The sequence below is a fragment of the Vulpes lagopus genome, chromosome 2 (genome assembly GCF_018345385.1).
Source record: "Vulpes lagopus strain Blue_001 chromosome 2, ASM1834538v1, whole genome shotgun sequence".
NCBI lineage: Eukaryota > Metazoa > Chordata > Mammalia > Carnivora > Canidae > Vulpes > Vulpes lagopus.
The window spans coordinates 98,082,707-98,154,795 of NC_054825.1; the positions used below are offsets into that span (position 1 = coordinate 98,082,707).

A 72,089-nucleotide genomic window follows, 5' to 3' on the forward strand; every position below is an offset into this window, starting at 1 on the left:
CTACTCTAAATGCTTTACCTTTACTCACTTTACCCCCCAACAACCCTTGAGGTAGATACTATCATTATCCCCGCTAGACAGATGATAAAACTGAAGCAGAGGGGTTGAGTAACTCACTTTAGGAGAGTTCAGATCTGTTACTTAGATCCCAAGGGGCAACTCTGGGACTCAAACAGGGAGGCCTGGCTGGGGACCCTGTGCTCTCGACAGGACACAGCACAAATCATAGTCTCTGCTCCCTATAAGCCCTGCTTTCAAATATGATACTTTCCATGCTCTGGCCTCGGCTGTGTAGACTTAATCTAGTCTGCTCTGTTGTTGGTTATGCAGCTCACTCTAGGAGTCTGTATACTGTGCTTTTCGAACCTGACGCAGCAGGGCCGGAGGAGGCCAGGCTCCCCACTCATTCAGGAAGCCATAAAAGTGGAGGGAAATGTGCTGTCCCAGTCAAATTTAGGCTCCCTGTAGCATTCTGCTTTTTCATTTTGTTTGTTGCTGAATTTTTCCCCCCTTATCTCTGCTCTTCTGGTTGGTGTAGCCAAGCCCCAGGTTTTCCTCTATTTAAAAAACTCTGGATGTGAAGTTAGTAAACAATTTACGTGAGTGAACATATGCTACGGAAGTGGAAACAGCTGGTGCTGGGGAGGCTGGCTGCCATGAGTTGTTTTTATGTGGGGAGTCATTGGGAAAGCTCCCAAATCGGGCCTGGATTGTCCTTCATGGCCCCTGTGGGCTCTCCTCCTCTGCTCCCCTTCCCTTCCTCCTCCCTTCCCCCCTTTTATCCCCCCTCCCCTTTCCCCTCCCCTCCTCCCCTCCTCTTCTCTTCCCTCCCCTCCTCCCCCCTTCTCTTTCTCCCTTCTCTTACTCTCCCCTCCCCTCTTTTCCTCTCTGCTTTCCTTCTCTGCCCTCCTTTCTTTTCTCTCTATTCTATTCCTTCCTCTGCCTGTGCTTGAATGTTGAAAATCACAAAGTCTTTCTTCTAGGACTTCCTACTTTTCTCCCGCCCCACCTTTTCGGAGGGAGCGGCTGTGACCATTATTTTGCCTCCAACCCCACAGGACACACAAACGGTGCGAAGGAATGCAGTGGGCTCTGTGGCCCGGGAGTCTGCGGCCTAGACACAGCTACTTTCCATCTCAATCCAGGACAGACCCTGGTGGAGAGCCAGGTCTGGAGGGTGAGCACCCAGGCAAGGGAAACCCAGAGAGGATGCACATGCGGACAGGGTCAGAGGGCCACGAAGAGCCCCTTGCAGGGCTGTGCACTCAGGGAGTTGACTGGAATTAATGACAGTGTGAAACCAAACTAAATGATTTCTTGTTTCTTAATAATAACAGGGACAATATTAATACACCAATAGTAGCAAACACATACAACACTTCTTACATTCCAGGTACTACATTAAGGTACCACATAATGTGTTAACTCTTTTTTTCCTCATAACATGTCTGTGAAGTAGGTATTACACATGAGACAGCGAGGTACAGAGAGGTTAAGTAACTTGCCCAAGGCCACACAGCCTATAAGTAACAGAGCTGAGATTAAAGCCCAAGCAGTCGGACTACGGAATTTGAGCTGCAGCGTTGAGATGGCCCATTCTTGTGCCTCACTTAACAATCACAGAAAAGCAAGCAACCTGACAAATTGACACATTTGCTCCACCTGAGGGCTTGTTGTGACACATTCAAGTAGCAGCACATAACGAATGGAATCTCTAATTCTGGCAGTGTCTCACACAATCATGTGGCTAGATGAAGGACTGCTAGTGGACACATTTTGTCTACATGTGTGTATCCTCTGGTGGTCTGCTAGCCCTAGTTGAGAAAGAATGCTGGAAATGCAAGTTACCTATTCATTTATTCAATCATTTATTGCGTGTCAGAACTGGGCCAGCTTGTAGGGATATAAAGAAAAGACTTGGTCCAGTTGAGAAAACAACCAAGTTAACATTAAGTAGAATAACACAGTGTGATAAGTACTATCAAAAGAGATAAGTGCTGGATAAGAGATGCTAGAAGAACCTCTCCCATCTCTCTGGTGGGCACAGCTGAGGCTGGGGAGGCAAGCCGGCAGAGGGGGCATCTTTCAGGAAGAGACATCTTGGAGGATGAGCAGGTATTGAGTTAGTGAACATAAAGATCATTTCTTCTCTCATGCCGTAGTCCTCATGGGGACACATTTGATTGATCATGCTTCCTGGCTTATCATCTCTACCATGGGTGAATCGATACATTAATTTCTTTTCTGACACAACCCCCATCCCACCCCCAACACACAGGTAGCAAGTGAAAAGTGTATGAGATGGCATTATGCAGTGCTTTTCAAGGTTGGTTAATGAAAAAAATCCTAATTACTGCCTGTTGTGGGCTGAATTGTGTCACACACACACATATACACACACACACACACACAATAAAATTCATATATGGAAATCTTAGTCCCAGTAGCTTAGAAAGGGACTAGTTTTGGAGATAGGGATGTGAGGCTAGTAGTTATGTTAAAATGAGGTCAGTAGGGTGGGCCCTAATCCAATCTGACTGGTGTCCTTGTAAGAACAGAAGATTAGGACACAGACATGGACAGAGGAAAGGCCATGTGAAGACAAAGCGAGTAGATGGCCATCTGCAAGAGAAGGAGAGAGGCTACAGAAGGAAAACACCCTACCAACACCTTGATCTTGTGCTTCTAGGCTCCAAAATGGTGAGGGAGTAAATTTCTGTTGTTGAAGCTACCCACTCTGTCATATTGATTCACTGCCTTCACATAACCTCACTGACCCATGATGAATGAAGGTGTCCCTCATCAGTTCTACGTCAATCGGGAGAATATCCTGGTCAAAAGCACCATGGTTAGTAAATGGGGGAATCAGAGAAGAGAATGTCACAGTTCCTTGTCTTAAGGAGCTCTTATGCCAAGAACAGACATCTCCTGTAGACTTCACCTCTTGGCATGATGCAGCACCCAGGATGCTGTGAGCCAGGCCTTCCTTTAGTCCAAGCTTTGCCAAAAGCTTTAACAAGAAGAGATTTCACAAATATGTATGGATAGTAGGACTCAAAACCCTTCAATTTGTATATAAGTTAAATTCAATGAGCTTTCATAGCATATGGTATCCAAATATTTTCTCCCAGAGTGGGACAATAATTTGCTTATGGAGAGCCGATGGACAGACACTTGTAATCTTAGAAGCTTTCGAAAGTAGTGCTTCAAGGTAATGCTTGAGCAATTTTTTTTAAAAGACATTACTCATTTATTCATGAGAGACACACAGAGAGAGGCAGAGGGAGAAGCAGGCTCCCTGTAGGGAGCCCTATGCAGGACTCGATCCCAGGACCCTGGGATTATGACCTGAGCCAAAGTCATTTGGCTCAACTATTGAGCCACCCAGGTGCCCCTGCTTGAGCAAATTGAGCAACTGATTGAGATTTTTTTTTCTTCTAAAATAGTCAAAGAGAGAATTGTGCTATTTTTACTAACCTAGCTTGACTTAGAAGTTGATTACAAGCCACTTTCCCCAACCACTTATTTCTAGTAATAAAAAAATTAGCAGATGAGACAGGGCTGCTTATTAGCTAGAAATCCCATGTAATTACAGTGATAATATAATTTATCTTTCAAGTGAGGACATTTTTCAAAGTGAAAGAAGACACTTTTAAAAATTATGCCAGGATAAAGTCAGAACCCAGGGTTGTTCTAAGCAGACATACAGTCATTGTACTAGACAAATATTTTTGCCCTAGTTACAGCTGTCACTGAAGAATCTTCCAGGGCATTAGCTCATTGTTTCTTAAATCTTAAAAATCACAAGCATACTTTTTTTCTTAGGACAAAGCTATTTGGATAAGCTCAGGATATCACGTATTTCTGGTACTTCCCAAAGCTTTGCCATGTGAAGAACTGCAAGTTTGGGCACCCACATCTGAATGCCTCATGTGCCAGGCGATGCTGCTGACTAATGAAGCAGCAAGTAGAGCAGAAATAGCAGTGGTCCAGGGGTCAGCTCTGCCACTACTAGCTGCTAGACAACAGATAGTTTTCTTAGCTATAAAGTGTGAAGATTGGACCATGTAATTTCTACAATCAGCCATGGCTGTGTTATTTCCATAGAGGAGCAGCTTAGGGACAACAGTAGGGTTGGGATGAGGCTGAGGGCCTCTTGTGAAGCTGCATTTAAAGCACACTTTTTTTTTTTTTAAGAGAGAAGGAGGGGCAGAGGGAGAGGGAGAGAGAGAATCCTAAGCAGGCTCCATGCTCAGCATGGAGCCCAACGGGGCTCAGTCTCACAACCTTGAGATCATGACCTGAGCCAAAATCAAGAGTTAGATGCTCAACCAACTGAGCCACCCAGGTGCCCCTACAGTAGTATGATTTTTATGAAGTGCTGGAAATAGGCCATCTGGGAGGCTCAGTTAAGTGTCTGCCTTCAGATCAGGTCATGATCCAGGCATTCTGGGATAGAGCCTCACATCAGCCTCCTCCCTGCTTTGCGAGGAGACTGCTTCTCCCTCTCCCTCTGCCTCCTCCCCTCTGCTCATGCTCTGTCTCTCTCTTTCAAATAAAGAAATAAAATCTTTAAAATAAAATAAAATGCTGGCAGAGCCTGGGTGAGATCTGTCTTTGGTTTAGGTCATGATCCTGGGGTCCTGAGATGGAGTACCACATCAGGCTCCTCACAGGGAGCCTCCTTCTCCCTCAGCCTGTGTCTCTCTCTTGTCCTTTCTCTGTGTCTCTCATGAATGAATGAATGAATGAATGAATGAATGAATAAGTGAATCTTTAATAAAATAAAATTCTGGAAACAGTAATCATCCATGTCAAAAAATGGGGAGGGGGGTGCTGATACAGGTGCTTGGTTGGGCTACAGCAACCTTCAGTCCTACATATACAATTCACCCCTAGAGTTCTATCATCCTTCTATGGATCTAGGATTTGGTGAGAATAAGAATAGTGCCAAAAAATAAAAGATGAACATTGACTATAAGACTGGAATGGACCTGAAATGTTGAAATTCTTAGAGAAAGGTAGAATGCATGGATAATTATCTAGAATTGAAAACCCGAAGAGGTCTAAATGGTCACCGTAGTAGCTCTTTCTCATTAAGCAAAAGCTCCATTTGCAGTGACTTTTAGGCTATAACTCTGTAGTGTGGTCTTTGGTCAGAGATTCCTACTGAATAATATACAAAAGTTCATCTCAAAAGTTGGAAATTATGTTTTTACCCACCAGAATAGCAAAAAATTAATGGTGCAGTGGTAACTGGTGATACAGAGGCTAGCAGGAAACGGACACTTATATGTTGGTAGAAGTAGGAACTGTTTTAATCTTTTTTTTTTATACTGTGGTGCCCAGTGTGGGGCCTGAACTCACCACCCTGAGATCAAGGCCTGAGCTGAGAACAAGACTTGGATGTTTAACAGACTGAGCCACCCAGGTGCCTCTCAACCATTTTTAAAATTAATTGATTAATTCATTAATTATTTTCAACCATCTTTTAAAAATAAACTTTTAAACTGAGGTATGGTTTCCTTACAATAAAATATATCCATATTAAATGTACATTTGAATGAGTTTTGAATAATGCACCCGTAAGTCACCTCCATAATCACATAGAGCATTTCTATCAGCCCCAAAATACTCTCTTTGTCCCATTCCAGTTCTCTCAGTCCTTACCACCACCCCAGGCAACCATTGATCCATTTTCCATCATCATAGATTACACTTATCCTTCCTAGAAGTTCACATAAGTGCAATCATATGTATGTATTCTTTTGTGCCATGCTTCTCCCACTGAGCATAAGGGTTTTAAGATTCATCTATGTCACTGCATGTATCACCTTATTAATGAGTAATAGTCTATCGCATAGATAAGCCACAATTTGTTTATCCACTCACCTGCTGATAGACATTCGGGTTGTTTATAGCCTTTGCATATTATCAGCAAAGCTGCTATGAACATTTGTGTACAAGTCTTTGTGTGGATGTATGTTTTCCTCATTTCTCTTGGTAAACACCTGTGAAGGTTAATGGCTGTGATTCTTACCTTTATGTATTTTTCATTTTTTAATTGTGTCAACCCAACTGACCACAGAGTGCCCAGATTAAATCTTATATTTGAATTGTCAGTGAGGGTATTTGTGAATGAGATTAACACTAGAATCAGTGAACTCAGTAAAGCAGACTGCCCTCCCCAGTGTGGATGGGCATCATCCAATTTGTTGAGGACCTAAATAGAATAAAAGGTGGAGAAAAGGAGAATCCATCTCTTTCTTCTGCCTCACTGTGTGAATGTGACATCTCATTTCATCTTCTTGGGCCCTCCGACTGCCATCTGCTCCCCTAGTTCTCAGGCCTTTGGGCTCAGACTGAATTATACCACTAGCTATCCTGGGGCTCCAGCTTGTTGATAACAGATTGCAGGACTTCTCAGCCTCCAGACTTACTGTAATCCAACCTGAGTATTCTTTTTACATTCTCACCAGACAATTCTAATGATGTGTAGGAGGATCTCATTGTGCTTTTAATGTGCCTTTCACTGATGACTAATAATGCTGAAGACCTTTTCATATGTTTGTTAGTTTCGGGGAAACATCAGATCAGTGTGTTCTTTATATATTTGCATATATTCTAGATAGAAAATATTTTGGATGATATATATATATTTCTCTCTGTATATATATATGTAGTATATATATAATATATATGTTTTCTCTCAGTCTGTGAATTGCATTTTCATTAACAAAGTCTTTTTGAGGAATGAAAATTAAACTTTTGATTAATTTAATTTTGGAGATGAGATTTAATTGAAGATATATATGTATATATACAGTGTGAGCTAGGGGTCACAGTTTCTCCTTTTTTTCCCTTAAGGATGTCTAGCTAACCTAAAACTATTTATCAAAAAGACTATTATCCCCACTGAATTACAGTGTTTGTGTTATTACTGAATTTTAAAAGTTCTTCATATACTCTAGAAGCAAATGCTTTGTTAGTTAAATATATTGAGAGTATTTTCTCCCTGTCACTTACCTTTTCATTTTCTTAACAATATCCTCTGAAAAGCAGAAATTTTTCATTTTGATGAAATCCAATTGATCATTGTTATTTTTAATATTATCTGTGCTTTTTGTGTCCTGGGAAATCTTTGTCTAACCCCTGGTCACAAAGATTCCCTCCTCTGTTTTTTTTTTTTTCCCTAGAATTATTGTATTTTTAGGTTTTACATTAGTGCCATTTTGAGTCGATGTTTGCATATGGTGTGATATAAGAATTAAAGTTTAATTTTTGGGTTGTTACATTTTTTTTAATTAATAGGATGAATTTTTAGAACAGTTGTAGGTTTATAGAAAAATTGAGCAGATCGTAGAAAATTTCCATATATCCCATAACCAATTTCCCCTATTATTAACATCTTACATTAGTGTATTTGTTAAATTAATGAGTGAATACTGACACATTATTAGTTTATGTAGTATCTTTTTTTCTCTTCCAGCATCCCATCCATCCCATGACATTTAGTTGTCGTGTCTCCTTGGTTTCCTCTGGACTGTGACAGGTTCTCAGACCTTCCTGTTTTTGATGACTTTGGCCTCCAGTTGTTTATAGCCTTTGGCCCCGCTCACTGCTAGTCCTGAATGTCCTACTCCACTTTGTAATGGTTTGCTGCTAGATCCGCCCAACCTTTTGGTTTGTAAGTCTCACAGGACCTTGTTCAGGATAGGCAGCCCTGAACACATAGATACTTGATGTCACATGGTCAAAACCTCTGTCAGAGGCAAGTAGCACGCCAAGAGATGGTTTTCCAATGTTGTAGAATCCTGTCCTACAGTAGGTATGCTCTTTCTCCAAATCTCTGGGGTCTCCATTGAGACTCTCTTATTGGGGCTTGCCTTCACTCTACAAAATGACTTTTCCTGCCACAGGTACTTCTGGTACCATGATGTCTGCTGGATCAACTGACCTGTGTCAGGGATTCTCATACTTCTGTCTGGACTTAATCAGACCCTTTTCCTGTTCTGGGCCTGATTCATATGTTGTAGCCTTTTGTGGTACTTAGTGAATGGATCAGATAGCATTCTCAAGTGTGAAATACACTGGTTGTGGAGGCAGAAGCGGCCTGCCAAGAATTGCGCTACCTTCTTAGTGTTGATAAGTAACAGATGCAATGATCTGTCCTTTAATTTCATGGGACTTTCTGGCATCCCCATGCCAGACATGACAGACCCCCGAATCTTCATAGAGCCTCCCTCCCACTTTCATGGAGCATACCAAGGCCTCCAATCCGCTAGGCGCTTCTTGCTCATCTGGTTACTATAATGTCATTGGTGTAATAAACGAGGGTGATATTCTCTGGAATGTCCTATGGTTCAGGTCCCCGTGGATATATCACGACAGATGGCAGGAGAATTAGCATAGCTCTGGGGTGACCCTGTAGCCCTATGAATATGAGCTGTTTTCTGATCCTGGAAAAGATAGGAAGAGAAACCATTCACCAAAGCCATGGCTGCCTTCCATGGACTGGAGGCTGTGTTGATCTGCTCTAGCAAAGACTTCACATCTGGCACTGCAGCTGCATTTGGGGCAGGAAGAGAGGGATAGTGGCAGAAGATGGGACTGATTTGCAGGAGTCTGAAGGGCAAACGGCCAGGTAAGACCTCAGCCTGAACACCGAGAGGAGCCCTTACAGGTTTGTAGGCCACATAGTCTATGCCCTCACTAGTTTCCAACAGAAAAATGTTTCTAACATGGAATAGCTTCTAAATGTTCTGTCTCAAGGTGATATGGGTGCTGTGTGCTGAGATGACTGCCCAGCTTCCACCTTCAGGCCTGAGATACACACTGGCCAGCCGCAGAGCTGCCAAGGCCTCCCAGACCCGCTCAGCAGCCATCATCCCGGGGTCCATGCGCACTTGCAATCTCCCATTGCCTTCCTGCTCGCTCTTCTTTCTTGGGAACATTTCCTCCACTTCCTACACCTTCAGACATTCTCTTCACTCTACAAGACTTTCTTAGGTGTCTCCTCTCACCCCAGATAGGATTAACTGCTTCCATTTCCAGAACATTTTGTTCATACTGTAAGTTTGGGAGTACTTAGACCCTGGTACCACACTATGGCTCTTCACTTCCTCAGCCCCTCTGCGGGCACCCTGGACACAGTCTAGGCCATGACTCTTTCGTCTTCATGTCACCAGAGGTTTGCTTGCAGCCTGACACACATAGGCATTCTAGGAATGGTTATTGAATTAAATTTGTTATTTAACTGAATCTAATTCTGATGTTAAGAAAAGTAAAAAAAAAAAAAAAAAAATCCAGGCTGAGATGCACACATTTATCCTTTCATAAAATGTGTATTTGTTGTCACATAGCAAAAAGAAGGACTCAAAGAATGCTTCTTGTGCAGATACCACTTCTTGTGCAGATACCACTTCGCATTCTGATTTTGCAAAGTAATACATACTGTCTTAAACCAAAACTCTTTCTTTTCTCTCCATCTAAATTGGAACTGTTTAACTGTTTAATGCACATGACTCTAATACCTTCAAAAACAATTTAATTTCGTGTGTGCCTGTGTAGATGTGAGCCCATGCTATATTTGGAAACTCCCATTCTTTGATTCATTGATCTTTTATCTTCAAGCATTAACTTCATAATAATTAAGGAAACAGGATAGTGCTGAAAGCAAAGATACTTTTGTGTATAGTTTACAGATTAGAACCTGGTTTTTAGTTTAACACAAACCCTAATTCTTTTTAAATTTTGACTGGGGCATAAACTATTTACTACCATGAAGACTGAGTTTGACACATGTTTACACTTTTCAGGTGCAAATATTCAGTGGCAGAATTTCCAGACTATAGCTTCTAGCACTTGACAATTTGTTTTAAATGTAAACTACAGGTTGACATACATACATAATTTGCCTGTTTCTGCATTATGGACCAAGTATGTGCATTTTAGACAACAAACAAAACATTTAAGCAAGCCAGAAAATTGCTCATGATATTGGTTAGACTCAACTCGCCACTAATTTTGAGGTCTTAAATCTCAGTGGCTTAAACATGATAAAAGGATATAGAATGCATATTTCTCTCATGAAAAATCTGAGTGTAGGCAGTTCACACAGCTTTTGTGATGGCTCTAGGATCATCTGGGCCATGGGTGCCTCCAATTTTCTGTTCCACCAACTTGAAGATCTGGTCCTCATTCTTACAGTCAAGTTGGAGCATGGGACATCATACCTATATCACAATGGTGAATGGGTAACAGTAATAAGAAGTGGCCCCTGTCTCCTAGAACTTGTGGATGTCACTTTCTCTCATAACCCATTGGCCAGCACTTAGTTCTGTGGCTACAAACAGCTGGCAAATGAGACTGGGAAGTGTGGTCTATATTTAGCATGGCCATGTGCCCAGCTAAGTATTGATCTTATTACTGAAGAAAACAGGGAAGATATAAATTGGGGCCCACTGATATCTTTGCCACATGCACACATACCAAAGGGAAAACACAATGCCAGAAAAGATTTTGCAAAGTAGTTCGTTGGAGGATTCCAGCTTTTGGGAAGCCGTTTTGTTTGTCTTCGTTTCTTCCACTTGCCCAAACATAAGTCTCCCACTTCCATTTCCTGTTTTCGTGTGTGAGGCCATGTGTTCATCAGAGGCTCTATGGCCTGGCAGGCTCACTCCACAGAGGGCCTTGGAGATGACTTTGGTTATTCCGGAATGCATCTAATTTGTCCTACATGAGCTCAACTCTGAGCATCTGATTCATTTGGCAACAATAATTTATTTATAAATAATCATGAACCTTTTCATAAGTGTCTTGTTTTGCATTTGGTAGGCTAAAACTAAAACACTGGTTTTCCAAGAGTTTAGAAAAATGACACTAGCAATTTGAGAAGCAGAACTAGGGACATAGGTGGGAGTAGGAAATTGAAGTTAAAAACTACTCAAGTAGTTCTCTTGGAGCTGCTTCAACCCCCAGGGGAGTGGGTTTTCCATCTCTTTCTCTGGGATTTTCATCACTTTCATAAACTACATCAAGGCCACAAGTTTTGGGGGTTTTGCTTTTTTTTTTTTTTTTTTTTAAGATTTTACTTATTTGTTCATGAGATATACAGAGAGAGAGGCAGAGACATAGGCACAGGGAGAAGCAGGCTCCATGCAGGAAGCCCGATACGGTATGCCATCCCAGGACTCCGGGATCACGCACTGAGCCAAAGGCAGACGCTCAACCACTGAGCCACCCAGGCATCCCATGTTTTTTGGTTTTTGTTTTTTAAGGGCAAGAGACAAACTTCTATAAGCTTAACATTATACTTGGTGCTGTGGGAAATACAAGAGATAATTTATTTTCTAGACTTTAGGAAGTGACCTACAACCATGAGAAGGAAAAGAGTATGAATTTAGTTGGGATAAAATAAGCTTAGTTGCTGTAACAAAGTGTGAAATCTCATGGGCTTAACATAATAAACATTCATTTCTTACTCACCTTTCAGTCTGGGGCAGGTCTGCCACTCTCCATGTCACAGGACTACCATCTGGAGCTCACATTCTTTACACTTGACATAGAAGGAGAAGTTAGAAATGGAGGACCACATAGGATGTTTTTAAGGGCCAGGTCTAGAAGTTTCTTTTGCACAGGCCAGAGTTCAGTCATGTGGCTGGAACCACGGTGCAAGTTCAACTGAGTCTGGAAGCCTACTGTCCCTGTGTGCCCGAGGACAGGCCATATCTGTGTGGTCATGTCTCTGCCACACCTGGGGTTAACTTCCAGCTCTTGTGCTTTTTATCTTCATGATCATGGGCAGTTTATGCAGCTTTTCATCCTCAGTTGTCTCACAAAGACATGATATCAACTGTCTGGGTGAAATTAACTGCTTGACATCTAGGTCTTCATGAAATCCTGATTTTCTTCTTTTTCTTTTGAGGTATCTGCAGTCTTGGAACAGTATTTAACACATGTGTCCAGAGCCAGCAGCATCTCCGACCTCATCCTGAAGACTACCTGCTTCCAAGCACCTGAGAGAGATGATTAAAATGAAGATTTCTCCCCCTCACACCTAGACAACAACATCAAAAATAGGAACCTCGGGGGTAGGTATGATAACCTTCATCTTTATATTCTCTTCCCAGATTATTATTTTAGTTTAAAAATTCTGATAAAATATACACAGCATAAAATTTACTGTCTTAGCCATTTTTAAGTAAACAATTCAGTAGTATGTTCATCCATGTTATGGTACAACCAATCTCCAGAATGCTTTTTGCTTACAAATCTAAAATACCATATCTGTTAAACCCCCCTTCTTCCTCCCCTGGTCCCTGGCAACCACACTTCTATTACCTGTCTATGAATCTGACTACTCTAGACACCTCATCTAAGTGAAATCAATATAGTATTTGTCTTTTTTGTGACTAACTTATGTCACTTAGCAGAATGCCCTTAATTTTCATCCTTGCTGTAGCATGTGTAGGAATTCCCTTCTTTTTTAAAGGCTGAATGATATTACAGTGTGTGGATGCGTGTGTGTGTGTGTGTGTGTGTGTGTGTGTGTGTGTGTATACACAGCACATTTGCTTAGCCATTCATTCATCTCTGTATACTTGGATAGTTTTCACCTTTGGCTATTGTGAATGGTGCTGCTACAAACTGGGATATACAGACATCTCTTCAAGATTCTGCTTTCAAATTTTTTGGATAAATACCCAGAATTGGAATTGCTGGATCATGTGGTAATTTTATTTTTAACTTTATTTATTTATTTATTTTTAGAAAGACAGTGTGTGTGTCAGTAGGAGGGGAGGGGCAGAGGGAGAGGGAGAGGGATAGAGAAAATCTCAAGCAGACTCCACACCTGATGTGGACCCAGTGTTGGGCTCCATCTTATGACCCTGAGATCATGACCTGAGCCAAAATCAAGAGACAGAGGTTTAACTGATCAGCCATCCAGGCTCCCTTCTTTTTAATTTTTTAAGAAACCAGATGATTCTTCTGCCCATCAACGTTGGAAAAGCACAGGACTAGAAGACAAGAAAATACATAATCAAGTGCCAGACTTGTACAATACAGCAATAAATCCTATGGAATTTAGAAATGAAGAGGAGACAATGGAAAGAATCAGCATGGGAGGGAAATGCTGCAGAGAAAAGGTGCAGATTGAGAGCAGCCTCAACACTTAGGGTTGAATAAAATGAAGTGCAAGGAGAAGGAAGCCTAGGTGGGATACCACAGAAGGAAGTCAAGGAGGATGCTAAGAGGGAGCAAATAGCAGGAGAGAAAAATCATGCTGGAGGATCATGGGAGATGAGGCTGACAGGAGAGGTGAGTTAGAGGTTAGTTAGATGATTACGAGCCTTGAAATTCATGCCGATGGGTTCAGATTTAATGCCCAGACTAGGCAACTCCCGATGACTTTTTAAGAGATATTTTATTTATTGATTCATGAGAGACAGAGAGAAGGAGGCAGAGACACAGGCAGAAGGAGAAGCAGGCTCCTCACAGGGAGCTGGATGTGGGACTCGATCCCAACACCAGGATCATGCCTTGAGGCGAAGGCAGATGCTCAACCACTGAGCCACCCAGGTGCCCCACCTGATGACTCTTGAAGAGAAGTGGCATATGATAATTGTCAGGTCATCATCCAGGAAAATTAAAGTCATCAATAAAATAGCATTAAAGCGCATATTTCTATAAATCCCAGTACAGTGGAATCAAATTATGTAAATCATTACTGTAATATTATAAATAAATTGAAGTATATAATTATATGGTCCCCCTCTGCCCACCAGTAACTTCTAACAGAAAACAGGTATAAAGATAACTAAAGATATAATGGACATCTTCCACTATACCTGGCAAAATGCAGGGGAAAAACTCTTTCTGTCTGAATGGGATAAATAATATGAAAATCTGGGCAAGGAAAGTGATGTGTCTTTGGGGTTTTATGCAAAAGCTAGCCAGAATTGTGACATTTGAAAGGTTTGTGTATTATAGGTCTACCACCTACTGGTAGAGTGACAGTGAATAATCAAACCACTTTATGTGGCAGTTTCCTCATCTATGAAGTGGTGACAAGCATAGAATCTGACTCATAGAGTTTTGGGGATGATTTAATGAGTTAATGTATGTAAAACCCTTAGTATAGAGTCTGGTGCTGAAAAACAAAAAGTGCTATATTAACATTATTATCTGTATTCTCTGAAGAAATAAATGAAAACTAGTAAAATAATTTCCTGTTCTAACAAGAAATCATCAAGCATCAGAAATTTTAAAACTCATACTTTCCCTCACCTGATTTAGGACTTGAATATATTCTCTGCATGAGTTTTCTTATTTAGAATAAAGCAAATTTAAGGCATTGTTTACAAAATACCTAAACTTTAATAGTGCTTAATAGGAATTCAAAGGCTTATTTTTTTTTCCTGATCAGTCCAATTTTCCATTATTTTATCCTGTTTTTTTTCTGCAGTCTCTATACCATCCTTCTTAAAATGTAAGATTCTACACAAAAGGACCTGACCAGGAGTGGGAATAAAAGGGTTGGTTGGGCTAAATAAGTCTTGGGGGGCAGAAACCAACTCTGTTATGTTGGGAGCTGAATCTGTGCCTGGCTTGCACCTGCCCTGTGGGAGGAGACCAATCAAAGCAACAATGGCTTGTGGTCTCCCAGGCCATCCTTCATCACAACCCATCAGTTGTTGCTATTACTAATTCAAAGGAGCAGATAATGATTCGATGAAAGACAGCAGATCATTGCATATGGCAGCTTTGACAGTGATGACCTCAGAAAAGTTTTTACTTCTGAAAGGTCTGAATTGGAAGAGTGGTATTGTACCACTAGTAACTACACGGTTTAATAATTTATGAGCCAAAGAAGCCCTGGAAAAACAATGTGGGGACAAAAAGAAAGGGAGCAAGGTGGGAAAGAAAAAAGAAAACAAAAACACAACAGGAAAACAATAAACTAGGTTTTGCCTCTTGAATACACTTCCAGGCACATGCACATTTTAGAATAGCACCGATTTCATCAGGAAGAAAGATTTGCTGACTGAGTACTGGTCAGAGATGTTTCTCAGAAATAATCATTATTAGGAAATATTTTGAGAGTTTATAATCAGAGACTGGAAGAGGTAGTCTGTTGACATGACCAGGATTCTCAGAACCATACACTCAGTGTATTAAGTCACTGACCCATTTTCACCCCCCGCTGAGCTCCTGAGGGTCACTGGGGCATGAGACCACAGCAGATCAGGACTCTCTGAATTGGGTTCATTTGTGAGTGTTTATGAAAGAGAGCCCTGGAGGGCCACCCAATGGTCTGCAGGGCCAATTACTCCATCCAGGCTGTGACTGTTGAGGCTCCCATTTGGGTCAATGATAGAAAACCCTAAGAGCTCTAGATTCCTTTATGAACCAAATCAAACCTCTGAAGAGGTAGTGAGAATAACTACCAGCAAACCTGTGAACTCTCTCTCTAAAGATCCCAGATAAGGAGCCGAGGACTTGACTGGGCCACCAGTCACCCAGGCACATGTAAGCCACATATTGGGACTATCTTTCACGTGGAGTTGCAAGAAACCAAACATCTTTTCTGCCCCTGAAGAGAACCCTGGGCATCATAAAAGAGCAATTTTATTTTATTTTTTCTTTGCACTCCCAGTCAGGACTATCTTTGTATTACAAAACAGAATTATGTGAATTTGGGAGGAATGATAATCAGTTTTATGTGTCAGCTTGGGTAGGCTGTAGTATGTAAGTATTCAACCAATTACTAAGCTAGGTGGTTTTGTGAAAATACAGTTGAACAATGCAAGGGTTAGGGGCACTGACCCCCATATGGTGGAAAATCCAGTTATGATTTTGACTCCCCCAAAACTTAACTATTAATAGCCTATTTTTGATCAGAAGCCTCACTGATAAAGTGGATTAGCACATATTTTGTTTGTTATATGTATTATACATGTATTCATACAATAAAGTAAGCTAGAGAAAAAATGTTATTGAGAAAATACATTTACAGCACTGCACTGTATTTATCAACACAGTAGTTAATTTATATCATCTGTTTGCATGATGAATTGTCAGTACCTATACCAATATTGTCTTATGTGACACAAATCACTCCAGACATTATATGTTATTAACACTACACATTCAAAATAAAAAGATTACATGAAAAAAGAAATACATACTTACTGACACTTGTAATGATTCATGCCTTGATAATGAAGAAGGAGCAATATGGTTGTTTTATGGTAGCCTAGTGTAATCAATACAATTGCTTCAAGGTAGCCCAGCCTATACACTAATAAATGAATCATTATAAAATTTTGATGGCAAACAGTATTATACTCAGAGTCATAATTCAGTATTAGAAACATAATTCTTTTTTAAACAACCACTTACTTGTGATGATAAGCTGATGTGCAATTTCTCCAATTACAAAAGAGAAGCATACTGTACTATAATGTAATTCTTTGAAAGCAAAGTTATAAAACAGTAAACAAAGAATACATTGTTAATTTTATATTAAATATCATTCACTTTATGTCTATGTAAGGATAGGCTCTCCACTTCTATATAAGCCAAGCACACCATATCCTGCAAGATGAATATTTAGGGAATGATGATATGACCCCAAACATCTCATATGTTTTTATGGCTGAGTAATATGTCATTGTGTGTGCATACCACATTTGCTTTATCCATTCACTTAGTGATGGACATGGGTTACTTCCATATCTTGACTATTGTAAATATGGCTGCAATAGACATTCAGGGGTGCATGTATCTTTTTGAATGAGACCTTGCCATTTGCCACAACATGGATAGACCTAGAGGGTATTATGCTCGGTGAAATAAATCACACCAAAACATAAAAATACTGTATGATTTCACTTACATGTAGAATCTAAAAACAAAAACAAAAAACAAAACCAAATGAATGAACAAACAAAAAGCAGAAACAGATCTATAAATACAGAGAACAAAGCTGATGATTGCCAGAGGAGAGGGGGACTGGGGGGTGGACAAAAGGGGTGAAGGGGCATGGGAGATACAGGTTTCCAGTTATGGAATGAATAAGCCACAGTGATGAAAAGTACAGCATAGGGAATATAGTCAATGGAATTATAATAGCATTGTATGGTGACAGGTAGTAGCTATACTTCTGGTGACTGTAGCGTAACCTGTAGAGTTGTCAAAAATCTACATTGTACTCTTGAAACTAGTGTAACATAGTCTGTCAACTATACTTCAATTAAAAAGAATTTTTTAAGCCTTATGAAATTCTTGCTATAGTTACTAGATTTTCACATGAAGACATAGGTATACAACAGATAAGTTTACTGACTGCACGGCATAATGATTATTTACTATTCATTCAGTGGAAGTGGATCATCATAAAGACATCCTTGTCTTCGTCACAGTGAGTAGGCTGAGGAGGAGGAAGAGGAATTAAATTTGCTGTCCTGTGGGTGGCAGAGGCAGAAGAGGTGAAGGAGGTAACAGGGAAAGAGAGCAGGCAAGGCAGGCACCGTGAGTGCAACTTTATGGAAATATATCATAATTTTTGCTTGATTTTTTTTCTTTTTTGTTTCTCTAAAAATGTTTCTGTGCAGTGCCAATGCTTCATTTACCACTTGCTTTAGTTTCAGGGCCCATATCATAGAAAGATCCATGTTGTAAAAGAAGTCAAAGCAATCTTGAATAATTGGAACCCGTCTGCCAGGATGTCTAATGTCAATTTGTTTTCTGGCACCGCTTTTTCCGTGTCTTCTACCTCATGGTCTGGCACTGGTTTGGAAGCACTCGTACCCATCAAGTCATCTTCTGTTAATTCCTCTGGTGTTGTGTCTATTAGTTCTTAAATTTCTCTAAGATCTTTATCTTAAAACCCTTTATTCCCCTCCACCATCTTCTCGCCATATCCACAATCTCTTTCATGATTTCCTTAATTGGCTCTTTCATAAATCCTGTGAAGTCATACACAACATCTGGACACGGTTTTCTCTAGCAGGAATTTATTGTTTTGAGTTTGGTGGTTTTCATGACTTTTTCTGTAACAGTGATGGCATCTTCATTGGTGTAATCCTTCCAGATTTTCATAATGTTCTCTCTCTGTCATGGGTTTTCTTCCACAGTGTTGACAATCCTTTCCAGAGAATATGGTGTATAATAAGCTTTAAAGATCCTTATGAGCCCCTGATCCAGAGGCTGAATTAGAGACATTGTGCTGGCAAGCAAGTAGACCACTTTGACATTTTGGTGTCGAACTCATGGGATTCTGCGTGGCCAGGGATACTGTTCAATACCAAAAGAACTTTAAAAGTCAGTCTTTTACTGGCAAGGTACTTCCTGACTTCAGGGACAAAGCGTTGATGGAATCGATCCAGAAAAAAAAATGTTTTCATTGTCCAGGCCTTCTTGTCACACAACCAAAGATTGGCAGCTGGTGTTTATCTTTTCCCTTCAAGGCGCAGGGGTTAGCTCAAGAGATAAAGGCAGTCCTGATCTTAAACCCAACTGCATTTACACAAAACAATAGTTAGCCTAGCCCCTCCTATCTCAAATTCTAGTGATTGCTTCTCTTCCTTACTTATAAATGTTTTTTGTATCACTCCCCACCCCCCAAAATAGGGCACTTTCATCTGCATTAAAAACCTGCTCAGGCAGATATTCTTTCTCCTCCACGATTTTCTTAATGGCATCTGGAAACTCCTCTGCTGCCTCTTGGCTGCTTCTCCTGTTATCTTGACATTTTTAAAGCCAAACCTCTTTCTAAAATTATCAAACCATCCTGGCATTTAACTCTCCAATATTCATTCTTTCACTTTCCTTTTGCTTTAAGTTGTCATATACTATAATGACTTTGCTTTTTCTCAAATCATATTAGAGTCTATTATATAGCAATCCTTCACCTACATAAAAGCTGCATTTTCAATATGAGATAAAAAGGTATTTCACAAAAAATTCAAGGTTTTCCTGTCTGCTGGTGGGCTTATGAATTCCCTTTTCTTTTCTTTGCAGTGCTCCTTATGCTGGATTTACTTATCTTGAAATGGTGAGCAACCAAATCTGCAGCCATGATCTACGGCACATCGCAAGCAATTCAACTTTTTCTTGTAATGTCATGACTTTTCTTTGCTTCTTGGGAGCACTCCCAGCATCATAAGTGGCATTTGGTACAGATCCTATGGTGTCAATCAAAGTTTGCCATATTGTACTAAACACAATGGAAAAATACACGAGAACTGTGATGGAACACTATTTACTAGGATAGACATTTTACTGGAGAGACGAATTGCTCATATGGAGATGATTCATGTCACAATGCGTTTTAAGTGGATACTTGGAACACACGAGCTCCCTGCAACAGCAACAGGAGGTGGCTATGAAGTTATTACAGGAGTACCACATGTACAATAGGTGATTTTATGCAGCCTTGTTTTAATTCTGAATCTTTATGTTTGTTCACATTTCTCTTAACAGGAAATGGCACCATGTACTGTCTGTAAGTGTGTGCATAAGTTTTTATGGAAATTTTAACTTTTTAGAATAGATTTGTGTATATTTTATGGTAGTAAGTGATAAAATAGACTAGTATCTACATTTATTTTATATGTTTCTGACATATCTAACTTTTCCTTAAGATTTTTGGTATTTTTAACTGATGCAGTTCGTCTCTGAGCTTTAAAATTGTTGTAAATCTCCAAAAAAAAAAAAATTCCTAAAACATTTATTGAAAAAAATCCACATATAAGTGGACTTCTGCAGTTCAAACCCATGTTGTTCAAGGGTTAACTGTATTTTGTAGATGTATTTAACACCTGCAATCTGTTGATTTTAAAGTAGAGGAGGTTATCCTTTGTAGTATTGTGGGCCTTATCCAATCGGTTGAAGGCCTTTAGAGCTAAACTGAGATTTCCCTGAGGAAAAAGAAATTCCATTTGTGGACTACATTATCAGTTTCTGCCTTGGTAAACCAAATCCTTGCAGTCTATATCCATTCATCTATCCATCCACCCACCAATCCATCTATCCATCCCCTACTGGTTCTGTTTCTCTGGTAGAACTCTGGCTCATACAAAAGAGAATCATTAAGAAATTTAAAACTCCAAAAGGAAAAATTATTTTTAATAACAAAAACAGCAAAAGCCAATGGCCTCATTGCTTTTAACTGTTGAGTCCAAGACCAAGACCAAAAAACTCCAAAAGCAAAACCATGTGCTCCTTACATGGTTCACAGTGAGTTCCACTCTGGCCATCCCGATTATACACCTGCTATGCCACAGATTGTGTAACCCTGAGCAAATTTCTAAAACACATGAAGACTTAATTCCCTTAGGTACAGATTTTTTTAAAATTACAATGCCTATAAGATGAAATGATCTATTTAAAAGATGTAGTAAAGAGAGTAATACTTCATGGGTATGATAAATGTAAGTTCCTTTTTCTTCCCTCCTTTGAATTATTTCTCCCAAAGAAAGAGTTTCAACTGTTTTACTCCTTTCAAATGACCTTATATAAAAATGGGGCCACTAGGGGCCCCTGGGTGGCTCAGTGGTTAAGCATCTGCCTTTGGTTCAGGTTGTGATTCTGGGATCCTGGGATCAAGTCCCACTCCTGCTTCTCCCTCTGCCTATGTCTCTGCCTCTCTCTCTCTCTCTCTCTCTCTCTCTCTTTGTGTCTCTCATGAATAAATGAAAAAATCTTTTTTAAAAAATATGGAGACATTAAAATAGGCACTTTGGATGTCCTTGATACTTTTTTGGTTCACTTTATTTTTTTGTTTTGAAGTCTTCCTTTGGTATACAACATTTGAGATTAATAGGTCAGGGAAATTCAAAGATGGACCCACACTTATGCATTTCTTTCATTGTTAATACTAAAATCATGCCCTCAGCTGCCCAAAGATATACATATGGAGCACCAAAGTCCCACTAAAGTACACAAATGTTTGTTCACTTATCCCACCATGCTGCCCTGAACACATTTCCATTAGAAAACATCATTCTTTTTAAATATATAGTTTCAACATAACAACACAAAGGAAGCAGAAATATTTTTAACCATCAGGTTTGCCAATCTCTCCCTAATCCCACCATGTCCTGCTATAAGACCCAGACATGCTTTCAATCCCATCCCACAAATTCAATATGGTTTACCCATACACACTTTCTGTTCCAGTTGGTCCCAACCCCTACTTCAGGAACCAAACTTGGTCCTACCTCCCTCTACATCTCAGGTAGAGAGCCAGTGGCATGAGGTCCATATATGGCCCTGAGAGCTGTTTCATGTGGCCTTTGCATCAAGCTCAGACAGGAACTGAAGGTAGCAAGCTTGGACATAATGGCAGCTGCCTGGCCTGCCTCTTACCTGACCCATCACTGCATATCCCATAGGCTCTTAAGTTTGCCTTCTTCACTTTCTACCTGTTTTCAGAATGTTCCATTTGCTTGGTCTGCTCTCCTTCCTCCTATGCTAAGTGTCCTTCAAAATCCTGTTGTGCTGCCCTGCTTTCCCTGGCTGATCCTCTGTGTCTTAGGTGCCATTCCAGCCTGTCTTTGATGGGAATGATCTTTATGGCTTGGTCCTAGATTTGCTTCCCACTTATTCTTGCCTCAGATCATCCTTGGCTTTTAGCAATTCTGGTTTCCTCTCAGGGACAAACCATCCTTACAAATTTTGACATAAATAGCCATGCAAATGTAAAAAAGGTTCTTAAATTCTTTGAACTCACAAGAGGAGTACAAATAGATATGACTACAAACATAAGATCACTATTTTTTTTTTTTTTTTAACAGCGACCATGGGTTGTACGGGGCCATTTACTCATCTAGCCAGGCTCCTGGGTGAGCCACTCTGTGAACCTGAGCTCATAGCTGAAGAATTGAAGTTCGAATCAGGTTGTGAAACTAGAAACAATCAAACCAGAAGAGCTCTTTCTGTCTATCCAGTGACTCAACCCAAATCAAAAGACACGTTCGGATGCCCCTGCTCAGCTCAGTCATAGCCTCAAATGACACTTTCTTTTGTTCGATGTCAGGAATGTGCTCCAGTTCCGCAACGGTTGCTCACCTCGCTGACAGAATGCAGAATGATTTCTGTTTCCCTGTTGTTTCCCGATGTATGATCGCTGACTTAAAATCCCTTTTGTCAACAAGTCTGGAAGGAACCCGACTTCACGTGAGCGCTTTTTCCGGTCCTGTTGGGGTTGTTTGTCACCTCAAAGGCCACAGCAGGATGTTTCTCTCCTCAGTTCCTCAGGGCTTCTCATCCCTCAGCTGTCCTTGAAGAACCAAACAGGAATGAGGTAATGCTCTAGAGGTCTCCTAATCTACATTCAAGGAGAATGAAATGCCTCCCCGTGCCTGACCACGACGCCTTGTCTTAGTAAATGGAGAACTGTGTATAGAGATGCATGTATATTTATATGTTTGTAATCATATGTATGTATCATATATACATATGTATTCACATGTGTGCGTATATACACATAAATAAATATATAAATTGTGTCTGTGTATGTGTGTGTGTGTGTGTGTGTACTTAGAGCTTTATCCACACCAGCTGTATAGCCCTACACCAACACTTCCACAAAACTATTCAGCTCACTGCTGAGGGGTGACTTAACATTTCTGAGTGTCTGTCATATAAGTAACATGCTGGTGTCATACAAACCCGTGTAATGGTACTATTTTGCAGATGAGTAAGCTGAGGTCCAGCTCACATAGCGAGTGAATGTCTGGGCTGAGACATGACCTCAGATCCATCTGGCTCAGGGCCTTTCTCTCCATTTCCTCTCCTGCTCCTTCCTCCAGCTAACTTCTTGTAGAAGGCTCTGCCCCTTCCTCCTGAACCTTCCTGTCCTTAAGATCCTGCTGAGCTTCTGTTTCTTCCTGAAATCCTTTCAGAGTTCTCAACTTGGTGGAGTGCTAAAGCTAGCTCAGACTGGCTCATACTCACTCCAAGGGTCAGTTTAGTTAGCATCTCTTTCTGCTCCGTGTTTGGTGGCATCACCGTGGGAGCTTGAAATTGACCAGGGTGGGAATATTTACACCACAGAAATAATTACACCACAGCTTCCCCCCATCAGTTGTCTATCACTTGGACAGCCTTCTTGGCCATATGACTACTTTCTAGATGGGTTTGTGATTTCACTCCATACTTCTCCATGCATCCACTGATGGTATTAGGGTCCTCCAGTCAGTTCTACTGGTCTCTCCCAGGGGCCTTTCCTGGAACATGATGTGCCATAAAATATTTACTAATTCAGTTGAACCGAATAAAGCCAAATGCTAATAAAATGATGTAGGAGAATGTTTGTTTAGAGCATCTTTCTCACTATGTGTTCCTTGGTTCATCTGCCCATACATCTCTATAAAAATATGGAATTCTGCATCTGACTCTAGAATCAGTAAATTAGAATGAGGAGGGGGTAGATTTGAAAATCCACATAGTTCTAAACTGCTTTGCTAAATAGCAAATAGCAAATAGTTTGTGTATAGAAGCATATATATATATGTGTGTGTGTGTGTGTATAGAAGCATATATATATATATAGCAAAGCATTTAGACTACTCCCCTAAGTGCCTCTCCCCAGTCACCCTTTTACCTCTTGTCCCCTATATCATCCTTTTTTTCTTAATGTAAGTATGCACATATATATATATATATATATATATATATGCAACCTGTCATTTACTTTTTTCATATTACACTAGATCTTAAAGATCTCTTCATGCTAGGAGTAATTATACAGATATTCCCATTATTGTTTTATACTACATAATATTACATTATGTGGACCTTCTTACTTTGTACTTGGGTTATTTCCAATCTTTTGCTATTACAAAAGATGTCACAATAAATGACTGTCTGCATATGTTACTTATTATGTGTATAGGTGTCTCTGTGGGACAGATGATCAGAAGCGGGGTTTCTGTGACCCCTTCTGGGTCAAAGGTAAATGCACCTGTAATTCTGTTAGATATTGTCAGAAACGTCTTCACAGGGACTAGGCCAACAGCATATGAGAATCTCAATTCATACCAAAAGAAGTGTCATATATTTGCCAATTTGATAGGTTAGAATGGTATTTTGTGAATTTTGATTTGTACTTCTCTTCCTGTAAATGAAGTTAAGCATCTTTTCATGTTTATGGTCAGATAATCTACACTTTTAACAGAATCCTTGAATGATCCTTATGCACCTAGCTCTTAAGGTTTCTGGGCCAAAGCCATAGAACCTAAGGGAAGAAATGATGAAATGAAATCCTAATGCTGGGAAGTGGATTCTCATCCAGCCAACCTCCTAAAGACTATCAGCAGTCTCTGGAAGGAATGGTCTCTCACTGGCACATGCTCCCTCCAGTGACTTGAACCCAAAAAATTTACCTTACTCTATCCCAAGCAGATAAGCTAGCAGATTTTGTAAGCTATAGCCTATGAATCACTTGTAGGCTAGATAATGGAAATGCTAGTTGAAGACAGATTTTCTTTGGAGCATTAGCTGTTGCATTCTGTTCTCTCACTTCAAGGGAGATGGGAGTATATACACTTCCCTTAGGACTCACACCTAGCATAAGGGCTTCACAGGGCCCACTTGGAAGGTTTTGTATGAGTCCCCAGAGTTTGATGGGCATGAGAAAGGATATTTGATTCACAATGGAAGAGCCTAAATGTTGTGATGCTGTGGCTGCTTTGGTTCCATACATTCTAGGGTGACCAGCCATCCCAATTCACCCAGCACTGAAAGATCTCCTGAGACATGAGACTTCAATGCTAAAAACAGGACAAAACCAGAATGGTTGGTCACCAAGAGTAAGGAAAATATATTTTTCCAAGAAACAGGATGTGGATTCTGAAGATATTACCTAGCCATGAGTCATCCTGAAAAGAGTCCCATTGCAAAGGAGCACCTGGGACAGCAAGGGATCCCAACAGAAGGATCAACAACCCAATGCTAGGCCTGTGTGGGAACCACAAGCAGCTAAACTGAGAAGCTGTGTCAGTGCAAAGAACCGCAAGGAAAGGAAACCAAAAGCACCCCATCAAGGATAAGCTTGCATTTGCATGTCTGGCAGAAGGCACGAATGGCAGGTCATACCTTTCCTAACTAAAGATCGTGCTCTTTTTCTCCAGCTCTGTATGGTGGACACTGGGGTGCCCTGACAGGATGAAGGACTGAGTCCCAGCTGCTGGAGTGCTGTTGACAGATGCTGTCAGCTACCCACTACCTGGAGGGCTTATCTCTGCAGAGAGCCAACTGCTTGAGGCCACACTCCCTTCCTGGGAGGCCAGCATGCAATGTCTGGTGGACGAAGAAAAATAAAGGCCTGGTCCCCTGGCCACAACTGGGATGACTCTGAAGGGCTGTCCCAGCTTCAAAACTGTCTGTGGTCAGGGAAGGTCCTATAGAGACACATCTCCACAGCTCAGCTTTACCTTCTGGCCTCCTCCCTCTCTTCCTCCTCCCCATTCCCCTTGTTCCCCTCTCATTTCCCTCCCCCTTTCATCCTCCTCCCAGGGGATGGTGACAAGTTTTCACCCAGAGGCAGATAAAACAACTGGTGTGGAGTGAGTTGACTAGGGCCAAGAGGGTTTTTGTCGCATCCACTGAATTCAGTTCATTTCATACACCACTTCCAGAAACTTCTAGTGACTTTCACTGTCCACAGAATGAGAGACAGTGCTAAATCTACTCCTTATTTCACAAAGACCTCAAAAAGAAACAAAAGGTGATTCAAACTCTGAGATAAAGGGAGCCAAAGATCTCAAGACACTATTTTAAGACCAAACACAACCCTCAGAACAGCACCACTCAGATGACCACAAGTAGGATGTGGGGATTTTCTGAGTCACTTAACCCAGTTAGTTATTAACTTAGTTTGCCAAGTGAGCTTAAAGGATCTCCTTAATACAAATGATATGGGCCATGTGTTGGTCCCAAGATGTGAAAGTTTGAACTCTCACCTGAACTTTTTCTGAGCTTTTGAAGACCCCCTTATCACATCTGGTCAGAGGTATATGTTATTTTTTAAAAAGTGTTTTACATGTTTATCCGAGATCATGTCACCAATGTCTCAAGAACAGAAACCTTGGCTGATGTTTTCACGGGTGTGAAAATCGTGCAACAGAGGTTACAGCCTCCCACCTCAATCTCACTATGTGTTCTGGGCCCTGGAGTACTTGAGAGGTTTACAGAACCTAAGAAATGAGTGTGCATCCAGTGATGTTTTCATATTAAGGGTCAAACAAAAAAAAAAAAAGAAAAGAAAAGAAAGCCACAGGTCAAAAGGAACCAGGAAAAGGGAAATAAATACACTTTATCCACAAAATGTATTTTTAAACATCTGTTTTTCCTGTGCAGCTGTCTGGACTGATTCCTCCATTGAAGAGCAAAGAGTTTAAAAATAATAATAACAATTAAAAATATTTTTTTCAACTTACCTAGGATTAGAATATGTTAGGAATGGAAAGGATCATACAATTCATTTAGTCAAATCCTTATGTAGATGAAGAAATGGCACCAGAAAGGTGACTTTTTGGTTAGTGATGGGACCCAATTCTGCTGACACAGGGCAGCCCACTTATGTGTGTATTTACTGTATTCCACGGCTTATTTTTACATTTATTGTATTCCAGGCTAATAATCTCACTTGAGAATTTCCAGGTTATCCAGTGGGTGAGAAAGGCATTGTCTCTTCTAGATAAGAGAGTTTTAGAAACATTAGGTGATTTGTTCCAAATCTCACAGCTAATAACTTGTCACACTCTTGTTTAAAAGTATTCAATGGTTCTCTTACCTTTGGAGACAAAGTGCTTCCTGTTCCCACCCTCTCCCTGACCCCGCCTTCTCTCTGGTCCATCATATCCTCAGCCTAGTGGAGTTTCCCACCTTCTGTACCTGCTGTGCTTCCCTGCCACGCAGAGGTTCCGGGGGCAAATAGCAGAGTCCTGCAGAGCAGGGCTGGGGGCTCAGCTCCAACACTAGCAGTGCTGGGTGAGCCTTGTGATCCCCTGGGATCCAGCTTTCTCACCTGTGGAGGGGAAGCAGGGACTAGCCCACCTCTAGAGCTGGCTCCTACAAGTCCAGCCTCTAGCTCCGACACCAGATCCACAGCGTGGCTCAGCCATGCAGCACCCAAGGCCCCAAACCCTTCTTAGCTCACTTCCCTAACTTCCTTTTATTCCTTTTTCCTAATAACATGTCAGCCGAAACTAAAACCAGGTTCCTGGGGAAAGACATTCCCACGATCAATCCTTTCAAAGCAGACACATATTAAAGCATCTCAAGTGATTGATATGCACTGTTTAAAACTTAAGGGTATTTCCCAAAAGTTATTTTCAATGCAGAAATTTTATTTTCTTGAATGAGGATTGTGAATGAATGAATGAAACAATAATATAAATGTGTCCTTTGACACTTAGCTGATTTTGTGTATATTTTTTATTGGAGTTTGATTTGCCAACATATAACACCCAGTGCTCATCCCGCATCAAGTGCCCACCTCAGTGCCTGTCACCCAGTCACCCCTACCCCCCGCCCACCTCCCTTTCCACCACCCCTTGTTCATTTCCCAGAGTTAGGTGTCTCTCATGTTTTGTCACCCTCCCTGTTATTTCCCACTCATCTTCTCTCTTTTCCCCTTTAATCCCTTTCACTATTTTCTATATTCCCCGAATGAGTGAAACTATATAATGTTTGTCCTTCTCCGATTGACTTACTTCACTCAGCATAATACCCTCCAGTTCCATCGAAGCAAATGGTGGGTATTCATTGTTTCTAATGGCTGAGTAATATTCCATTGTATACATAGACCACATCTTCTTTATCCATCATCTGTCGATGGACACCGAGACTCCTTCCACAGTTTGGCTATTGTGGACATTGCTGCTAGAAACATCGGGGTGCAGGTGTCCCGGCGTTTCATTGCATCTGTATCTTTGGGGTAAATCCCCAGCAGTGCAATTGTTGGGTTGTAGGGCAGGTCTATTTTTAACTCTTTGAGGAACCTCCACACAGTTTTCCAGAGTGGCTGCACCAGTTCACATTCCCACCAACAGTGCAGGAGGGTTCCCCTTTCTCCACATCCTCTCCAACATTTGTTGTTTCCTGTCTTGTTAATTTTCCCCATTCTCACTGCTGTGAGGTGGTATCTCATTGTGGTTTTGATTTGTATTTCCCTGATGGCCAGTGATGCGGAGCATTTTCTCATATCCTTAAGTCCCTTGTCATTTGTTGACTCAGTATCTAGTAATTTTCCTCATCACAACTGTAACTAAATAATGATGTATGCAACTATTTAACATCTGTTTATCCAGCTAGACTATCAACTCCATTTCTTTTTGGATTGTTTTACCCTGAACACCTGGTACAGTCTGTAACAGAGTAAAATCTCAATAAATACTTGCTGAATGAATGAATAGCCAATCTGATTGTGGGCTTTCAAAGTGTGCTTGGTCTGCAGATCAGCAGCAGAGGCCTTACCCAGGAACATGTAGAAATAAAAATTCTAGGGCCTCACCGGAGCCCCACTGAATCAGGATGGTGTGTGTGTGTAGGGGGGGTGAGGCAGCCCAGCACTCTTTTGAGAGCCCTCCAGGGAACTCTAATGAATCCTCAAGGGTTCTGGTGAAATAGGTTGAGGCTTAGCACAAAACCCTCTCCCATAAGCAATCTGACAATAGGCAGGGAAAGACACAAAGAAACTTAAACCTTTGGCTTTGGCAAACACAGAAGGATGAGGGGAGGGTTAAGTGCCCTGTGGGCTCTGGGGTGTGCTCAAGGGCACTCAGATGGGACACAGGCTGGGGCTGCAGCTGTCTGAGCACAAAGACATACCCGTGGCATACACAATGCACATTTGAGGATGAATTCCTGGTGTTGAGACACGAGACTGTCCCTATGCATGTGAAGTGTACATCCTCTGTAACAGGTTCCCTGAGCTCTTAAGGTCTGTTTTGTTGGAGTAACAAAGTGTGATGGGGTCCAGATTTGTGAGCCTTTGGTGGGAAGGATTGCTGGCCCTGAAAATACATTCTGGAAAGCGTTCCCTTCAGTCTGAGAAATAAGTCACCACTTTTGAGTATGCATTAGCTCTAAGGATGACTATTAGTCATTTAAAAGTATTTCCTTCCTCAACAGCTATTAGGTGGCTCCCTTCAGATCCTGCCTAGTGGTCTCAGGACATCTGGGGCAAGATCGTCCGCTCCATTGCCTCTTTTTCCAGAATTAGTTATCCTTAAACATTATTTAGAAATTTTGACTTAGAAATTACACATTTCATGGTGGTTAGAATTATTTTTGTACTCATCTGAGGACGAAAGAGTGAATAAAGGAGGAGGACACCTGGATACAACTGCTTGGATGATTGTCCCCAAAAGGACCAGATGCAAGTCACCCTCTTCCCCTGGACTCAAGGATTTGGACTGTTAACCCTTTCGTAGGGCATCTGATATTCTGTTCCAGATAATGTTCTTCCATCCCCAATGGATCCCCCAGTCTACTCCATCCCCCAACTCCATTCTCAGGGGTTTTCCCATTAAGCATGGTCTCCTTCCCCGCCTGGACTCCCAGCATGCCCAGAGGTTGGAGCTCTGCCCATTAGAACTCTGTTGATGACTAGCTCATAGTTCAACAAACTATTTTTGTGGCCTCCCACTTCATAAGAACATTTGGCTTACTTTGTATAGCCATATTTGTATAATTTTTTAAAAATTGCTCTTTTCATTAAAAAAGGCCAATGGCTATATTTGTTTAGAAAGTAGTTACAGAGATGGGAAAACAGAAGAGTCCTAGCAGAGAAGGGTGCTTGACCATGAGGTGGGCATTGGTGGGTCCACCATATTTTAAGTCTAAAGGATGCAGCAGAGATATATGTCATACTGTGGAAATAGTACATTGAGATAGGAGAATGGCGTTTCTCAAGTAAGTGACATAAGTAGGTGGTCAAGACTCTCACATCACCAGGCACTGAAGCACTGTAAACTCTATCTTTGCTCATGATTATGATCTTGTGAGTCTTCCCTGTAGCCCACTAGGTGAGAGAGAAAGAAGGATTTAAAATGGAGTAGAGAAGGGGCTCCTGGATGGCCCAGTGGTTAAGCATCTGCCTTCAGCTTAAATCATGATCCCAGGGTCCTGGGATCGAGCCCCACATCAGGGTTCCTGCTCAGCACGGAGTCTCCTTCTCCGTCTCCTTCTCCCATTGCCCCTCCCCCTCGGCTTGTGTTTTCTCTTTCTCAAATAAATAAAATCTTTAAAACAAATGGAAATAAAATGGAAGAGAGAAACAAAATGCCAAATATCAAGTTTTATTTCTAAGAAAATTACCAGTTGATTAAAATACACATAAAGTATCCACAATGCTTTTGGAATACAAGTCAAACTTCATGGTGTTGTCTTTCTAGTCTCTTTCATTATCTGAACTACTCTGTTTAATCTTCCAGATGATTTCTGTTTGCAAAAATGTTCTTCCTGAAATACTCTTTAAGTCTATTTCCAGTGAATAATAAAAAAAAATGAGCAAAAGAGCAGTCAGGGCTTAAGCCAGCCTGAGAACTTTTGGGGCCCACTATTATATTAATAATCATTTTTTTTATTAGTGTGTACTTATTCCCTAAGTACCAGGGTGTGTCCTGGATTCCACTGCAAACATCTTGATGACCATAGCAGTGTTTTCAGATGAAGATCCAATGCTTCATCCTAAGCACCTCTGCAGACTGAGCTTAGCCAGCAGGCTGGATCATGCCTGTAACAGATGTTCTGGCTTCCCCTGGCTGAGGAGCTCAGTCCCCTCCCAGTACATGAGATACTTCATCCCTTGGACACCAGAGGCACCTTCCTGATTTCATCAGGCAAGATGAGATATTTGTTTGGGAGATGACCCCAATGTCATGGCTTAAGCAAACAAATCCAATCCTCTATGAATTTAAAGCAGGAACTGTCTATGCATGATTAAGAAAATTATAATAGATTAAAAATAGCACATTGTTCTCTTGATGAGCCAGCAATATCCCAAAAATTATTTTGTAAAGAGAAAGACAAAGTAATCTCTGTAAGAAATCTTTGTGTTCTGGAGAACATAACAAATTGGAGAATTAGAGAACAGTGTATGCGATTTCTCAAAAAAATAAAAATTAAAAAAAAAAAAACAACTTTAAAATGTGTTTAAAGCCTCAAAGCACAATAAAGCCCTTACTAAAATATATGGTCAACATGTTTCTTTTGTGTAATACAATAAGGGATCCTCAAAATTTAATGTGAACATGAAGCACCTGGGGAATCTTCTTACAAGGCAGATTTTGATTCAGAAGGGTCTCAGGTGGAGCCCCAGATTCTGCATTTCTAACCAGCTCTAAACACTACAGAATGCTGCTGGTCTGTGGCCCACACTTTGAGTAGCAAGGATGTACACTATTCTTACAGCAGTGTTTCTTCAAAATGGTCAGTGGGGATGTCTGGGTGGCTCAGCATTGAGCATCTGCCTTCGGCTCAGGTCATGATCCCAGGGTCCTAGGATGGAGTCCTGCAACAGGCTCCCTGCAGGGAGCCTGCTTCTCTCTCTGCCTATGTCTCTGCCTCTCTCTCTCTCTGTGTCTCTCATGAATAAATAAATAAAACCTAGAAAAAAAAAAACAAAGATGGTCAGTGGATTACACATATGAGAATGTCCTGGATAATCAGTTAAAAAACAAAGTCCTACGCTCCATCTGTTTACTGAATCTGGAGTCCGGGGCTGAAGCCCAGGGGTCTGCACGTAACAGACTGCTTACATGAATCTTAATGCTCAAGCTTGAGAATGGGCACTGTTTAATGGATTAATGGTGAACTGGGGATAACTAAGAAACTTGTGTGGGAAGGACTTTAGCTGTGGTCAAGAGGCTCTTGTGTAGGTACCAGGAAGGGAAGGTGCCAGGCAGTTCAGCGAATGGAGGCATTCGTAGACTGGCAGGTGCAAGGCACTCAGGAGCTCAGATGATAGGGAAGGAGTTCTATAAGCATCCATAGTGATATGATGCTGTTCTAATTTCCATTGCTAAAATAAACTTCAATTCTCAGTATTAAACACAAGGCCCCTCTTTTTTAAAAAATAATTACAATTTGGAAAAAGTTGCAGAAAATTAAGTTTTTTATTTTCTTATCTTCTCACTGACTTACATGATAACTTTAGAGGGGTCTGGCATCATGTATGTGGATTCTTGGTGGTGTGTTCTAGCCTTTAAGTTTTTATATATTTCCACTTCTCAGCCCCCATCTCCTCACTGGAGGAGAAAACAATTTGTAAACAAATGTTAACTTTTAGCAATTCCGTTGCTTCTCAAAAAAAGTTTGTTAGAGATGGCACTTGTTGTGGGGGATGAGGGAGGCACCTGGGTGACGCAGTCGGCTAAGTGTTCAGCTTTGGTTTCAGCTTAGGTCATGATCTCCGGGTGATGAGATCAAGACCCACACCAGGCTCTGCACTGAGCATGGAGTCTGCTTGGTACTCTCTCCTTCTCCCTCTGCCTCCACCCCAAATAAATACATACATAAATACATAAATACATAAATAAATCAATCTGTAAAAAACAGCTAGTATTTGCAATGCACTTATGCTCCTGGAACTGTGACAAGTAATTTAAATTTAAAATCAGTTAATCCTAAGTACAACATATGTTGAAAAATCACCTACTGATTTTTCCTCCATCATAAATGTTAATTGATTTGTAAAGGATAGGGTTGTTCATTTCTTTCTTTTTATAAAAATATTTTATGTATTTATTCATGAGAGACACAGAGAGAAAGGCAGGGACATAGGCAGAAGGAGAAGCAGACTCCTTGAGGTGAGCCTGATGGGGGACTCAGTCGCAGGACGCTGGGATCACACCTTGAGCTGAAGGAAGATGCTCAACTACTGAGCCACCCAGGTGCCCCTAGGACTGTTCATTTCTAAGGTGACACCAAGTAAAGTCATTTGCTGTCTCCACTAGTTTAATCTCTTCCAAGGAGACATGACGATTTTCTGTGAGAGAAGCTTAAAAACCAAGGGATCATGTTTGGCTTTTCTTATGTAACATGCACTTTTTTCCGTGCCAAACACATGCACTCGCTTTGGGTCAGGTATCTGGGTTGGTCAAAGCCGTAGGGAATGGGCAACCTGACTCTGGTAACCCGGGAGGCTTCTATGAATGGAGGGAAGATAGAGCATTGTGGAGTGATGCGCTGGCCAAGGACCAGCCTGGAACTCTGGCTCCTGTAGCTCACTTGGGGATAATATGCGTATATATCTCAGATTTAGTATTAATTGCAATTTTAAATTTAATTTACTTATCATAGCTCCAAGTGCAAAATAAACACCATCCTGACTCATCCCTTTCACAGCACACATGTAATCTGCCAGCAAATCCTGTGGACTTCTTTGCCATCTTCCCAGATTCCCCAGCCCTTCCCACCACCTCACCTGTCTGAACTGTGGTCTCTCACCTATATTATGCAGGAGCCACCCAACTAGTGTCTGCTTTTTCTTCCTATGGTCTGTTCACATTGCGGCTTCTAGAGTGACCCTTTTCACTTAAAGATCCTATATGATGTGGTCCTGTTTCATCTCTGACCTCACCTCCTTCTACCCTTCCCTCTGCTCTGTATAGCCTTCTCAAGCACATGCTAGCCCCAGGATGTTTGCACTACCTTTGTCCAAAATGCCCTTCCCCTCACATCTGCATGGTTCAATTCTTTACCTCCTTCATATATTTTTTTTTCTCAGTTAGGCCACTTTTGACAAGTTTTTCCCATCCTTAATGTATCAATTGCATTTATTTGTCTTGTGCTTATCATCATAAAACATGCCACATGATTTATTCATTCATCTCCTTTATGTTTCCAGCCACTAGGACAGAAGCTTCATGAAAGCAGATATTTTCTATGTTTTGTTTACTGCTGTATCCCTGGTTCCCAAAATAGTACGTGGCTTTTAGTAGGCACTTCATAGTATAATTGTTGAATGAATGAGTTTGGGTTTTCTCTACCATTTTAAACTTTGTTCAACCATTTTTTCCCCCTTTCTTGCCTTTTTTTTTAAATTGAGCTTTTGTTTTAGTTTTTTTTTTATTTGTTCCCTTCCACTTGTTTGGAAGATATAGTACTCTATTTCTGTTCCTAGAGTTGCTAGCCTCTCAATTTTTATTTTTTTTTAAGATTTTATTTATTTATTTGAGAGAGAGCATGTGTGTGCACCCATGTACATGCCAGCAAGCTGGTGCAGGGGCAAGAGGGAGAGGGAGAGAATCTCAAGCAGACTTATTTTGGGCTCACAGGGCACTCGATCTCACAACCCTGAGATCATGACCTGAGCCAAAAACCAAGAGTTGGGCACTCAACCAACTGAGACACCCAGGCGCCCCTCAATATTAATTTTTATTTTACTATGCATAAATTTAACTGGATCTAATCAGAATCTAATTAAGAATCTAACCGGAATCTTAACCCTGGCAAATAATACTGTTTTATCTTTAAGCGACTCATTTCAAGTTGGCTTCCTGGATCATCTCAGTATTTAATTATTTTTATGAGACGTAAATGTTCAACAATAAAACTGGCTGTTGTTACTAAAAAAAAAAAAATCAAAAGAAAGGAGAAAAAGGAGAAGAAATAAAGACAAAAGCACCCATCCCTCCAGTTTCTCACCACCATAGGTTGCAGCTCACTACGCTAACGTTTCTGTTTGACCTGTGAGTTCTTTCACCATGAATTTCACCTTGTCAGGTGCGAGTAAGAAGGAAGTAGCGGTGTCAGTCATATATTTGCCACATTTATGTATTTGTTCCTTTACTTTCTCTTTTTCCTTTAACTTTATTGTAGTTTTTAAACACACACACACACACACACACACACACACACACACACACCACACACAAAATGCCTGTCTTCGTCTTTCACTAGAATTCAGCCCTTTCATATCTACTGGACCTACTAGGAAACTCAGTGTCATCCCTTCCATGGTGATGATTTTTATTTATTTCACCTTTTCTTTTTGTTCATTCTTCTTCCTTCTTTTTTTCTTCATGGTTTAGTCATTATTATTTTTGCCTTTCCCTCCTCTTTTCAGAAGTCCTATCCTGTTTTACTATTGGGCTGTAGTAAAAGGTTGTCACCGCTGTCCCAATATTCATAAACCAACCCTTACTTATTTTTTAACCATTAAAATATAGCAAGTATAGACAGATAGTGCCCACACTCACCACTTGTTCACATTCAGGCAACAGGTGGTCTGAGAAGCAGAAATAGGAATCAGGGTCAAATTGAATTTTTTCTGTACCTTCTAAACTTCTTTGTCAGCTATTGTGTGTGTGTGTGTGTGTGTGTGTGTGTTTTGTTTTGTTTTTGTAAAAAATTCTTTCACTAATCTGGTTCTACTCTTTATAAAGGTAAGGACCAGAATGTTATCCAAGGGTCCCAGGCAGGTGTGCAATGTTCTGATGATGAGTGCAGGGGAGAGATGGGCATGGGGCAGGATGGGTAATGATTCGGCGGATGGACTGCCGGGCACATCTTGCCCTCCCCTTCTCACTTGGTAACTGGTCCAGCCAGGCTGTGTGAGAGAGAAAACTCTCTACTGTGTCACTGCAAAATTTATAGGACATTCCAGTAGCTACAACGTGTCATCTTTTGGGGGTTATTTGTACACTATTATTATTATTATTATGTTTCTATTTTACATTTACTAAAATAATGTGTACTCCTTGCAGGAAAGTTGGTCAACAGAAAAAGTGATAAGAAAATAGAAATTGTCATGATCCAGCAGCCAGAGAAGACGGCTATTTTCTTTTGTGTTTTTTTCCCCTTGTATTCACATTCATTTTGAATTTTGACTCATAAGCTGTGTGGCTTTGAACTAGTTACTTAACTTCTCTGAATCTCACCTTCTCTTCTGAAAACTGGATACATAAATAGTACTGACCTCACAAACTTGTTGTGAGCGGGAAATAAGGCATGTACAGCATTCAGTATAGACACTAACACAGAGTAAACACTTGGCAGATGTTAGCTTTTTCCTCCTTCCCTGCTTCTTCTCTTCCTTCTCCTCTTTTTTCTCCCTCCACCATCATGATGATATAACCTTTCTCATATTGCTAACCTTATGTCTTAGAGAGTTGTGAAGATAAAAAGGGATAACAACCATAAATATCAGCTTTGTAAACCACAGTCTCCCCAATTTATTTCTATATATTAAATGCCACAGATTTACAGTATAGAAGGCCAAATGTTTCCTCTTTCAAAAAATATTTTGCAATCACCGCAGGAGCTAGGTGGATTCTAAGGGGAATACAAAAGTATTTAAGACAATAATCTCTCCCTTAATTTCTCATAACTGGGTTCCTACATTATTTTACAGGGAGATTCCAGATATCAAGTCATAGTCTAAAATTAAGAAATTAAACATTGTGCTATTAGCACAGATAGAAGAAAATAAATAATCAGAACATATTAAGAGTCCAGAAGCAAGCCCTTGTGCATATGGGGACTTAGTTAATCAAAACCATGGCATTTCAAATCAGTGATGAAAGAAACTTCAACAAATAGTGTTGAGAAAATCAGCCATACCTTTAGTAAAATAAATAAAAACCCCTTAACTACCTCACGCTATGCACAAAAATAAACTTTATATGGATTAAAGAGTTAAGGACAAGCAATGTTCAAAGAAGATTCAAAGAAGATATAAGTGTATAAGTGAATCAGGTATTTACTGCCTTATAGCAAATTGTCCCAAAGCTGAGTGCTTGAAAGCTGCAATCATTTACTATTGCTCACACATCTGCAGGTCATCTGGGCCATTCTGCTGATCTGGGACAAGAGTGGCTGATGTCAACTGGGCTGTTCCGGAGGCTGTGGTCATCTGGCAGGTGGGCTGAGGGGGAGTGGCTGGTGTGGCCTTACCCACATGTCTGTTAGTTGGCAGGATATTGGCATGGGTTGAGGGCAAGTAGGACACATGTCTCTCATCTTCCAGGAAGCTGGCTTGGATTTTTTACATGGCAGAGGTAAGGTTTTAGGAAAGAGAACAAATGGTGCACCTTTTTACTGCTGCTATATTCCATTGGCCAATGGAATGAGTCATGGTCATGAGTCGGGAAATAGGTCAACGACTTGATGGGACATACAGCAAAGTTGTATTGCAAAGGGCACAAATATGGGGCATGAAAACTTGTGGCCATTTTTGCAATCTTCCACAACATAAACTTATTTTTTTTTTAATTTTTATGCTGTCAGCATCAATTTCACAAAAATGTACAACTTAGGCCCAGTAAAAAACTCTATAAAGTTAAAAGAGAAATGTTCAATTGAGAAAAACATGAGATAGGAACAGTGTATATAGCAAAAAATAACTATATTAAACTCTCTCTATCACACACACACACACACACACCAATAGTTGGCTTAAAGAAAGGAGAAGACAAATAAATAGTAAGCAATGTTGTTAATAGAGGAAACTGGGATTGATAATGTTTGAAGTTTTTGATCAATGTTAAAAGAGACTAGCATGGATAGGAAATGCCTTCAATTATTGTTTGGATTTTTTTTAAATCTGGTTAGTTGTTTTGTTTTGTTTCCTGAGGGACCAATACCCTAGGCCCAGACTGTGTGGAATGTACCTCCCAGCAGAGCACTGGGGACTCTGAGCTGAGAGCCTGCAAGAGACAGGCCTGCCAGATGCTGGAGTGTGGCTTTGAGGCTACCTACACGCTGTGTAAGGCTGAGCCCCTCCAGAACACAAATGGATTTATCTGGCATATGAATTTTATTACTTTTATTTATATGAGCTAATTTAATAAACCTTTAAATTCCCTATAATTCATAAAAATTAGAAGGCACTTAGAGTTTGGATGGGGAAGATGTCTGTTTGCTTGAACTATGCCCAGGAAGATGGAGTGGGAACAGAGTTACAATTCCCTGGGGATAGAGGAAAAAAAAGCAAGGTAACCCCCCCACCCCCACCCCCCACACACACTTACATCCCAAAGAAAACCTGGTATGAAAAGAAGAGATCATTTTTGTGAAATGAGGTCATTTTGTATGACAAAAAAGAAAGGCAGAGAGAAACAGAGAAAGAATGAAAGAATGAGAGGAAGGAAGGAAGGAAGGAAAGAAGGAAGGAAGGAAGGAAGGAAATGGAACCACTTCAGGAAAAAAAATACATATCACTCATTATATGTAGTACATAACAAAAATTTAACCAAATACATTTGAAGATCCAAGTGGCTTTTTACCAAGTGATTCATGAATCAAGCAGCCACCCCACCTAGCAAGTAGAGGGGAGCTCTGAGAAGTATAAAATGGAAGGTTTTTATAGACAGAGCGTGGGGGCAAGAAAGTAATTAGCAGAAGAAAAGGATTGTTCCAGACCATGATGTTTGCTAAAGGGAAAAGCAAGGTGTCTTATTACACAGATGACCTTGTCTTTCATCGGGGGATGAAGAGGACCCAGGTGGCAGACCTGTGGGCACTGATGGAAAGAAAAAATTTCCAAACTGACCAGTTAAGGTCATGTTTCTGGGGAGGGTAGAAACTGCAATCAGATTGGGTTTTAAGCCCCAGTTTGGAAACTCAGTCTAAGTGACACCATTTTAGGCCTGGGGTTTTCTTTTTTTTTTAACATATGTGAAAGCACAGAGTTCCTGGTACATTACTTGTACATGCTTGTCTGGCTTCCGAGGCTTAAAGCATGTATATTCACACTCTGTTAAAGCATTTCCATTCCCTCCTATCCTGAAGTACATTGTATGTAATTACTACATTTTAATTCATGTTTTCTCTTTTCCACCACTAGTGAAAACCCAAGAAAATAGTTAAATGATTTTTAAAACTATGGTCATGCAGAGACTTGTATCAGTTTCCAGACATGACACAATATTTTAAAATAACTTCAGGCATAATACCTATCAAATATGGCACTGGTTTGGCTTTCATTTAGAATAATAACAATACATGTGAAGTCTACAGTCTTTACTTGGTGTAAAAACTACAGAAGATTAACTAAAATATGCCAGCATTCTTTGAATTTTCTGAGAGCATAGATTTCATCTTGACACAAGAATGAACTTCTCCCCAAATGAAAGCACTCGTGATTTTCCCAAATCACACATATCAACTTAAGCTTCCCGGATTACTTACAGAACAGGTACTTTTTACTGTTAAATGCTGTGGATTAGCTGTTGGTTTACTGCTTTTAATGACTCCCAAAGGGAGGAATCAGGCTCTATTTTCTATGATAAAGCCATATTTTCTGAATATTCCTTCTGAGTGTGTTTTTGGGACTGAACTCTGGAAAGGACAGAAACTGGAGGTTTGGAAAAGAATAAAACAATCATTGGGGCTATTACCTCTTGTTGATTCATGATTTTTTTTTTAAAGATGTGTTCCTTATTCTTCAGGAGTTGAGAAATATCATCAAACATCAGAACAGGGGTCACACACCCATCCGGTTCCACAAAGATCTTGCACCATCCTGCCTGTGTCTTCCTAGAGAATACTTTCTTCAGCCTCAGCCAGTGCGGTGAACTCAGCTGCTTGACAAGTTTTGAAAGACAGAGAGGGAGTCCTTTCAGAGGTTCTCAAAGATGGTGCCTTCAAAAGCCACCCCCACCCCACCAGCCATGGACTTCCCACCAGAGGTCTGATAGGTTTCGTAGAAGAGCACACCACCATTGGGCAGGTTTTCTCTCTTTGTCGTGTTGAAATTATTCACATCTTGCATGTACAGAGATAACATGCTGTACTTTCTATGACATTTGTGTCCAATGTTTGTCCCTTGCCAGACCTGGCACATTTTGAAAGAGCCACCACAATACCCACAGCCCTGAGAACCCCTCCAGCTGAGGAAGCCAAGAAATGAGAGGGTGCAAATGGTTTCTCCTATTTGCAGCCAAACTTTGACAACTGACAAAGCCAAAAAAGTCAATATCACGCCCTTTGTTTAGGGAATACTTACTAAATGAGTTGACTCCAGTAGAAACTTTAGCATGGAGAACTCTTGGATTCTTCTGTAGTGTGTCTTCTGGCAAAAGTCTCCCTCTTCCCAGAGCTCCTTTGGAGAGAGGACTCATCAGCTCGTCAGGCAGGCTGAAGACAGATTTTCTCAAGGATGGTGGCACTATCTGGAGTTTGCAGGATTACAGCCAGTGAGTGCTTACGTCGATTCCCAAACTATGTCTTTGTGGTTCTGAACCAAGGGCATCACCTGGGCTCCAGAGTCAGCCAGCGTCATGATGCTGCAGGTGGGAGAAGGGTTTCCCAGCCGCCTTCAGTACCGACCCTGGGCTCAAGGGCAGGTTAGCTTTACACGCAGAGAGCTGGGAGTAGCTGGGATAAGCCTGAAGCTTTGTTGTTAAATGTAAGCTCAGGACTTTCTGGGGAGGTACTAAAGAAAGAAAAAGCCACACCCATCAAAGAGTCAATAAATAACTTTTAAAATTAACTTTGTGGGCTGTCTTCCAGCTTCCACTGCTTTTATGGCCTCTCTCCTTTCAACTATTAAGTACAATTATTAAATAAAGACAAATATCTTTCTCCTTGAGATCCTTTTCTGGGATTGTAACAGTTCCTGATCCTTTAGAAGTTTAGAGTAAAGATAAATCAGAGGCAGAGTTACCCTTCTATTAGCTAAAAGCAACCACTGGCTCTCTTTGAAGTGGTGTGACCTTCAAAGGAGGGAGGTAAGTGTCTTCTGAGGGGTATTGCCATGAGAGGAATACAGCACAAAATTTCTTTTCCTGTCAATGCCAGAAGCTGTTGATTATAAACTTTTGAAAATGCTCGAATGTTATTGATACCTATGTATCTCGATGGCATGACCTCCACATGTATTGAGTTAAAAAGCTAGGCACAGAGTGCTATGTTAGTGTGCTACCTTTTATCTAAGGAAGGGAGCAAATATAAATGGGTATAAGTATTAGCTTATATATATTTTTAAGTAATGGTAAATAAAACAAAAACTAACGAAAATGTAAAATATTTCAATAATATCTTATATTGATTACATGTTGAAATACTAACATTCCAGTACTGAGTTAAGTAAAAGATTATTTGGGGCACCTGGGTGGCTCAGGGCATGATCCCAGGATAGGATCCTGGGATTGAGTCCCACATTCGGATCCCCACAGGGAGCCTGCTTCTCCCTCTGCCTATGTCTCTGCCTCTCTCTCTGTGTCTCTCATGAATAGATAAAATCTTTATAAATAAAAGATTATTAATTCCATTCATTTTTAACGTGGCTACTAGAAAGCTTAATTACAATTTCATATTCATAAGAATATTAATAAGTTATCTCATGCTCCTAGATCTACTTAGCTCCCAGACCAAGTTCCCAGAGTCCTACACTTTTAAAATAGGAATCAGGAAATCAGGAAACAGAAAAATACAAACAGTTGATGAAAGAGCTGCTTTTTCTTCAGAACTTAGAATTTATATTAATGGTGTTAGCCTTGACAATGTAGCTTTCAACCCGAAGAACAATTTGTATCTATGAGAAATGAGAAACTCCTGCCAATTCCTCACAAGGTCCACAGGCATGCTTTGCCTATTGGTGCAAACCTGTGGTACCTACATTGTTTACAGACACTGAATGTCATCTGTGGAAGGACACAGTCTCCATTTTTAATGTTGGCATCCTGGAAAATGTAGCAAGGGATCAGTCGCTGCTCACGCTGGAGATTAGGGAAGTTCATCTGGACACTGGGATTTTCCCTAAGAAGTGATCATTCTCATATGTATTTAAAGATTTATGAAGCTTTTGTTGTTGTTGTTAGTTTTATTTCTCTTTTGAATGTAGCTTTTGTTTTAATATAAAAATAAGGTTGCCCCAAATTTTTATAAAATACTCAAAGCTATATTTTAAAAAATCTTCTGAAAGGACACTGGTCAGAGGTAGTCTCTGTTAACATTTAGGAATATCTCTTTTTTTCTGGTAATTTTTCTCTGCATATTGTAATAATTAGGTATACAATCTTATTTTTTTTTTTAATTTTATTTATTATAGTCACAGAGAGAGAGAGAGAGAGAGAGAGAGAGAGAGAGAGAGAGGCAGAGACATAGGCAGAGGGAGAAGCAGGCTCCGTGCACCGGGAGCCCGACGTGGGATTCCATCCCGGGTCTCCAGGATCGCGCCCTGGGCCAAAGGCAGGCGCCAAACCGCTGCGCCACCCAGGGATCCCTACAATCTTATTTTTTTAATAAAAATGGTATCATATGACACATCTGTTTTTAAATCTTGTCCTGATGCTCAAGAATATATTGTGGAGGGGATCCCTGGGTGGCTCAGCGGTTTAGTGCCTGCCTTCAGCCTGGGGCATGATCCAGGAGTCCCGGGATTGAGACCCACATGGGGCTCCCTGCATGGAGCCTGCTTCTCTCTCTGTCTGTGTCTCTGTCTCTCTCTCTCTGTGTGTCTCTCATGAGTAAATAAGTAAAATATTAAAAACAAAAAAAGAATATATTGTGGAGATTGTTTCACGACATTACATTTTCATTTTACTCATCACTTTAATAGTTGTGTACTATTTCATGAAACAGATGACATTTATTCAAAGTCTCTTGTAAATGAACATTTGGACTAATTCCTTTTTTTCTCTGTTATAAATACTTCTGGAATGAATTCTTTTACATTGGTGTTTTCATTGGTATTTATTCTCTTGAGTAAAATAATTGTGTGAAATTTTATTGTTTTAAGACTTAGGACACAATGCTTTCCAGAAAGTTTTCCACCACTTGTACTCACACCAGTAGTAAATGTTTATGTTTCTTTTCTAATGTTTTTATCAAAAGTAGATATCTTATTATTTCTTTTTTTTTAAATTTTTAGTAGGCTCCACCCCCAATGGGGGGCTCAAACTCACAACCCTGAGATCAAGAATCACATGCTCTACCAACTGAGCCAACAAGGCATCCTGGCTACCTTATACTTTTGATAGAGATGCCTATCAACTCTGCTATAATATAATAAGCAAATTATACAGAATTGCTGCTACTCAACATTTGTTGTCTATAAATGATCAAACCTAATAGCAATTTCTAGAAACACATTTTATTATCTTACTCTTACATATTGAATTTTGTTAACATAAATTAACTCAGTCACAAAGCCTTACAGATTACCCTTCTTAGTAGACACCAACTCAATTCTCTCCTCTCAACTGTAAAATTTTGACCCCACATTGTTGTTAGGATGATATTCTTATAAATAAATAAAGCTAGCCACGCCACTGTCTGATAAAAACCCTTCACTGTCTCCTTGGGCTATAGTGGTGCCATCTACTGAAATCAGAAACAATAAGGAGGATCATGGTTCTGGAGGTGAGACAATAAAATTAGAAGTTCCATCTGGGGGCAGCTCCAGTGGCACAGCGGTTTAGGGCCGCCTGCAGCCCAGGGCTTGATCTTGGAGACCCTGGATCAAGTCCCACGTCGGGCTTTCTGCATGGAGCCTGCTTCTCCCTCTGCCTGTGTCTCTGCCTCTCTCTCTCTCTGTGTGTGTCTCTATGAATAAATAAATAAAATCTTAAAAAAAAAAAAAAGTTCCATCTGGGCACCTTCACTCTAAGACAGGGTGAAATATCCCAGTGGAGATGCCAAATGGCCAGGTAGACATAGGATTCCAGAATTCAGAGCAGAAGCCTTAGCTGAATATGAAGATCTGGGTAACATTAGCCTAAGGATGGCATTTACACCTGTAAATATGCATGTTCCTCTCTCTTCCACTCACTCTGTGTGAGCTGGCTCAGTGACATTATTATCCTCAGGGAACCTGTGCAGGACGATGAAAGGCTTTCTTCCAGACTGTCAACAAGTCTGATTTATTAAGGAACATTTATGTGCACAGAGGAAAGGGAACATACATTTTCCCACCTGAAGGAGACATAGTAATTGTAAATATTAGTCAAGTAGTTGGCCAAATCTGCAAGAAAAGTCCTTTAAGGAATGTCCCTCTTGTTCAGCCTTTGTCACTAATCTTTACAGCTGGAGGGCCACAATTGTTTAAGTTGGTCTGGAAATGACTGCATTCTAGTTTATAAGATGTGAAGCAATGCCGTGTGTCAGGGAGTGGAATGATTTCTGGTCAGAGAGACAAAATGAATTCTCCATCCCCTTTCCTAGCTCTGTGGTTTTGGACATTCTTAACTGCTCTGCACCTCCTCACTTGTAAATTCAAAACAATAATGCCTCCTCTCCTCGGTGGGTAGAGGCTTGGTGTACCCACTGCTATTTGGGAGCAGGGGTTGCAAGTGATCCTGTGTGAGGGTGGAGGTGAACTTTACTCCCTCCCTTAGTTATGAGGGTGTTAGGCAAGAGTCTGCTCTGTCCTTGGAAAAGATCTGAACCAGGGAACTCATCTAAATGCAGGTATTTTAGACAGTGAGTGCTGACATGTGGGCAGAGCGAGAGATCTGCAGAGATTAGGGAAATGTTGGGTATCCCATCCCCTCTGGGCAGAGACTCAAATAGGGCAGGGATAAGGAACTTCATTGGAGAGACCTTTTTAGAGAAATACGCCAGTAGGAGACTCCTGAGGGGAGGCATGACTCATGGATTTTGGTGCAGATACCTGATTTTTTAAAAATCTTTTTTTAAAGGTTATTTATTTTACTTTATTTTATTTTTATTTGTACATTTTTTATTGGAGTTCAATTTGCCAACATTTGCATAACATCCAGTGCTCATCCCGTCAAATGCCCCCCTCAGTGCCGGTCACCCAGTCACCCCATCCCCCTTCCTACCTCCTTTTCCACTACCCCTTGTTCATTTCCCAGAGTTAGAAGTCTCTCATGATTTGTCACCCTCTCTGATTTTTCCCACTCATTTTCTCTCCTTTCCCCTTTATTCCCTTCCGCTATTTTTTATATTCCTCAAATGAATGAGACCATAAAATATTTGTGCTTCTCCAATTGACTTACTTCACTGAGCATAATACCCTCCAGTTCCATCCACGTCAAAGCAAATGGTAGGTATTTGTCATTTCTAATGGCTGAGTAATATCCCATTGTATACATAAACCACATCTTCTTTATCCATTCATCTGTTGATGGACACTGAGGCTCGTTCCACAGTTTGGCTATTGTGGACATTGCTGCTATAAACATTGGGGTGCAGGTATCCTGCTGTTTCACTGCAACTGTATCTTTGGGGTAAATCCCCAGCAGTGCAATTGCTGGGTCGTAGGGCAGGTCTATTTTTAACTCTTTGAGGAACCTCCACACAGTTTTCCAGAGTGGCTGCACCAGTTCACATTCCCACTAACAGTGCAAGAGGGTTCCCCTTTCTCCACATCCTCTCCAACATTTGTGGTTTCCTGCCTTGTTAATTTTCCCCATTCTCACTGGTGTAATGTGGTATCTCATTGTGGTTTTGATTTGTATTTTCTTGATGGCAAGTGATGCGGAGCATTTTCTCATGTGCTTGTTGGCCATGTGTATGTCTTCTTTGGTGAAATTTCCATTCATGTCTTTTGCCCATTTCATGATTGGATTGTTTGTTTCTGCTGTTGAGTTCAAGAAGTTCTTTATAGATCTTGGAAACTAGCCCTTTATCTGATAGGTCATTTGTAAATATCTTCTCCCATTCTGTAGGTTGTCTTTCAGTTTTGTTGACTGTTCTTTTTCTGTGCAGAAGCTTTTTATCTTGATTAAGTCCCAAAAATTCATTTTTGCTTTTGTCTGCCTTGCCTTCATAGATGTATCTTGTGAGAAGTTACTGTGGCCAAGTTCAAAAAGGCCTGTGTTCTTCTCTAGGATTTGGATGGAATCTTGTCTCACATTTAGATCTTTCATCCATTTTGAGTTTATCTTTGTGTATGGTGTAAGAGAATGGTCTAGTTTCATTCTTCTGCATGTGAATGTCCAATTTTCCCAGCACCATTTATTGAAGAGACTGTCCTTTTTCCAGTGGATAGTCTTTCCTGCTTTGTCAAATATTAGTTGACCATAGAGGTGAGGGCCCATTTCTGGATTCTCTATTCTGTTCCATTGATCTATGTGTCTGTTGTGTGCCAGTACCACACTGTCTTGATGATCACAGCTTTGTAGTACAACTCGAAATCTGGCATTGTGATGCCGCCAGCTCTGGTTTTCTTTTTCAATATTTCCCTGGCTATTCGGGGTCTTTTCTGATTCCACACAATTCTTAAGATTATTTGTTCCAACTCTCTGAAGAAAGTCCGTGGTATTTTGACAGGGATTGCATTAAATGTGTAAATTGTCCTGGGTAGCATTGACATTTTCACAATATTGATTCTTCCAATCCATGAGCATGGAATATTTTTCCATCTCTTTGTGTCCTACTCAATTTCTTTCGGAAGTGTTCTGTAGTTTTTAGGGTATAAATCCTTTACCTCTTTGGTTAGGTTTATTCTCAGGTATCTTATGCTTTTGGGTGCAGTTGTAAATGGGATTAATTCCCTAATTTCTCTTTCTTTAGTCTCATTGTTAGTGTATAGAAATGCCACTGATTTCTGGGCATTGATTTTGTATCCTGCCACACTGCTGAATTGCTGTATGAGTTCTAGTAATTTTGGGGTGGAGGCTTTTGGGTTATCTATGTACAATATCATGTCATCTGCAAAGAGGGAGAGTTTGACTTCTTCTTTGCCAATTTGAATGCCTTTTATTTCTTTTATTGCCTGATTGCTGAGGCTAGGACTTCTAGTACTATGTTGAATAGTGGTGGTGAGAGTGGACATCCCTGTCATGTTCCTGATCTTTGGGGAAAGGCTCTCAGTGTTTCCCCCATTGAGAATGATATTTTCTGTGGGCTTTTCATAGACGGCTTTTAAGATGCTAAAGAATGTTCCCTCTATCCCTACACTCTGAAGAGTTTTGATCAGGAATGGATGCTGTATTTTGTCAAATGCTTTCTCTGCATCTATTGAGAGGATCATATGGTTCTTGTTTTTTCTCTTGCTGATATGATCTATCACGTTGATTGCTTTACGAGTGTTGAACCAGCCGTGCATCCCAGGGATAAATCCCACTTGGTCATAGTGTATAATCTTCTTAATGTACTGTTGGATCCTATTGGCTAGTATCTTGTTGAGAATTTTTGCATCTGTGTTCATCAGGGATATTGGTCTATAATTCTCCTTTTAGGTAGGGTCTTTGTCTGGTTTTGGAATTAAGGTGATGCTGGCCTCATAGCACGAGTTTGGAAGTATTCCATCCCTTTCTATCTTTTGGAACAGCTTTAGTAGAATAGGTATTGTTTCTTCTTTAAACGTTTGATAGAATTCCCCTGGGAAGCCATCTGGCCCTGGACTTTTGTGTCTTGGGAGGTTTTTGATGACTACTTCAATTTCCTCCCTGGTTATCGGCCTGTTCAGATTTTCTATTTCTTCCTGTTCCAGTTTTGGTAGTTTGTGGTTTTCCATAAATGCATCCATTTCTTCTAGATTGCCTAATTTATTGGCCTATAGCTGCTCATAATATGTTTTTAAAATCGTTTGTACTTCCTTGGTATTGCTTGTGATCTCTCCTTTTTCATTCGTGATTTTATTAATTAGTCTTTTCTCTTTTGTTTTTAATAATGCTGGCTAATGGTTTATCTATCTTATTAATACTTTCAAAGAACCAACTCCTGGTTTTGTTCATCTGTTCTACAGTTCTGGTCTCTATTTCATGGAATTCTGCTTGAATCTTTATTAATTTTTTTCTGCTGGGTGTAGATTTTATTTGCTATTCTTTCTCCAGTTCCTTTAGATGTAAGGTTAGCTTGTGTATTTGAGTTTTTTCCAATTTTTTGAGGGATGCTTGTATTGCGATGTATTTCCCTCTCAGGACTGCTTTTTCTGTATCCCAAAGATTTTGAACGGTTGTATCTTCATTCTCATTAGTTTCCATGAATCTTTTTAATTCTTCTCTAATTTCCTGGTTGACCCTTTCATCTTTTAGCAGGATGCTCTTTAACCTCTACATGTTTGAATTTCTTCCAAATTTCTTCTTGTGATTGAGTTCAAGTTTCAAAGCATTATGGTCTGAAAATATGCAGGGGACGATCCCAATCTTTTGGTATCAGTTGAAACCTGATTTGTGACCCAGTATGTGGTCTATTCTGAAGAAAGTTCCATGTGCACTTGAGAAGAATGTGTATTCAGTTGCGTTTGGATGTAAAGTTCTGTAGATATCTGTGAAACCCATCTGGTCCAGTGTATCATTTAAAGCTCTTGTTTCTTTGGAGATGTTTTACTTAGAATATTTGTCATTTGCAGAAAACACCGTGTTGAAGTCTCCCAGTATAAGTGTATTATTATCTAAGTATGTCTACTTTGGTTATTAATTGATTGAGATACTTGGCAGGTCCCACATAAGAGGCATAAATATTCATGATTATTAGGTCCTCTTGTTGGATAGATCCTTTAAGAATGATATAGTGTCCCTCTTCATCTCTTACTACAGTCTTTGGGATAAACTTTAATTAATCTGATATGAGGATCACTACCCCTGCTTTCTTTTGAGGACCATTTGAATGGTAAATGGTTCTCCAACCTTTCATTTTCAGGCTGTAGGTGTCCTTAGGCCTAAAATGAGTCTCTTAAAAAAATAAAATAATAAAATAAAATAAAATAAAATAAAATAAAATAAAATAAAATAAAATAAAATGAGTCTCTCGTAGACTGCAAATAGATGGGTCTTGCTTTTTTATCCAGTCTGAAACCCTACGTCTTTTGATGGGATCATTAATCCCATTCACATTCAGAGTTATTATTGAAAGATATGAATTGAGTGTCATCATAATATTTATTCAGTCCCTGTTTTATGGCTTATTTCCTTGGGCTTTCTCTTTCTTTTACAGAGTCCCCCTTAATATTTTTTGCAGAGCGGTTTGGTGGTCACATATTCTTTCAGTTTCTGCCTATCTTGGAAGCTCTTTATCTCTCCTTATATTCTGAATGAGAACCTTGCTGGATAGAGTATTCTTGGCTGCATGTTCTTCTCATTTAGGACCCTGAATATACCCTACCAGCCCTTTCTGGCCTGCCAGGTCTCTGTGGAGAGGTCTGCTGTTAATCTAATATTTCTCACCATATAAGTTAGGGATCTCTTATCTCTTGCTGCTTTAAGTATTTTCTCTTTATCTTTGGAATTTGTAAGTTTCACTATTAAATGTCAAGGCGTTGAATGGTTTTTATTGATTTTACGGGGGCACCTCTCTATCTCCTAGATCTGAATGCCTGTTTCTCTCCCCCAATTAGGGAAGTTCTCAGCTATGATTTGTTCAAATATGCTTTCTGGTCCTCTGTCCCTCTCAGTGCCCTCTGGAACCTCAATTAAACATAGATTTTTCCTTCTGAGGCTGTCATTTATTTCCCTTAACCTTTCCTCATGGTCTTTTAATTGTTTTTTCTCTTTTTTCCTCAGCTTCCTTCCTTGCCATCAACTTGTCTTCTATGTCACTCTTTCTTCTACCTCATTAACACTCATCATTAGGACCTCCAGTTTGGATTGCATCTCATTTAATTTATTTTTTAATTTTGGCCTGATTAGACCTAAATTCTGCAGTTATGAAGTCTCTTGATTCCTTTATGCTTTTTTCCAGAGCCACCAGTAGCTTTATAATTGCGCTTCTGAATTGGCTTTCTGACATCGAATTATAATCCAAATTCTGTAACTCTGTGGGAGAGAGTACTGTTTCTGATTCTTTCTTTTGTGGTGAGTTCTTCTTTCTAGTCATTTTGATAAGTGCAGAGTGGCTAAAAATGAGTTGTACTTGTTAGAAGTGCAAACTCTTCTCTCTGTAGCAAACCAGCTGTTCACTCTTTAAATCTCCAGTCGAATTCATAGGTTTTCAGGATGATTTGAAAGTTATCTAGGTAAGTTGGTGGGGACAGGTGAGTTGGGGACCCTACTCCTCCGCCATCTTCAACCCTCACAAATCTAAGGGGGAAAGTACTCTTATCATGCCTGTTTTTCAGATGAGAATACCAAGGCATAGAGAGATTAAGTAACTTGTTCGAGATAACTCAGATATAGTATGTTTTTCCTGCATTATAATCCTCATATATGTTAGAGCCAAGCCTTTGTTAAACTTTTATTGAACAGTTGGATCTATTGTTAGCTGAGTTTTAGGGAATTGAGATAGGAGCTAGTCTATGCTTTGTATAAATCAGTAAAGAGCAAAGATCAGGGGTAAGAATAAGTAGAGACAGAATAATAAGTACAGAATATAGAATATTCTTTCAAAAAACTTGGCTGTAAGAAGAAATAGGAAAAATGGGGCTATGGCTAGAAAGGGACAAAAAGATCAACTGATATATCTTTGGAATAGGAGATACTTGTGCATATTTAGAAGCTGAAAAGAAAGAGATAGCAAAATGGGAGAAGGGTTGAAGATGTAAGAGAGAAATGGGACCATTATAGGATCTCCATTGGAGGTGGGAAAGAATGGAGTAGAGTATAGGTGATGTAGGATTTGGACAGGAAGTAACATGGCTCACCCAGAGGGCCTGCAGAGAGGGACCAAAGGAGGGTGCAGGGCATTAGTTAGCTGACATGACTTTCAGAAATTTGATCTAATTCACACCTGATGACTTTAGTTCTCTTGATTGAACATATCTCTGGCCAAGGGTAAAGACTAGAGTTTGGATAGGGAATTAGAGGACACAACTAAAGATTTGAAAAGTGACTGAGTGGTAAGGCATTAGAGGCCAACATAGATCAAGAAAAAAGACGTTTGAAAGATGTTTGAGGTTCAACTGAGAGAGGAGACCAGGAGTTTGTAATGGATCCAGCAAATTCTGTTGTGGTTTGCCCCAGTGACACTGAGTAGCTTTAGTGACAGATTGTCAGACTGATCCAGTGGTTTGTTGGGCTGGACAAGGGCAGAGGAGGACAGGGGTTTAAAGATCTGAGAAAGAATGTGATTTAGTGATCCATCCTGCAGCTCAGTGTGAATCAAAGAGTCAGATGTGGAAAGGGCTGCTAGGTTGAGAGAAGTGAAGGGATAAATGGCAGGTACAGTCAAGGGCAGGTGTAGGAGGACAAGGCTGAGAGAATGTGAGATTGTGGCCAGAGATAGGGGTACCAGAGCTCAGGATTTCAGAGGTAAAACCATTCTGGGTGGTGACAAAGTCTGGGGTATAGAGATAGACTGGGAGCAGAAACAGAAAGGAGAAAAAGCCACTGGAGAGAAGGACATTAAGACCTCGAGGATGTAGCTCTGTGTGTGTTGTTCACAAGGGCACTACAGTAACCCAAGAACTGGTGGTAAGGAGGAAGTCTGAGATAGAGAGGAAGCCTGTGGTCTTTGCCTCCGGGAAGTTGGGGAGTGTCCAGAATGTCAACAATGGCAATGATGAGCCAGGTGGCAGGAGCCACCAAGGAGGCAGCCTTAGCTATGGAAAAATGGAGAGAGTCCAGCAGAAGGACCTGGTGATACAGGCATGAGTTTTGGAGCAAAGCAAACATGGGTTCAAATCCCAGCTCTGCCACTTAGAAGTTGTGGGACTTGCAGTCCTTTGTTTCCTCATCCCATAAGTAGGGATAATAAATAATACATAGTCTGAGAGTCCTTGTGAGAACCTAGACCACATGTGCCACGTTGGGAGCACAGTCCTGACCCACAATAAGCACCTGGTAGAAGACAGCTTCCCTCTGCCTGGAAGGCCCTTATTTTCCTCATTTATTGAAAGTCCTATTTTTCTATTAGGTTCCAGTTCTAATGTCAACTCCTCTCTGTGAAATCTTCTGTATTGCAGGAGTTCAAACTGCTCCTACTCCTTGCTGAATTCCTCTAAGGGACTCTGATTGTCCCCCACAACAATAGTTCTCATAGCTCTCCCTGTGATAACTCTTTCTGGATGTTTTTTTGTTTTGTTTTGTTTTGTTTTTTGTTTTTTTTTTTCTTTTTGCTGCTACTAGATTACAAACTTAGGGAGAGAGGGAGTAATAGCTTACTTATCTATATTTCGACTAAATGATGAATAAATACTTGTTGGATTTTTCCTATTACCCTGTCAACATTAATCTAATCATTAAGATTACATTCTAAAGCCTTATAATTGATGAGAAAAAAAACCCCAAACTTCCAAATTTGCTGACAAAAGTCTTGGTGCCAGATCCTCTAAACATAAAGCCTAAAGACATGAAGAAAAAGATTGTGAGATCACGCCCACCAATTGTAGCTTTGGGTAGTTCTGGGATCAAAGATTTCTTGTGACAGTCAAGTCATTGGTAGCCTTCAACAGACAATAAAAGTATGTTTTAAAATCAGTGTGTCACAACTCAACACGTGTTTTATTTTAAGCCGGTTGTTTAATTGGTTTTTCAGTGTACCCTAAACTGTGTAGAAATCTCCATTTATTTCAGGAAAAGGAGACACTGTGGAATTTTACTCTGTCTTACTAGAATATTTATAAATGCCCTGAAAGACAAAAATCAGATCTTCATTAAAACCTTCTTAACAGTATGTGGTTGCACAAGGAAGCCTCTTTCCCTCTGTATACATATAAAAAGCCACAAAAAGGAAGGAATTGCTGATAGAACATGGATGAATCTCAAAACCAGCATGTTGAACAAAGAGGGAGCCAGACACAAGAGTAAACACTGCATGATTGCATTTATATGAAGTTCTAGAAAGGGCAAAACTAATCTGCAGTGACAGCACTGGCTGTCTGGGGGATGGGGAATGATTACAAAGGGGCAAAGGGAACATTTGGGGATGACGGAAGTGATCCATGTTTCTATAGGAGTGTAGGTGACCTGGGTACATCATTTGTCAAAATTCACAGAAAATGTACAGCTTCAATGAGTGCATTTTATTTCAAGTGAGTTATACCTCAATGAGGGTGATTTTAAAATAAAATTCTCAAAGATTTGAATAGGAACCATATTCATCTGACCAATTCTCTAGGTACCAGGACCCTCGGAAAGCTGGTGTTACCAGCAGTGTTTGTAGATAGTGAAGGAAGCTTACAGTGAATTAATTAAAGGGTTCTAAAATGTGTGTTTTTGTTTGTTTTGTATTTATGAGAGAGAGAGAGAGAGAGAGAGAGAGAGAGAGAGAGAGGCAAAGACACAGGCAGAGGGAGAAGCAGGCTCCATGCAGGGAGCCCGACGTGGGACTCTATCCCGGGTCTCCAGGATCCGGCCCTGGGCTGAAGGCGGCGCTAAACTGCTGAGCCACCAGGGCTGCCCTAAAATGTGTGTTTTAAGTGACAGTCACAACATCAAAATAGAAAGGTTTTTTTCTGAAATTGAAATTCTCCTTTCTCCTCTAATTAGACCAAAAGAGTTGGAGGAAGCAAACTATCAAAGGTGGATGAGGGCTTTCTCCTAACAAGGTCACATGTATGGGTCCTTCCTCATCCACAGCATTCACAGGCTGGATGGAAGGCTTGTGCAGGCACTTTGGGAGCAAAATTTCATTGGAGGAACCACAAGCTCAAGAGCTAGAAACAAATTTCCAGACATTCTGTAACACATTAAACACAGAGTGGTTGAACTGAGCAGTAATTGATAACAGCTGAAAATTAGAACGCTGGCTCCTAACATCTTCGATGGGTGTCTCTTAAGATTTTTCTATACATGGATCATCTGGCTAAATATAATAATGAGAAATTTTATCAAATTTTGACCTTAGTTGGTTGGCTTTTTTTAAAAAAAGATTTTATTTATTTATTTCAGAGAGAGAGAGAGAGAGAGAAAGAACAGAGGGAAAGGGAGAGACAGACTCCCTGCTGAGTGGAAAGCCCAGTGTGGGGCTTGACCCCAGGACCCTGAGATTATGACCTGAGCCGAAGACAGATGCTTAACCATCTGAGCGCCCCCAGGGACCCGTGACCTTAGTTGGTTTAACAAAGACTTTTTTTCTGTTGTTGTTGTTGTTTTTCAGTTTTAAAAAATCCTATCTCATTGCCTGAAAAATTCTCTAGTTCTGTGTCTGGAAGGAATCCATCTACTTGGATTTAGTCCAGATACCACCAAGAGTTGCTACCCAGTTGGTGGAGATCAGGGTAGATAGGCTTTGGAAGGATAACCTGGCAAGTCTTAATAAAGGAAATAGAATCAACAGACACATAAATTAGCATTTTATACAATGTTGTTTTCTATGCTCCCCAATAGGTTTCATTTGTGTTTTATTAGCTTTGTTTCCTAAACTAGAGGGCGAGTATCCTACCTTGTGTCTCCCAGAATATTTGCCACCCTCAAATTTGGCTCTTGGCCCCATAGTGCTCTCTTTCTAACGAGTATTCTGTTCATGGTGTCGCCTCAAGTCCTCTCTCTGAAGATTGACACTTGTCCCCACATACCTCGCTCCAACCTTTGCTATGTTGGTTTCTAACATCCTGAGAACACACTTCTCCTTGACTAACTCAACCCTAAGACCCCACATTTCTAAACCATCCCCCAGGGGCACTTCCCCTCACCAGATTGCCCCAGTTAGATGGCATGAGGCCCATGTCTTTTCCTTGAGGCTGCTAATATTCCATTTATGCACTTTTATTCTCCAAAGACTTTGCTTTGGTAGACAGCATAAGCAGGGTTTGGCTACATGTGGCCCAGTGTAAATACATGTAGCTGCGAACACGAGAGGGGGCCCCAGAAAACAAAATACAGATTTAATTTCTAAAAAATTATATTACCTGAGTGTGACCAGTGCCTGTGAGTCTCCTAATAGCTGGCATCCATATCCCAGTGAGTTTGCTAATTCTTTACACCCCAGCGGACAGTCCACATGGTGAACTGAAATATACCCAGTTGGTTATATTCCTGCTTTCCAGATGTCATGAAAAATGTGGGTTTGGAACAGCTCTCAAGTCCCCGCACAATGCCGAGATGCTGTACCTGGATGTTTTTCTTTTTCTAAAAAGGAATCTTCTCTTTCCTAATGGAATGTATTCAAAAACTGATTCTGATTCTCAGTTGTCTACTGGCAATCTCATCTACAAAGCAGATATAATCATTTTCTCTCCTTAAAAGCCTCATTTCCTCCAATTTTAAGGATTTGGGGAATTGCTATCCATCCTGAAAGAAGTCATCTTCCCTCTTGAAAAACAATATATTTCTTTCTATAAAAATTAGAGATCATTAAATATTCTTTCTACTCTATTAAGAACTACATATATAATATACATTATAAAAATGTAATATATAGTATATGTATGTATATTGTTCTTTCTCCAGAATAGAAGAGACAAGTTAGGATTTGCTGACTACCAAATACAGTAAGGAGGCAGGAACAAAATAAGAAAAAATCTCAAAAAGAGCAAGACTGCTTCCTTATAGTGTTTGACAATGGGCAAGTGCTTACAAAGAGAGATGTGTGGAAGAAATTAATCATGAGGGGAGAGCCTTTGCAAATAATTGAAAACCATGACATTTGGTGGTTATTTTATAGGATGGAAGGCTTTAACAGAGATGTCACATCCTTTTATGATTATCTTGATTAGTAAACATAAACCCAGAAAGAAGAGTCCTAACAGTAATTGTAACCTAGCGGTTGCTCAAAGCTAAAAACTCCAATGAATGCTTTGTGGGATTTTTAGATGACAGTTTGGCCACTTTCATCAGTTCACTTTACATGTAATTCACCACCAACCAGACAGTGGGGAAAGCCTCACAACTGTTTAGTAGAACAGAAAAGGGAAAATATTTTTCTCTTCACGTTAGGTGGCAAGAGCATGTAATCATTCTGAAAGAAAAAGGATTTTCAGTTGTTTCTTTTTTTTCACCTATGAGGGAAGCATGAGTCTGGGGAATCCAAATAAATGCAGAGCCAGATAATTTACAACTCTTTCAAAGATGTTTTCTATCTATATTCAAATAAAGGTGTGTCTTAGGTTCTAGGAATTCTCATTTCTGCTTACCATAATAATTTCCATATAGGCAGAGAGCCTTGTTTCATCCAGTCCGGGCTTGGTGTCTGACAAGGGCTACAGGTTACACCTTGTAGGAAGATGTGGTTATCATCTCTCAAATGTTAGGATTATAAACTGAAAGTACCCATATTCCTTAATAATCTAATATGGCCCTGAAATTCTCCATATACCCTTCCTCTCAGCTACCACCTCTGTGTGGTAAGAAGAACCAAAACTTATAACCTTAGTCTTGAACTATCCTCTTTGATCCAAATGGTTCCAAGATCTTCTCACCCTCCAGTCCTGACTGTGCTTTCTCATTGTTTCCATTCTGGTTTTATCTTTCTAATTTGACCCTCTGTACAGTTTTCCTACCCCATGTTCTGTCTCCTTCCAACAGAGATTCTGGTTCTCCATCTTGGCTGCCTTACGTCAAGAAATAGCCCTTCCAAAGTGTCTTGGCTTAAACCTTCCTGTTCCAGGTTTCTCATTGTCCTTTAGGCATAAATAAGTCAAAATAAGTTGTAAAAATATATTTATATGCTCATTCTGATCTTTTCTGGAGGTAACGAGTACAAGTTATTTATTGTGGCATTTCAAGTGTGTAGAAAACTGTGTAGACTAGAACAACCATATTTTTCCAACTTTCTTTCCAGTAATGTTTACTATTTGGCTTTTTTTTTTCTTCTTTTAGTTCCAGAAGACAAGGCAGGGTCATTTCTCTGTATGAATTAACTTGCACATACCCCCCATGCAAACTTGACCCTACTCTTCTGGCCACTCTGTGAATCTCTAGTGATTTTTTGGTTTATTAACCTCAGATCAACAGTTGACTGTATAAACATGATTAGTGCCATCTGTACACTTTGAAAATGTATTGTGCATCTTCTCTTTTCTTTCTAATAAGCATGTGAAAAATTCTAAGTTTCCATTCCAATATCATTTAGCCTGTTTTTGGGAAAGGTTCCAGTCCTTTGGTCAAACAGTCAATCAACTAGAGTTTATTGAGAATAAGCATTAATATGCCAGGGATTGGGGAGATCAGGAGAATATATATGTCTGACCAACTTGTTGAGACTAGAAGTTTGAGTCATAGCTATTGGCTCACAGGGTGCCCTTCAGTGCCTGCCTAGGGATATAAATAACACTAATGGTTCAGAAGTTCTCTATGAAGCAGAGTGTTCCTATAAAATTAAAGTTGCATAATTTGGTCAATAAGTCAACAACTCCAGTCCACCCCTTTCTAATGGTTTAACTTCACCTCTTTTGTTAATAGGTCTACTATATCCTGTTTATCTACTTACCCATTTCAAAAGACAATTTGGGAATTAGATTCTCCCTCTAGCTTTTTCTCTAAGGATAGTTCTAGAGAAGAGCACATTCCTCCTTGCCAAAAAAAAAAAAAAAAAAAAAAAAAAAAGTCAGAAAATGAGTAATTAGCAACATCAAGTGCCAGCACTGAGTAGCTTCTATTCTTTGAACAGCCTCTTAGTATTATATTTGGATCCCCCTCAAAGGGTTTTGTCCTTTGCGAGGGAAGCCAGCCTGATTTCTGGTTGTTCCTGACCTGGAACATATTCAGAAGTTCTTTCTTGGGCCAACAAAGCATGGTCTTCAGCCTCCCTGGAGCCCCCAAGAGCGTCAGGAAAGCTCTCTGCATTTTCTCAGAAGGTATTGTCACTTGTCTTTCACAAAAGCATTTCCAGTTGAATCCCCTCTTTTACAGAGTGTGAAGACAAACTGCAGTGAAGTCATGGTTAAGACTGTGGGCTCCACAACCAGGCTACCTGGTGCAAATCTGGGTTCCGTGTGACCTTGGGCAAACTAATTAACCTATTTCTATGTTTCCCTTTCCTCTGCTTTAATGGGGATATAATAATAGAACAGCCCCTCACACGGCTGTTCAGAGTTCAAAATGAGTTCATATAGATGAAATGCTTGGAATATGGTAGTACATAACAAGTATTAATTTTTAGTATTAACAGTATTGAAGAAAACAGAGCAAATCAACTGGAAAACCACTCAACTCCTGACACTAAACCTGCAAACTAACTTGCATGTACTTATATCCTTTTTCCCCCATTTTTCTCCATTATTTTCAGAGGTTCTTTTAGGTTGCCTGAGGTTAATTCTTCCCCTATGCTTCAGATACATCTCATGACTGCTTGCTTTCTCAGGGACCTAATCCATTACACCTATCACCCCTTTTCTTACTTCACAATGTGAAGGCCTGGGGAATCTGGGGAGGGTTGTGGGATAGTCTTTTCTTAGGTGATGTTTCATGAAAGTGCTGTCTTGCATGGGCAGACAAGTCATGTTAGAGACTTTGAGAGGGACTTTTGAATAGATTTTAGAATTTCAACTTTCTGACCTTTCAGGCTTCCAAGACTGTGGATTATAGCCTCTATTTAATAAAGGAAATTTATTTAATTAAAAAAATTAGTGGGATTTTTTAGATTGGGATTGCATTTATTGTCTTCATTGTCTTTATAGTATTAACAATCCATGAACATAATATATCCCCCCATTTATTTATGCTTTAAAATTTTTATCTTAATAATGCTTCTTTATTTACAAAGAAGTCTTTGCACATCTTTGTTGGATTTATTCCTAAGCATTTTGTATTTTTGTAAACTTTTTTTTTATGATAGTCACACACACACACACACACACACACACACACACAGAGAGAGAGAGAGAGAGAGAGAGAGAGGCGCAGAGACACAGGCAGAGGGAGAAGCAGGCTCCATGCACCGGGAGCCTGACGTGGGATTCGATCCCGGGTCTCCAGGATCGCGCCCTGCGCCAAAGGCAGGCACTAAACCGCTGCGCCACCCAGGGATCCCGCATTTTGTATTTTTGACACAATTTAAATAGTCTTTTAAATTATGTTTTCTAGCTGTTCCTTGCTGGCATAGAGAGATTATATTGATTTCCGTAGTTTGTCAGAAGATCCAGCTCAGTGTCAGGTCTATTTATTCTAGTTATATATTTGTTGAATTTTTTTTTTTGGATTTCTACATAAATCTACATATAATCACATCATCAGTTTTATTTCTCCTTCTTCAGAACTTATACATTTTGTTTCCTTTTCTTCCCTCAATAAACTGACTTGACTCTCCAATGTAATGTTGAATAGAAACGATGACATGGGTATATTTGTCCCTTTCCCTAATATTATTTTTCTAATATAATTTTCTCTAATATTTTTTCCATGGTTAATTCCAAAGAGTAATAGTAGACTTATAGATTAATAGAGCTGGAAGAAACTTTGAAGATCCTCAGTTGAGATAGCAAGAGGTGAATTAAATTCCTTGATTGTTCAGTGAGAGAGAACAGGGATCAGAACCCAGATATTCTCACTTCCAGTATTCTTTTCCCTATAGCGAAAAGCCCCTCAAGAAAAGAAATACAATTAAGACAATTTCTTTTTATATCCTGAAGTTAAGGAGTGCCTGAAGTTAAAGTTTCTAGAGTTGAATAACATGTAGGCTATGCCATTAACAAAGCTGCCACAACCAGGCCAGAAACAGGGATACCTCATTGGCAAGTCCAGCTCATCCCACTAAAAGCTGCAGATTTATTTCATCTCCAGAGAGCTTCCAAAATGAGCAATGGTCTTATTTTTTAAATTTTTATTTAAATTTAGTTAATTAACATATAATGTATTATAGGTTCCAGAGGTAGAGTTCAGTGATTCATCATTATATAATACCAGTACTCATTATGTCACATGCCCTCCTTGATGTTCATCACCCGGTTACCCCATTCCTCTATTCCTCTCCCCTCCAGTGACCCTCAGTTTTTTTCCTATGATTGAGTCTCTTACGGTTTGTTTCCTCTCTAATTTTGTCTTATTTTATTTTTTCCTCTATTCCCTCCATGATCCTGTTTTGCTTCTTAAATTCCACATATGAGTGAGATGATATATAATTGTCTTTCTCTGTTGACTTATTTCATGTAGCATAATATCCTCTAGTTCCATCCATGTCATTGCAAATGGCAAGTTTTCTTTTTTTTTTTTTTTTGATGGCTGAGTAGTAGTCCACTGTATACATATGCCACATCTTCTTTATCCATTTATCTTTCAATGGACATCTGGGCTCTTTGCATAGTTTGGCTATTGTGGACATTGCTGCTATAAACATTGGGGTGCAGTGTCCCTTCAGATCATTACATTTGTATCTTTGGGGTAAATACCTAGTAGTGCAGTTTGATTTGAGAATCTCTAGTAATTTCACTGACCTTCTTCTTGATTCTATGTCAACCTATCCTGGTACCACAAGAATAGCTGGTGGTGAACAAAGCTGTTTATAGATGCCACACCTACTGTCCTTCAGTCTGATTTCCCAGGAGATCAAAGGTAATTATTTTGTCGAGCTTCCTCTTTTCTCTTTGGAGTTAAATTACTGGCAGAGCATGACCAGTGAAACTTTCACCTGTCCCCTGTTCTCTTGCTATTGTCAGCACCTTCAATTCCATGATTTCACTATACTTCATAACTAGCTCAACGATACCTGCTGAGACCTAGTATGTCCATAATGTAATCAACAATTAGTGTAACTAATTGATTTCAAGATACCACCACAAAAAGCAGCATGGATACCATACATAGTGCTAGGCCTTTGAGAGTTTATAATCTAGTTGCAGAGACAAAATTAACACATATGAATTAAAGGGTAATAAATGATAATGTACATATAATCTCTATTAGTAAATAAATATACAAATACATACAACATACAAATAAATAATCCTAATCACTAAACAAATTCAGGAGTATTAAAGCCTGTGCCCACAGTCTTGACTTCTATATTGCAACTGCTCCTACATTCCCACATGTTGTCACCCCTCTGTCATCTCAGCTCCACTTACTGGTTCTTTCTTTCCCCTTCCCCCACCCAAGTCATTGAGGGAAATTTTTGCTGTGGTTATTCTTGTTGGAACTTGGAATGCATTTAACTCCAAGAAACAGTGGTTAGGAATGATGTAAATACTTCAGCCACATTACAGGTTAAGTGGGCCTTTGTGAATGGACTGTAACTATTTCTTGGGAAAAGCTGTTCTAAATACAAAATGATTTACAGATTCTTATTTCAAATGAAGTTTAAAAACACATACTTTTCTTTAAATTCCAAATACTCAAACTTAAGCCCTCAGGAAAGGTATCCTGCCAATCCCATGATGCTCTCCTTCATCAGCCATGTTGACTATCTTCTTATTATATACATGCAAAAGGATAAATGTGGCTATAATGAGCAATACATGTTCTTTGACTTCATGAAGACTAGCACTCTTCAGCTCCTCCTGTACAAAGGTAAGAGAATTAACAGCATTTCTGGAGAACCGAGAATGGATTACAGATGCTTTGTTTAAAATCATAGCTCTCAAGTCTGTAAAATAAACATATTATCTTTGTTTGCACCATTGGCCTAACCTGAGGAAAACAGCTTTTAGAATAGATATTGTTCACAATCTTGAGGCTGTTAAATAATACAAGTCAAAACCGAGAAGGACAAGTTCCTAGTGTGGCATTTGACAGTACTACTCAAAATGTGCTCCGTGGATCAATAGGATCCACTTCATTTGGGAGGTTGCTGGAAACACAGATTCTTGGCCCCATCCAGAATCAGAATCTCTGAGGTGAGTCCCAAATATCTGGGCTCTAACAAGTTCCCCAAGTGATTTTGTGCACACCAAAGAGAACTGGTGCTAAGTTTGTCTTCTCTGCACTCTGTGGAACCAGCATTGGTGGTAGCTGCTGGCACTTGCAAAAAGTCCCATAGCCCTCAGAGGGGCCCTATCTGGCTGTGATGGGTGCATGGATCAGAGAGCATTGGCACCAACGGGCGCTCATTACCCATGAAATTAATAAATATAGTACAGTCCTCATGGACATTCTGCTTCTCCTTACCCTCTATATATTTCTTGCTATCAGTTTTATTCCAATTCATATGCTGAAATGCTGCCCCCTGGTATCTCAGAAAGTAACCATATTTGGAGGTAAAGTCTTTAAGGAGGTAATTAAGTTAAAATGCAGTCATTAAGGTGGATCCTAATCCAATAGACTGTGTCCTTATAAGAAAAGGATGTTAGAACAGACACACACAGAGGAATGATCATGAAAAGACACAGGGAGAAGACTGCCAAGGAGAGAGGCTTCAGAAGAAACTCCCCCTGCTGACACCTTGATCTTGAACTTCTAGCCTTTAGAACTATGAAAAAATGTACTTCTGTTATTTGGGCCCTCCAGTCTGTGGTAATTTGTTACAGTAGCCCTAGCAAACTAATACACTACATACCTCTGCCCTCACACACCGGGAAAAGTTTACACAGAGCTCTACCCAAAGTAATCGCTAATTCCTATAGCAACACATCACTGGCTTTTAGAGTGAGGATGGTGCATGAGATTTTCTGTGATGGGCCATTTGCTCAGAGCACCTGTGCCTGGTCCTGACTCAGGTGAGAGTGTGCTCCCCTGTGCTCCGATGTCCAACTGGGGAGGGAGGGAGAATCAACCTAATATTCAGGGTTCCAGTGTTTACCACAAACTACACCTGTGTCCAAGGGGAAATCGCACCATGTTGGGTTTGTTTCTTCATTTGTAAAATGGAAACATTAATGACCTTCATAATGTCAACAATTCTGTCTTTTATAGGGATGTTGAAAAAGTCAAGTGAGGTAACATGAGTAACAGCATTAAAATGCATTGTTAATGGAAGGCGGGGATGTGGACTATTGTTTTCACTTTTTTAATAGGACTATTATTAGCAAACCTACTTGTTCTACAGCTTGGGGAGAGCAACAGCTGGGAGCCCACAGAGAAGCATCTGCTTCACCGAGCTCAGTCACCTGGTAGAACTGAAGGGCCTTCAGATCCAACCCAGCAGCTACACATTGGAAACTTGCCAAAGGGTCATGTAAAGGTGTTCGTATTTCTGTAATCTGTTTGTCACTGTACAATTTAATCTCAACTTCAGTGTCTGTGTGCATGTAACCAAATTAGCTCATCTATAATTTGGGCTCCATCTCACCTGTTCCCTTAATTTAAATCACATTCCATCCGACTCTCATAGAATTCTTCAATCTTGGATCGATAAAAGTACAATTTGATTGAAGATAAAGGCCCCCTTTATTTCTGAGTTTAAGTCATCAGAACAAGAACTCATATCAAGGACTCTGTTCAGCCAGGAAATGGAGCAGATTGAGTGCTAAATGACACCAGACAAAACAAGGGGATGTTTTGAGAGATCATTGGTTGAGTTTAGACTCAAAGACTTCTATTTAATTCGAACCACATAACAAATGATGGTGATATCATTAAAATAAATATCCCACATGGGCCATCCCTTTCCCTCCCATATCATAGCACTGACATCACTTTTGCATATTATATCAATGGCATTTTCCATATTCTGCCGAAAGGTCACAATTATGTCAGTAATGAGATGCAGCCCCCAGTCAAGCTGTTCCAAGACACCACCGCCCATTTCCAAAACAATTTTGAGGGCAGCTTCCCAACAGTATGATTTCCAGAGAGCAGATGTCTCCTTGGGTGTGAGCCACAGTTAAATTGGGAGAGTCCACTCCAGATCACTGTGGTCATCAGAGCTGCAGCCAGGCCACCTAGGAGGACACATAGTAGCATGCAATATCCAGGAGGATAGATAGAGAAGGTAGATGAAAGCTGAAAGGGCTTAGTGGCATCATCTCTCTGGGCCAATCCCTAGAGTCCTTGTTAATACAGTCTTGCTAGATGCCAAACAAGGAATCTTTAAAATGAGATTGGTAGGCACCATTTGTCTAGGTATTAAGAGCTCTTTTATGTGAAGCAGAATTGAGACAGAGACCTGGCCCCGTTCCTTGCATAGCTGTGTGGCTTTGAGCAAATTGTCCCTCCTCTCTGAGGCTTCCTTTCCCAACTGGAAGATAGGGATGACAATGATCCCTCCATCGTAGGATTGTTGTGAGGATTACCACATAATGCATGTAAGTCAGCCCTCCATGAGTGCTGGCTGCTGTTATCCCCATTAATAAGAATTTTTAGGGTTGGGCTGAATTTGAACATCTGTAGTAACAGGGACCTACCACCCCTCCGATCCCCTGCTGGGGCCAAAAGAAGGGAGTGTAAGGTACATTTGACACTTGTTGAATCTGGTGATTTTTAGAACAGAAGGGGAGATAAGAGCATATTTTTAAGCATGCACTGGAATCCTCAGAGGCTATGCAATCAGTTTCATGTCTTTATCTCTTTGTAAAGATGGATCTGTGCATGGGTCCATTCTGAGCTCATTTGCTAAGTCAATAGGATTTATTTTCATTCTCCATTCTGCTGTGACTACACACTTTTATGCTTATATTAGCAACCCTCCCTTCACTTCCAGTATTCAGTGACTTCTTCACTCCCAGCTGAGTCAGGTAGAAAAGGGTCTGTTAGATTACTACCAGGTTAGTGTGAATTAATGCAACATGTTAGCTCTCCCAAGAGGGTTTGCCTTTCAAAAGAGAATGCATGGGAGAGGGGATCTTTTCATTACTATATCAGGGGAATGATCTAGACATCGGCTATCTGGATTTCAGCAAGGCAATTGACAAAGGCTCTCACAATATTCATGTGGAAGTGATGGAGAAGCATAGACCAGAAAAAAGCACGGTTCTATTTATAACTTGCTCAATGTCACTGACCAAGAAATGTTTATTAGAGAAAGAAGGCATAAGAGGATGGTGTCCCTACAGAAGGTCACAGGCTCTTTCTAAGGCCACATCCGGGCCAACATTTTTATCAGTAACTTAAAGGAAAACACAGATGTCATGTTGAGCAGGCTCACAGATGGCTGGGTTTGTAGCTGATATATTTTGATGATCAAGACTATTCCATGCTCTTATTTGACCAAATAGCATGGCATAATGGACCGGCTTGTTCTCAATCAGCCCAGGTGATGTGCCAGGCAGTTTGCACATATTATCTCTATCCCTGCAAAACAGAGACCATTGTCCTCATGTTATAAATAACGAAATTGATTTGTGTCATGGTCAAGAAACTTGACTGGATCCTACGGCAAAAGGAAGGACAGAAGCTGGAACTTGAATTCAGATCCATGTAACCCCAAAGTCATTCATGAGCTCCGTCTATGGCGAGTTCTGCATGGCCCTTTAAGAGACAAGTGTACGAGGTGCCCAGGGGAGGGGAAGGCCATCTAGCACAGGGATCAGCACATACGGACACAGAAATGTTGTGGGAAGCAGCCAGTTGGAAGGAGGAGGGAGGAAAGGATAGTATCTGCTTTGATCTGGGCTGGTAATCACGACCAGTGGGAAACAGCTGACAATATTGTGTTTGGCAAGTGGAGACATGCTAGTTCTCTTCAAATATTTACAGGGCTGTAGTGTGGAAGAAATATGAAATGTAAACCAGGGAGGTGGATTTTAATTCAATGTGAACTGAAACTTTCTAAAATAATGAGCACTGTTTGTCCATGCAGCAGGATCCCTCCCGAGGTGCTCCCTTGTTCCTGGAGGTCCCCAAGCGGGACCAGGTCGCTGCTTACTGGAGGTGACAGGGAGGAGCTGGAAGCAGGGGCAGTGCACAGAAGGACTCTACTTTATAAGGGTCATAGTGGTGTTTCAGATATTTCAGCGCCAGGGTGGGGGACACCTTTTGGAGCAGAGAGCGTTCTCTCTGTCCTGAAGAATAGCACACAGATTTCTGCGTCCTCCGTGGAATATGCCAAGATTTTAAGTGTGAGATAGAGACTGCCCTTCCTTATACCAAATGCCAGCAAAACAGTGGCCTCATTTAGTTATTTGAGGGAAAGGGCTAAAAAATCCCTCAAGCAGGCTTCTGGTGGAAAGAAAAACCCTCGAAAGTACAGCAGGGGTGCTTTGGGAAGCACAAAATAGGCTTTGTTCTGCCCCCGCAGGCCTGTGCCAGAGAGCAGTGAGCAAATGGAAAAACGTCCTGACAGACCATGTTTATCACCCATGCCATCTTGCACTATTCACAGATTCTTACACAGACTTTCTTGCTGGGATACTCATGCTCATGAACTTGAGCTATGTGGAGATTATTTTTTCTTTTAATGTTCAAGGCAGTAAACCAGGAAGAGCTTTAGACATCCTCCCGGTAACTGGAATACTAACAATGAAATGCACCAAGAAGAGCACAGCCTACTTGATTATTTCCTAATTTTCTCTTTATGCTGGTTCCAGCCCGGAGACCCTGCCAGATGCAGAAAGCTTCCTTCATGGCAGCACAAATAGTTTCCATTTCCCAGTTGAGAGCCAGCATCCAAGAGGATCTTCTGATTTGAGGCTGAATGAAACAAAAGATGGCCCAGAACTCGACCGCAGCCAGGAAACAGAAGCGCACAAGCCAGAAAACTTCTGCAATGTCCCAGAAATCCCCATGAGGCAGAGAAGGCACATTGGCTACTCTATGCAAGTAAGCGTTCTTGCAAGTCAGTGCAGCCTCCCAGCTACTTTTCTATCAAAGATTTCTTCAGGCTCTTGGTGAAATTTTGCAGAAATGCATTCCACATTACATCTCCAATAGTATGCCCTCGTCTAACTCTCTTCTCATTCATCATTACAGGACTTCATAAATTCATCATCTAGTTGTTTGATTTTTTATTTACTTCTTTCATTTATTAACTTAGCAGACATATATTGGGAATCTCATAATTCATTCATTTCTTGGTTATTTCTTGAGCACCCATCACTAATAAGAATGAGGTTTGGGTTAAGGAGATGAATACAACATGGTTTCTACTAAATATCATTTCCCTCATATTGAATCTTTACTAAATGTTCTGCACTTCCCAGCAGCATTTGGTTACAAGCAAAATGTTCTCAACTGTGTATTTCCAACTCTGGCTGCTTTCCAGAGTTGCCTGCTAGATTCAGTCTCATTGGGAGTGTCCCACTGACAGCGGCACTTCAGCATGGTCAGAATTGAACTCATGCCCTCTAAGCCTGCTCTTCTTGATGACTTTCCATTTCTGTTCAATATCACTATCTTCACACTTGGTGCATTCAGGCTAAGATAACTTTGAAGTTTCTTTTCCCTTTTCCCAGGACAATTGTGACTTTTACCTCCAAGATGTCTCTTAAACATTTGATTTTTTTCCCATTTCTGTTGCTACTATTCAATGACAGGACAGGAACGCAGTAGTTCTTACTTGGACTATTGCAATAGCCTTTCAACTAATCATCCCACCTTCATATTACCAAATTCTGGTCTATCCTGAACTTTGCCACCAGAATAATCTCCCTGATTCACATTCTCATAATGTCACTTTCCTACTTGTTCCCTACGCAGTATTATCCTAAGATGGTATATCCTCCATAATCTAGACTCACTGTCCAGTACTTCTACATTCTCTGTGCCCATCCAAACTGGACAGATACCCTTTGCCAGATATCCTCTGGGCTGTCCTGTCTCTATGCCTTTCCTTATTCTGTTCCCCCTGGCTGGTGCCCCTTTTCCATTTTCTGCCTATAGAACTTCTCCCAGGTGTACTCTTCTAGCCCAGGTCCTCCATGAAAATGTAACCACCTCTCTGGTGATAATTGCCCTCTCCTTCCTTGAACTCTACAGCATCTCATGTCCATGCAACAGTAACTTAGAGCTCATCTCCCCTTTCAGATTCTGGGATTCATGATGTCAGCACTCTGCTAAATAAATCATCAAAATGGAAATTTTTTTGCACAAGGGAATAAACAGACCATACCTTTTGCATGAAAAGGAGTAGAAAATGAGATATCAAAGGTACAGAAAAGGAAATGTTTGGAAGAAGAACTTCATAGAATAGAAGAGAATTGAATCAAGGGAAAGCATTTTGTTAGTTTTAGATCAGAGGTGAAGCATCTCTTTTTTTCTGACCTCTCAGGGAAGGATGAATAGTGAAGGGGATGTTCAAATGGTAATGTATGTGTGGAAGGAGCAGTGCTCCTGCTATGATGGGGGAGAGTGTGGCAGAGTCAGGAAGGGTATGTGCCTCACTTTGTGGTCTGGGCAAGTCACTCTGCAAGCCTATTTTGTCCTCTATGAGATATAAGAGTAGTGCTTATGCATTTCCTGTTAGGAGTATCTGAAATAATGTAAGGGACTTAGCATTGAGTCTGGCCCCAGTCACATTAATTGGTGTGGGTACTTGCTGCATGGTTGCCCAAAAGGGGTGGAGCTGAAGGCTCTGGATTCTAGAAATGGCACAAAATATACAGGAGATGTAAGTAAAAAGCTAAGGAGCAGATGAAAAAGATAAGAAGAGGTATGATCACAGAAGGGTAAAGGTGTGTTTAGGCGAAAAAGAGGGTGATTAAGAACTAAGACAATTTCTGCCTTTATCTAGAATGCTACAGATGGGGATAAGCTATCAACTCCCACTCTCCTGGGATGGTCAGGTAGTTTGAGTGGGCATCAGCTAGCAAATGGCTATAATCAGAAACTATTGTACAGAATGACACAAACAAAAGTGTTCCTTCTTGAATGCCATTTCCTTGATTGCATCATCAGTAAATTTTCTTTCTTAGTTCTTTCCTTCCTAGGACTCACCTCACTCCTCCCTTATGGGCTCTAGGACTATTACTGTCATAGTGCCCAAGGGACTTCAATGGCCAGAGGTCCCCAACCACCTTAGCTTCTCCATTCACTCACATAGGAGTCCCACTTCCCTATTGCATGGTGATTTGGGAAGTGAGCAGAGGAACTAAGGGCAAATGCCCACCCAGAGGATGACATTCAACTAATCATTACTCAGAAACAGGAATTCCAGGACATCTATATAGAGGGTTATTGAGGTAGCCCCTGAAAGAAATTCATGTCAGTTTGCATGGGCCTAGTCTCCTTGCTAGAAAGATTTTCAGTGTTTTGGGGATATTGGAGGTGATCGGGTGTTTTTCCAACCTATCTTAGTACAACTTGATTACAGATAAAAGCTCTAAACCCGGGATTGCCTCAGAGACCTAACTGGTGGCTCCAGCTGGCCTGATCTGTTGGCAGCAACCTGAAAAGCCAGCAGTCCCAAAGTGGCCTTCTTTACCTTGGGAAGTGATTTAATACAGACCTATTTTCTCATTCTGAGTCCCCGATGAGAATCAAGAGTAGAAAACAACTCTAAGCAGTCACCTCTTTTTTTTTTTTAAGATTTTATTTATTTATTCATGAGAGACACAGAGAGAGAGAGAGAGAGAGAGAGAGAGAGAGAGAGAGGAAGAGACACAAGCAGAGGGAGAAGCAGGCTCCATGCAGGGAGCCCAATGTGGGACTTGATCCCGGGTCTCCAGGATCATGCCCTGGGCCAAAGGTGGTGCTAAACCACTGAGCCACCCGAGCTGCCCAGCAGTCACCTCTTTATATGTATTCTGATTAATTAGTATCTGAGGGTAGATAGACGCCAGATTTAACTTGAAAAGACCAAAGGCAGCACCTTTTCAACCAAAACGGGTAGCTGAATTGGGACTACAGGTTGCTAAAGGCATGGGCTCATTCTTTTGGCTTTTATTTCATGGATATAGGAGGAAGAGTAAATTTCCATGGACTTTAACCCAGAACTCTTAGGAGTTGTTGCAAGTAGCATATTCTTTCTCTCTGTTTCATTTTCTTTCAATGTGTGCATAATTCTTTTAGTGGGAGGTCCATAACAAGGAGCTCATGTTATTTTCCTGTCGTAATCTCTTGTCTGTTTTTAAACACATACACACGTAGATATTAGTTGGCTTGGGCTGCCATAACAAAACACCATGGACTGTGGGGCTTTAACAACAGAAATTTCTTCCTCGCAGTGCTGGAGACTGGGAAGTCCAAGATCAGGGTGGCAGGATGGTGGGCTCCTGGTGACAGTCATCCTCCTGGTTTACAGATAGCTGCCTTCTCGTGGGTTTTCATTGGTGGGGAAGGGGAGGACAGGGGTGGCTCTCTGGTGTCTCTTCTTATAAGGACAGTAATCCTATTGAATTAGAACCCCAACCTTAGGACTTCATGTAAACTTAATTTCTTCCATAAAGGTCTCCTCTCCAAATATAGTCACCTTGGGGGTTAGGGCTTCAACATCTGAATTTGGGGAGCAGGGAGCACAAACATTTAGTCCATAACAATATACAAATTCTTATCATGAGTTAGGGATGCTGACAAGCATCTAGATTATTAAGAGTAAACTCATTACTTGGGATCCCAGTACAGTTTCTCTTTCATCTCCAGTTCCCAGATAAACATGAATAAGTCATTAGATGAATGCAAATCCCAGTCTCACACATTTCTTCCTCCTTGATTTTAATGTGATTCTTTGTTCATTTGATGATTCATAGACCTTGTTTTATTCAATGCATATATGCCTGACAACAATATAAATATAATTTGTTTTTTGATTGTTTATTTCTACATTACCCTATTCCAAACAGAAGTGTGTGAGGAGGTTTACAGAACTGCAGACAGGACAGTAGAATTTTTCAGTGAAAGGATGGAAAGGGAAAACCAGCATGGAAAAGAGGATTAAGCCAAAAGTAATGCTGGAACACAAAATGTTTGCCGTAAACTGGTGGGCAGTGCCCATGAAAGGCTCCAATTTTGTGATTAACCTCCCCAGTAGCTAAAGCAAAAAGAAAATCAGAAGACAGTTGTTCTCTGTTGACGATTAATAGTGAGTCCATGTTCTTTGAAGGCTGATGAAGTGGGAGGGAAAAGAGTGAACATGTCCTTATGGAAATTAAGAAACCCAGTCAGATGACGGACTAACCACAGGTGCGCTGAAAGTATACCTATGGGGAAAGCCAAGATTTTCCTAAGAAGACCGCCTTTTCCGACATAGAGCAGGCGTTCTCAAGCTTTAGCATGCAAAAGAATCACCTTGGATTGTTTGTTAAAATGCAGCAGATTGTGGGATCTATCCTCAGAGATCTTGGTTTAGTAAGTCAAGGGCAGGACCTAGGAATCTGTATGTTTAGCAAGTTTTCAGGTGATGCTAATTCTGGTGGTCCACAGACCACACAGCAAGAAACATTACCAGAGAGCTCTTGTCTGTGATAACTTTGCCAAGAAACTTTTTCAAAACAAAATGTACAAATTGCTTACTGTGCATAGAAGTGTACGTGTGTGTGTGTGTGTGTGTGTATGTGTACACAAAGAGTCCATAGAAATCTAATCTTAGGCGGTGCTCCTCCTGGTTAACCTTCCAACATAAACCAGTTGTAAAATAAGTCCCTAGGAAGTTAAATACATTGATTTGCTATACATGGATTTTGGATAGAAGCCAATTAAAACTCCCAGGTTTTTTTCACATGAGCTACCCTTGAGTTATTGGGGGTTTTTTAAAGCTCAAATACAGGACTTTACATTTATTCTTGTTATTTTCCACCTGTGATTCCATTTGATTGGCTGGCCTGAGTCCAAGGAGTTGGCCCCATTTGCCTTATATTCTAAACAGCTGAATTCATAATGGGCACCCCTCCCCCCAACATTTAAGCCTATGGAAATTTATCAAAGCCAATTTTCTTGAATTGACAATGAACAACACACTCTATTTAAAGGTTTTTCTTTTTAAAGTTTTCTTCCTAAATTCAATTTCTTACTAGAGCAATTAAGAACCAAACAAAATAATGCTTCTTGAAGTCTCTCAGCACCTGAAGGCAATAACTGGACTTAATTTTCTTCCATAGAACTTATCACCAGCAGACCTATCCTTCCTTGGTTGCTGGCTTATCTTCTGTTATTTCCCACTAAAACAGGTCAGATCCCATCATGGCAGAAAGATCTGTAATCTTGGAGGCTTCAATAGTGCCAAGCACTGTGAACAATAAGTACTGAATGAATGAATGACACAGCATAAATGAAAAATGCTTTGGAAAATGTGAAGATGCCACCACCATTAAAAAAAAACCCTACAAGTAAGTGGCAGACTGGAAGAAGTTAATTTCAGCATGTATAATAGACCAAAAATATGGAATCTATACCATATTTATTAAAATCCTGGATATTGGTAAGAAAAAGACCAGCAACATAAAGGGAAAAAAATGGGTAAATGGCATTAATAGGAAATTTATAGTAGAGGGAATGTAGTGGCCAACAATCTCAGCAGCTAACTTGACCTCTGGGTCTAGTTTTCCTAACCATAAAAGCACTCCCTGCCTCCTAGGACTGAAAGAATAAAATTAGTTAATACAAATTAACTGCTTGAAAAGTGGCTGGCCCATACTGCTATACAAGTGCCAGCAAGCATCACTGTCAGTGGTAATAAAAGAAATACAACTTGAGAAAAAAATACCACTTTTCACCCATCAG

General features: G+C 40.4%; 1 long non-coding RNA gene across 2 annotated transcripts; it reads right to left on the reverse strand.

Annotated features, from left to right (window-relative positions):
- Positions 1 to 21,192: 21,192 nt before the first annotated feature.
- On the reverse strand, positions 21,193 to 40,351 carry LOC121480207. Of its 2 annotated transcripts, none has more exons than XR_005984912.1 (3): positions 39,971 to 40,351; positions 39,363 to 39,545; positions 21,193 to 22,288 (listed from the first exon to the last, which is right to left on the reverse strand). It is a non-coding gene; the product is annotated as an uncharacterized LOC121480207 (long non-coding RNA). The 2 variants fall into 2 exon arrangements; XR_005984911.1 differs by lacking the exon at positions 21,193 to 22,288 and adding an exon at positions 30,311 to 31,626.
- Positions 40,352 to 72,089: the final 31,738 nt, after the last annotated feature.